The sequence below is a fragment of the Danio rerio genome, chromosome 9 (genome assembly GCF_052040795.2).
Source record: "Danio rerio strain M-AB ecotype USA chromosome 9, GRCz13ab, whole genome shotgun sequence".
NCBI classification, from domain to species: Eukaryota; Metazoa; Chordata; class Actinopteri; order Cypriniformes; family Danionidae; genus Danio; species Danio rerio.
The window spans coordinates 48,683,370-48,755,458 of NC_141029.1; the positions used below are offsets into that span (position 1 = coordinate 48,683,370).

General features: G+C 37.7%; 1 protein-coding gene and 1 long non-coding RNA gene across 2 annotated transcripts; one reads left to right on the forward strand and one right to left on the reverse strand.

The window, feature by feature from the left end:
- Positions 1-2,230: 2,230 nt before the first annotated feature.
- Positions 2,231-56,786, forward strand: igfbp2b (insulin-like growth factor binding protein 2b). Its single transcript, NM_001126464.1, has 4 exons — positions 2,231-2,576; positions 41,464-41,615; positions 50,896-51,036; positions 56,218-56,786. The coding sequence occupies exons 1-4, from the start codon at positions 2,231-2,233 to the stop codon at positions 56,374-56,376; spliced, it is 798 nt and encodes a 265-aa protein (NP_001119936.1). The 3' UTR covers positions 56,377-56,786.
- A 7,954-nt stretch (positions 56,787-64,740) lies between these two features.
- LOC147835407 (uncharacterized) lies at positions 64,741-67,204 on the reverse strand. Its single transcript, XR_015499902.1, has 2 exons — positions 66,029-67,204; positions 64,741-65,923 (listed from the first exon to the last, which is right to left on the reverse strand). It is a non-coding gene; the product is annotated as an uncharacterized LOC147835407 (long non-coding RNA).
- Between the last annotated feature and the right edge of the window lie 4,885 nt (positions 67,205-72,089).

Below are 72,089 nucleotides of genomic sequence, written 5' to 3' on the forward strand. Positions count from 1 at the left end.
TACAGCTATGACCCAGTATGGAAAACATCCATACACCCTCATTCACACTCATACACTACAGCCAATTTAGTGCATCCAATTCACCTTTAGCGCATGTCTTTGGACTTGTAGGGGAAACCGAATCAGCGACCAAAACTCAACCAGCAATCTTTTTGCTGTGAGGTGACGATGCTAATCACTGTACCACTGTGTCACCCACAATTCATTAATATACTTTAAAAAACTTTATGAATTAAAAAAAAATAAAATAAAAAATAAATATATATATATATATATATATATATATATATATATATATATATATATATATATATATATATATATATTATTTCTGCTGGTGTTAATAGGTCACAGTGAGGACTTTCTCATGTCACGCTAAGTGTGTTCCAATGTGTAGTGAACACAGCTCTGTCCTTACCACTGTCTGAATTTGTACACACACACACACACACACACACACACACGCGCACACACGCGCACACACACACACACACACACACACACACACACACACACACACACACACACACACACACACACACACACACACACACACAGTTGAAGTCAGAATAATTAGCCCCTCTTTAAATTTTCTTTTCTTTTTTAAATATTTTTTTTCCAAACAATGTTTAACAGAGCAGGGAAATTTTCACAGAATGTCTGATAATATTTTTTTTCTTCTGGAGAAAGTCTTTCTTTTTTATTTTGGCTAGAATAAAAGCAATTTTATAAAAAAAAAAACAACAACAACATTTTAAGTTATTATCAAAATTATTAGCTCCTTTAAACTATTTTTGATAGTCTACAGAACAAACCATCATTATACAATAACTTGCCTAATTACCCTAACCTGCCTAGTTAATTAATTAACCTAATTAAGCCTTTAAATGTCACTTTAAGCTGTATTGAAGTGTCTTGATAAATATCTGGTCAACTATTATTTGCTGTCATCATGGCAAAGATAAAATAAATCAGTTATTAGAAATCAGTTATTAAAACTATTATGCTTAGAAAATGTGTTGAAAAAAAGCTTCTCTCCGTTAAACAGAAACTGGTTAAAAAAATAAATGTATATATATATATATATATATATATATATATATATATATATATATATATATATATATATATATATATATAAAAATCCAGAGTCCCAAAAATATAGTGATGCAGAAATTTGATCAAAATTCAGAAGAACACTTGTGGGTTCTCTAAATATTTTCCTCTGTGGGTTTACATTGGGGAGGTTTTATTCTTAAACAGTAGAAAAGTACATGACTGTGTTTGTTTTATATTGTAAAGGAAAATCTTAAAGCATTGTCAATGTTTACCATGCGCTATTTTACTCAAACAATCCCATTGTAAAAGCCCACAGGAAAACCTCAAGGGAACCCACTACGAATTATCCTTTGTGCATTGCATTTGTCTCAACTGCACATATGCTACGTGTACGTGCAAGTTACAAAGCTGTTTTAAATATAGATAGTTTTCTTATAAAAAAGCATTGCTTCGCTACAAAAGATCTTTAGTCGCTTATTGGAGCCATGGGGTACTTTTTTTATTTTTATGGATGGGTGTGATTTTATTGGAATTGTTTTGAGCGATTTAAGAGAAACACTTGCCCTTTGCTTGAGCTTAAAAGACTTGATATAACTTTGGATTCAACTGAAAGAAGTAAGTCATTCCTTGAGGGTGCAAAAACCATGCGCTAATTTTGATTTATTAAATTTTGACGCCTGAAGCAACATTCTGTTAAAATTATTATTTTAAAATCATACTTTGCTTATTAATAAACATATTTGAAGTTAGCCCCAAGCAGAAAAGCCAAGTTGCCTGAGTGAAGTAGGCTACTGACCACTCCCAATCAAACAGATTAATAATTCACACTCTTTGTTCTGTTCAATAATTATTGTTATGCTTTATTGTAGTTTGGAACCATTGTTAATATGGTAATTTAACTTAAGGAAAAATAACAGTAGTGACAACCTTATAAAGATATTTCCAAAACAACAACAGACTCGACTCGAGTCAATGGTCAGACCGACTCCATCATCTGTTTTTGACTTTGACTACTAGCTTTTGATGTGATGTCATTTCGGAGTAACATGACAGCAAATAGGACCCAGCAGAGCTCTCCGGCGAACCTCACCTGTCCCCAAACGCACTTTTACTTTTCCACCTGAAGTCGCCTGCAGAATCCCGACATCTGTCAGCCTGAAGAGATAACGGCATGTCTCTTGCATTGCTCTGCAGTTTGTTACTGGTGCACGGCTCGCTCGGGGAGATCGTGTTCCGCTGTCCGAGCTGCACCGCGGAGCGCCAGGCAGCGTGTCCCAAGCTCACCACCTCTTGCGAGATTGTCAGAGAACCGGGTTGCGGTTGCTGTCCGGTTTGCGCCCGGCAGAAGGGCGAGCTGTGCGGGGTCTATACGCCGAGATGCGGCAGCGGTTTGAGGTGTTACCCGAGCGCGAATTCAGAGTTACCGCTGGAGCAGCTGATACAAGGACTCGGACGATGCGAGAACAAAGTGGACCTAGAGCCCACCATGACCAACCAGGAGTCAGCAGCACACAGTGGTGAGTCTCAAGACTTGTTTGTGAGCATGAATTGATGCACTGCCGCTGCAAAAATGCACGCATAACACACGGATGATGTTGCACTTTGATGTGTCCTCTCCTCTTCATGTGTCAGGACTTGGAAAATCAACACCGAGTCAGATATCAGTGCAGGGTCTTTGTTCTGGCACCCTTTTCTCCACCATCTTGTTTGATTGTTTATACAGCCCCTTTGTTAGATCAACTTCTGCCTAAACTGCTGCTGGTGTATCTGCTCATCACACTTACTTGATTTTGCTTGTGTATAGTTCCCAAGCATGCCAGGCAATGTTGAAATATCACTTATTTTCATAAGAATTAGTGCAATATTAATAAGACAAGGGGATTTGTGGAGGTAATTTAAGTTATTTTTATTTGAATTATTTAAATATTTAATCCTCAAACTTTCCGTTAGTGCTTAAAAAATAATAATACTTTAAATATAATATTTAAAGTCATAAATAACTTTGAAATAATTGAATTAATAAGTGATTATATTTACTTTAAATATTTTGGGGGATTATTAAGTGGTAAGTATCTTTAGATTTCTACTTGATTGCAAAAGAAATATAGCACAAAGGAAATTCAAAATCAAAGTCACATTTTACATTTCGAATGGCCTAAGTATGGGAAAAGGAGAGAGCTTGTCTCGAAATAAATATCCATGCTTTTATGAGTATCGTCTTAAGGTTTAGATATTGGAAATCAATGAGACTGTCCACATTTCTGAAAGCACAGCACCTGCGTGAGCAGAAGGATGAACAGTTTTGAAATGTATTTGTCCATGGGACCATTGATCTCCTCAGTAAGCAAACAAAGTTATCATCTTTTAAACTGTTGACACTGCGACGTTTGGCATTCTTGTTTCATTTGCATCAGCCTCTTGGAGGAAAAAAAATACAGTATGGTGAAAAAAACTGAGAAATCACAAAGTATTATTATTATTTTTTTTTTATTTCTCTGGGACAACTAGTCCTTTATAAATTGGTCTATGGGAACATATTTCTATTTCATTGTATCATGCACAATGCTGGCTTTTGCCATGATAAGATCATTCATCAGATAGTGTGTGGGTGTCAACAGAGGCAATCTCTTTTTTTTTTCTACAGTCTAGGATGAGCAGTTCCAACTCTTTTGCCATGCAACTAAAATATGTGACCTAGATTTCTAATAAAATAAAGAATTTTCAAATTACCGATGACTAAACCGTGCCAAATGCCTCTGCTTCGCAACAAATTTGCAGCCGTTATCCTGTTGTGCTATTGAGTTTTCCAAGAAATCAAGGGTGAAAGGCTAATGTTGCCTGGCATAAATTGGACTTCTGCACACTGGACTTTGAGGCCTGTCCAAGCACCCTTTTGATTTTGCCCCGCTACACACTGTCTAAGCAGCGTCTGAATAGTGTATTTTTGGATACCCATAAACAATACGCAACAGGGTTCCCCAGCACAACCAATTAATCCGCTCATTTCCAACCCAGGTTTCTATTATAAAAAGTACTGCCAGCACTAAAATTAAAATTCACCTTTATTCACCCTCATGCTTTTCTAACCATGCATTATTTTCTTCACTTTGTGAAAAATAAAAGCTTTTGTTTCACACACACACACACACACACACACACACACACACACACACACACACACACACACACACATACACACACACACATGTAAATCATACTCCCTGTGTGGCTCTTGAGAAACAAAGGGTGAAATGAAGGGTTATTTTTGCAACAAAAGAAGAAAAACAAAATATAATACTAGTCCATAGGACTTGGATAAGCCGATATAAGCCATTTCATTAATGTTATATATCACAGTATAAAAGATATTTATGTAAGTTCAGTCAATTAATAGTGTGTGTTTATATATATATATATATATATATATATATATATATATATATATATATATATATAGATATTACTTTTCAAAGCATATCTTCAGTTATGTACTCAGTTGTTGTATAAGATTAAACCCTTTTTTCTGCAAAAACAACTGGCTGGATGTACTTTATCCTATTTATTACACGGCTACTTGCCACAAGATGTGGAAACTAGTCACAGAACATTGTTATGAGCTGTTATAGTTTACATAACATCTAATATTTACATACTAGCTATGTAATTGCGTAACAATTTAATAGGCAACGCTGGCAGAAACGAAATCGTCTGAACAGAGCAAAGACAAACCTATGTATTCAGTCACAACATGGTACCAACCGTGGAGGGCTGTTGATAATGGGGCATTCACAGTCACCATGATCACAACCCTAAAAGAACAAACTCCTGATTGGTTAATGCAGCGCGAATGAGCTGGGCAGGGTATAAGCCAATTTAAGCCATTTAATTGATGTCCAGGATATATATAGTATAATATTATTTCTTTAAGTTCAGTCAATTAATAGTGTGTATATACATATATTGACCTCAAGTAAATGATTATTTCTTTTATACTTTTTAAAGCGTATCTTTAGATATGAACTCATTTGTTGTGTAAGATTAAAGCATTTTCTCTGCGAAAACAACTACCTGGATGTACTTTATCCTGTTTATTACACGGAGACTTGCCACGAGATGTACAAATTAGGCACAAAACATTATGAGCTGTAATAGTTTGCATACCATCTAATATTTATGTTATTCACAGACTATGCTAGCGTAGGCGTCATTGTGTCACGCGCGTCCTTTCGGTAGTAAACAAAACAGCTCACAGTCAGCTCACGTGTGATTGATGTATTCGGCCTCGAATACATCAATATTAAGACAGAAATTACATTTTTTGAGATTTATACCTTTTAAATACTTATGTGATACTTTTAACACCATTTGGAGGTGTCCATGTTGCTGTGAAGACCGCCTTTTCGCTTCTCTCCTGACTGTAAAAATATAATTGGCTGAATTAGCTGAATTAAGATTGTGTGTAGGGGTAGAATCGAGATCGCAATCTATTTTCGATTTATCGTGCAGCCCTATTGGAGTGTTTAATCACTTGCTGTCTCCTCCCTTGCCATAGTAAGTTACCGCCATATGTGATAAATGAACTCAGTACAAAATAAACGGTTATGATAATTACTGAACCGATACCAAATTGTTCACGTCTGCATCACGGTTTATTGAAGAAACTATTTTTACACCCCTAGTTTAAAGTGCAATTTAAAGGCTTAGGTAGGTTAAGTAGGTATGTTAGGCAATTCTACATTAGCTCATTTTGATAACGTAGCCCTATATACATTTCTGGAGATTGCGAATTATGTAATCAGAGGTACATATGGCTGCATTTAGTCTTTAAACTGAAGGCTATGACACGGTTCCTTTTCGCGATTACCAGCAGACCACTTACCTTTGTATGGCCGGCTTTTCTGCTGTTACTAGTTTGTCCAGTGGCTCGCCGCGAACAGTATGTCGACAGACTTGTGACATGGAGCGGATTTGATTGTGACAGCGGGGTTGAAGTCCGATAAAGAACAGTTCCAAAAAGCAGGTAAGACAAAAAAAATAAATAAATAAACAAGTAAATAACAGGGTGAGAATGTGGTGAGATCTAAAAAAATAAAATAAAAATCAAGCTGCCGCAAGGGTTTTTCTTTTTCTGGATTACTTTTGAAAACACTGTCAGTTGGTTTAAGGAAAGGGCGTTGGGCGCTGGTCAATCAGTGCTTTTGAAAACACTCGGTTGGGTTTAGGGAAGGAGGAGGGTGAGTCAGTCGATTGGTCAGTTAGTCAGTCAACAGCGGCCTCTGGTGGATTTATGTGAAAACAGCAAGCGCAAATGGCACTCGCAAAACAAATTTGAGATCTCAAAAAGCATACACAGCGGCCTCTGGTGGATTCGCAAAAACAAAAACTGCTAAATGACGTAGCTCCTGGGACGTATTTGGCACTCTCCAAAAATGTATATAGGAGTATGTATTCAGAATGAGCCTGGGCTGCAGAAATAAAGGGCGAATACTATTGAACTTAAAATGACTATTAATATTATTATTTATTATTCCAGTCAAGACATTTTTCCAGAAGAAAAAAAAAATATGGCATGTATTTGCTTCATTAAACATAAAATATTTAAAAAAAGATAATATTTTTATTCATTTTCCCCTCAACTGGATGTGCAACACGCATTTCAAAATACTATAAAAATAACCGCTTAGAAAAGACAAAGATGAGGATCAGAGGTCTGGAATGTAACACCTTGTAGTGAGCTTCATAACTGCAACATTCATTCATTCACTAATTAATCAGCCTTAATAGGTGCCAGCATAGGTCAGCATTAATTGCCGTTTTTGTTAAGTAGAAATGAGAGTAATGGGCCAGAACTGACACTGGCCCATTTCCAGAATCCAGACATGGCTTTTAGAAATTACACTTACTAACTGCTTTTGAAATGTTATCAGAGAAAACAGTAATACATTAGTTAGATGTATGTTATTGGCCACACACCTCAGCTCAGTGACCCGTCGATTAGAGTTGTAATTAATTGTTCAATCATCATTCACTCCCTCATATTCAAACTTCTGTTTTCCTTCTGGTAAGAAAACAATAATGAGACGTAATGCAGAACAAGCTCCTGTTTTTTTCATATAATGACAGTGGATAGTGATTTATATTGATAACATTTATTCATTTTCCTTTAGCTTAGTCGCTTATTTATCAGGAATTGCCACGATGGAAAGAACCACCAACTATTCCAGCATGTGTTTTATGCAGCGGATGCCCTTCCAGCCGTAACCCAGTACTGGAAAACACCCATACACTCTCACATTCACACACACACTCATACAATATGGCCAATTTGCTGGACATCAAGACTCTTTGGATTCATCTTCAATGCCACCACCTTCATCTTTCCCCAGACATGCTCAATAGCATAGAATAGTCATTCCGAGTCATTTTGACTATTAGTAAATACGTTCACATCCATAACTATATCTTGTTAGTCTCGCTGCTGTTTTTGACTGCTTGGTGCCATATTGTGACCTAATAATATGTGATGATGTTATCCTTCATCAGCCCATTTGGCCGTTTTTGTTTTTGTCAGCTTTACATGTAATTAAAGAATTATGAAACCTACAACTCGGAACAATGTTGTGTCTAATTTTGATGTTTTGTGGCAAGTAGCTCTCAACCTTATAGTGCGTTCACACCAGATGTGGATAAAGCATCAAGCGCAAATGATTTACATGTTAAGTCAATGCAAAAATGCAAATAGACATCCTGCAGTGCTATTCACCCGAGTTGAAAAATCTGAAATCCAGGTGGTTGTTTTCACAGAAAAAAGGCTTTAATCTTATACAACAAATTAGAGCTGCAGTATTCTGGCTTAAATTAGAATCGCAAATTTTTTATTATTTTTTATTTTTTTTCTTAAAATAAAGATCACGATTCTCTCACGGTTCTGTAGATGTAAAATATAGCTTAATTTAAGATTATTGTTTTTTTCTCAAACATATGGTAAAACAACAATATTAATATTATGTGTAGGTCTACTGGTTTCTATAAATAATTATATTCTACTTATAATAATTCTGATGTTGAATTATGTTATGTTGAATTATGTAATATAGGCCTATGCTTGCAGTCCGTCATTGAGAACATTATTAGACCATTTAATCCACTGGTAAAATCAGCATTATATAGGCTAGATGAGTTATACTGAAACTGTAAACATTTATTTTTTATGCACATGTGGGTTCGATATGAAAGAAAAAGCATATCAAATGCTTGTCGCAGTTATGTGTATATATACTGTACATACATACACGCACATATACATTATATATATATATTTATATATATACACATACACATATAAACACACACACACATATATATATATATATATATATATATATATATATGTGTGTGTGTGTGTGTGTGTATGTATGTATGTATATATATGTGTGCATGTGTATATATGTGTATGTGTACATATACACACACACATACATATATATACACACACACACATATATATATATATATGTATGTATATATATGTGTATATATATATATATATATATATATATGTGTATATATATGTATATATATATATATATATATATATATATATATATATATATATATATATATATATATATATATATACATATATATACATATATATTAGGGATGTGAAAAAAAAAATATTTTTTCTATTACACTTCTAATTTACGTTATAGTGAAAGTATTGTTTAATTATACCCATTATATAAATTATAGATATGCAATATTGGCTGTTGTTTTTGAACATGTGATAAGAAATGTAATTGAAAAGAAAATAACATAGAAGCCATTATCTCATCCATGGTTAAACCAACAACTAATAAAATACCATTGTGAATATTATGAACCCCACCACCACCGTTCTTGTTGAAGGACACTGAATAGACAGAATAAAAACAAAAAATACTTCAAAAAACTGTTCTTCTTCTGAAAGAACTTTTTTTTCCAATGCACAGAATTCCAAAAACTAAAATTAACTAAATAAATCTAAATAAAACTCTGCCTGGGAGATCTGGCAGAACAAAAGTATTCTATATAATACTAAAAGATACAGCCCTGCTATTGTCATCTGCCTGCCACAAAACAGACACAAAGTTTTTTTTTTTTTCTTTTTTATGTTTGAAACTGACTTGCTGTGGCAGAATGTGGCTGTGTTGATGGTTTGGTGCTTGTGGAGGATTTAGCAGAACATAGCTGGGCTGATTGAGGGGATTGATGCTTGTGGGGGTTTCACAGACAGTATCAGGAGAGGATGCTTTTAGTGCATGTGATAATACATTACATAGAAGGTTGCGCAGTGGCACAGTGAGTAGCACTGTCGCCTCACAGCAAGAAGGTTGCTGGTTCGAGCCTCGACTGGGTTCTCCCCATGTTGGCGTGGGTTTCCTCCGGGTGCTCCGGTTTCCCCCACAGTCCAAACACATGCAATACAGGTGAATTGGGTAAGCTAAATTGTCCCTATTGTATGTGTGTGAAAGAGAGTGTATGGATGTTTCCCAGTGCTGGGTAGCAGCTGGAAGGGCAGCCACTGTGTAAAACATATGCTGGATAAATTGGTGGTTCATTCCACCATGGCAACCCCAGATTGAAAAAGGGACTAAGCCGAAAAGAAAATGAATGATTATGCATAGAAGATGTTGACAGATGTTTAATATCTCTGCCTCTGCTGATTTCACTTTTGCACATATTATACAGTATCAGTTTGTTTTATCTGCAGCACCACTGACTGTAAAATGCTTCCACACAGAACCTCAAGTTATATATTTTTTTACTGGTGGAGGACCAAGAAATGGCTCAGCAGCACTCTCACTCTTTTTCATGGTGCCCAAATGTATTTGAGGAGTTTCAAGTTAATAAAAAGTGACGGGAAGCTATGCTAAGGTTAACTAGCCTATAGCATATATCTTGCTGTCTGCAAAAGACAGTAATGTAGACGTACCATATAACTCCCATAAGTGCATACTATTCGACACAACTGCAAAAGCATCGTTTTAACCTTTATAAACGAACGTTAACGTTACTCTGTCAACAGTCTATTGTCTAAATTACCGCGCTAACAGAGCTAACGTTGCGTAAACAGAGAGCACCCGGTTGCAAACTTTAAAAATGCAGCGTAATGGAAAATCCCGAACAAACTCCGCTCCAAGTTTATAAACTGCATCTGGAACCCAATTAAGGTACAAAAATCTATTTAACAAAAATAGTGATGCAGTGTTGTATTTTTTTCGCTCAGCCGAGCCTTCTCTGTCTGCTGTTGTGGAGAAGCTTGCGCCAGAGACCTTTTACCTCCGCCCCGCCCTCCGACTGAGCGTCCGTCTCTCTCTCTCTCTCTCTCTCTCTCTCTCTCTCTCTCTCTCTCTCTCTCTCGCTCGCTCGCTCTCTCTCTCACTCATGCACTGTGGTCTCAGGAGGAAACGCTGCTTTTTGATATAGTGTTTTTCTTGCTCCCGAATACAAATAATTTTTCAAGTATTTGTTCGAAATAAGTATTCGTAAAAACACGCCATTCGTGCCTTTCCGAATACCGTATTCGGGTTCGGCTCCACCCTTAATATATATATATATATATATATATATATATATATATATATATATATATATATATATATACGTATATATATATATATATATATATGTATATGTATATATATATATATATATATATATATATATATATATATATATATATATATATATATATATGCACCGTGAACTCGAATTGATCCGATAATTGTAACCGAACCATGAGACCAGTGTAGGTCCACACCCCTATTTTAAACTAAATGCTAGTATCTTGTAAAATGATATTATGTAGTTATCATGGCAAAGACAAAAAAAATTAGCTATTAGAAATTTGTTATTAAACATATTGTAAAAAAATAAACATTTCTTATCTAAACAGCGCAATATATTTTTTTAAATAATAAAAATTTCACAGCAGTACTAGTCATTTTGACTTTAACTGTGTTTACATATACATATATATATTTTACATTCAGGAAATCCAAGAATTAATGTATGTAATAGATGTGATCGCATACATGGCAGATTTCTATATGGGTGTTGTTACTGCATGAGCTTCCACTTAATGGTATACCTGTAACAAAACATTGTGATTGGTCACCCAAACATTGCATCTCAAATAAGATGCAATGCTCATTCTGAGGCTGAGGATTACAATTCCTCAAATCCTGAAGCATTTCGTGTCACAGAATTATCTTGAAACTTTCCGATTTGTGCACGGCCTTAACTGTGAGCAAATTGCACCACCTGTAGTTTGCGTTGTACATATGTCAAGCAGATGCCTTAGACATGATCCAGCATGCTGTCGGACCTGATGAGAGTAACATCTTTAGTAATGATGACTCTTAACTTCTGTAGCGCTTCGGTGCTTGCTTGCTTGCATATTCCCTTGACTTTAGTTTTAGATCAGCTACAAGAAATCTTGAATTTGCTTTGTCCACATTCAGGGTTTTAAATGGAACCATTCTGCAATGTGTGCGTGTGGATAGCCATCATTGCTCAAAAGTGTTCCTGGGATAGTTAGGACCTCTGTCATCATTGTGACCTTTTACATGCCACTTAAAGGATTAGTTCTTGCAAAAAAATGGAAATTTTATCATCATTATTTCCTCTTCCTTGTATTCCATCTCTGAAAGAGCTGCTCTTTTTCCACATGACGGCATCATAAAAGTATACAACATAGAACTTCTGCAAAAGTCATTTAATCAAAGGTTAGTTTGTTAAGAACAAGCTGCAGTATAAGCTATAATTCACTAAACTGAGGCATTTTTATGGTGTAATCGTGAGTCAGAACAGATCTGATGGCCACAAGCATTGGTTCACAGAGGAAGATTATGAAAGTTGTGCAAATTTTATCTGTAAACTTTTGCTAGATCAGTTAAATTTTGGACTTCTCTTCCCACAAAGATGACTTCAGAATATAATTAGCATGTTTGTAGGATACGTTTTGGCAAAAGTCTGCAAACATAAAAAGCATAAAGTGCAATGTCAATATTAAGCTTAACATCATCTTTTTAGGGACCGAGCACCGAACGGTGCAAGGCCCTATTGGAATTGCTCCGTTTCTTATTAGGGACCGAGCACCGAAACGGTGCGTAGGCCCTATTGGAATTGCTCCGTTTTTTATTATTATTATTATTATTATTATTATTCCGCCCCCTACCGGGGCACTTTTGAGGGTCTAAACATGCCCGAAAACTCATGAAAATTTGCACACACACCAAACCCGGTGTAAATAGCAGGTTGATATGGGTCTCGGAAGTGGGCGTGGCAAAATGACTCGACAGCGCCACCTAGAAAAATTAAACGGACGAGCCCCCGATCCACGAATCACACACATGCACGAAAATTGGCACACACCTCAAACATGCCAAAACATACGAAAAAGTCTCTTGGAGCCATATCTCAAACCCAACAGGAAGTCGGATATTTTTAACTTCCTGCGGCGAAAAAGTGGCGTTTTTGCCATTTCCAAGCGTTGTATTTTAACGAACTCCTCCTAGGGATTTTATCCGATCGACACCAAAATTGGGTTTTATCATCTAAAGGCCTTGGCGATGTTAAATTGCGAAGCTTTAGAGTTTTCGTCGATGGGCGTGTCCGTGGCGGCCTCGCAAACTTTGACGATTCGCCACAAAACAGGAAGTCGTTATAACTCAGGCATGCATTATTCGATCTGCCTCAAAATTCACACGCTTGATAACAGTCCTGACCTGAACCCGTTTACATGCCGATATCCAGATACAGATATAGCGCCACCTGCTGGCCACAGGAAATGACATGTTTTACAGTGTAACAAACTCCTCCCACAAATTTTTTCGTATCAGCACCAAATTTGGGTAGTGTTATCTGAAAGCTCTAGCGATGTTATATTGTGAAGATCTAGAGTTTTCGCAGAGGGGCGTGTCCGTGGCGCCATGACAAACCTCAACGCTTCGCCATGGAAAAGGAAGTCCTGATAACTCAACCACACAATGTCCGATCTGCCTGAAACTTCACATGGTTGATAAAAGTCCTCTCCTGAACACATCCACATGACAATATTGAAGTGGGCGTGGCAAATTGACTCAAAAGCGCCACCTACGAAAATTAATCGGACGAGCCCCCGAGCTACGAATCACGCACATGCACGAAAATTGGCACACACCTCAAACATGCCAAAACATACGAAAAAGTCTCTTGGAGCCATATCTCAAACCTAACAGGAAGTCAGATATTATTAACTTCCTGCGGCGAAAAAGTGGCATTTTTGCCATTTCCAGGCGTTGTATTTTAACGAACTCCTCCTAGGGATTTTATCCGATCGACACCAAAATTGGGTTTTATCATCTAAAGGCCTTGGCGATGTTAAATTGCGAAGCTTTAGAGTTTTTGTCGATGGGCGTGTCCGTGGCGGCCTCGCAAACTTTGATGATTCGCCACAAAACAGGAAGTTGTTATAACTCAGGCATGCATTATCAGATCTGCCTCAAAATTCACACATTTAATAACAGTCCTGACCTGAACAGGTTTACGTGCCGATATCTAGTTACAGTTATAGCGCCACCTGCTGGCCACAGGAAATGACATGTTTGACACTATAACAAACTCCTACCACAAACTTTCCTGTATCAGCACCAAAATAGAGTGGTGTCATCTAAAAGCTCTAGCGATGATATATTGTGAAGATCTAGAGTTTTTGCAGAAGGGCGTGTCTGTGGTGGCATGACAAACCTCAACGCTTCGCCATGGAACAGGAAGTCCTTATAACTCAACCACACAATGTCTGATCTGCCTGAAACTTCACATGATTGATAAAAGTCCTCTCTTGAACACATCTACATAACAATATTGAGTCAGTAATAGCGCCATCTGCTGGCAGAAGGTAGTTTGGCTTGTAACTCGGCCACACAATGTCCGATCTGTCTAAAATGTCACATGGTTGATGAAAGTCCTCTCCTGAGCACATCTACATAATAATATTGAGTTTTTAATAGCGCCACCTGCTGGCAGAATGTAAATTGTCTTATAACACAATCTCCACACAATTTCTGATCTGCCTGAAACTTCACATGTTTGATAAAAGTCCACTCCTGAACACATCCCCATAACAATATTGAGTCAGTCATAACGCCACCTGCTGGCAAAAGGTAGTTTGGCTTATAACTCAGCCACAAAATGTCCCATGTGCCTGAAACTTCACATGGTTGATTAAATTCCTCTCCTGAAGACATCTACATGCCAATCTTGAGTCACAGGTATAGCGCCACCTGCTGACAGGAGGAAGTTTGGCATAAATCTGTATTTTTCTTAGGTTTTTTTTATATATATTAGCTTATATTATTATTGTTCGCTGTTCTCTGTCATCGTAAGGTCACCGGGCGGCGGTGAGCCTGGGTGCGAGGTCCCTATCATCGCTGCTTGCAGCTTTAATTATTCTTCTTCTTCTTCTTCTTCCGCGGAATGAATCGCGGTTTTGAGGGGCTAAACATGCCCGAAAACTCACGAAACTTCGCACACGCCTCAGAAGTGGTGAAAATTTACGTTTATTATGGGTCTCGGAAAGGGGTGTGGCAAAATGACTCGACAGCGCCACCTAGAAAATTTAAACTGACGAGCCCCCGATCCACGAATCACGCAAATGCACGAAAATTGGCACACACCTCAAACACGCCAAAACATACGAAAAAGTCTCTTGGAGCCATATCTCAAACCCAACAGGAAGTCGGATATTTTTAACTTCCTGCGGCGAAAAAGTGTCATTTTTGCCATTTCTAGCCGTTGTATTTTAACGAACTCCTCCTAGAGATTTTATCCGATTGACACCAAAATTGGGTTTTGTCATCTAAAGGCCTTGGCGATGTTAAATTGCGAAGCTTTAGAGTTTTCGTCGATGGGCGTGTCCGTGGCGGCCTCGCAAACTTTGACGATTCGCCACAAAACAGGAAGTCGTTATAACTCAGGCATGCATTATCCGATCTGCCTCAAAATTCACACGTTTGATAAGAGTCCTGACCTGAACAAGTTTACATGCCGATATCCAGATACAGTTATAGTGCCACCTGCTGGCCACAGGAAATGACATGTTTTACATCGTAACAAACTCCTCCCACAAATTTTTTCGTATCAGCACCAAATTTGGGTTGTGTTATCTGAAAGCTCTAGCGATGATATATTGTGAAGATCTAGAGTTTTCGGAGAGGGGCGTGTCCGTGGCGGCATGACAAACCTCAACGCTTCGCCATGGAACAGGAAGTCCTTATATCTCAAGCACACAATGTCCGATCTGCCTGAAACTTCACATGGTTGATAAAAGTCCTCTCCTGAACACATCCTCATAACAATAATGAAATGGGTGTGGCAAAATGACTCGACAGCGCCACCTATAAAAATTAAACGGACGAGCCCCTGATCTACGAATCACGCACATGCATGAAAATTGGCACACACCTTAAACACGCCAAAACATACGAAAAAGTCTCTTGGAGCCATATCTCAAACCAAACAGGAAGTCGGATATTTTTAACTTCCTGCGGCAAATAAGTGGCATTTTTGCCATTTCCAGGCTTTGTATCTTAACGAACTCCTCCTAGGGATTTTATCCTATCGACACCAAAATTGGGTTTTGTCATCTAAAGGCCTTGGCGATGTTAAATTGCGAAGCTTTAGAGTTTTCGTTGATGGGCGTGTCCGTGGCGGCCTCGCAAACTTTGACGATTTGCCACAAAACCGGAAGTCATTATAACTCGGGCATGCATTATCAGATCTGCCTCAAAATTCACACGCTTGATAAGAGTCCTGACCTGAACACGTTTACATGCCAATATCCAGATACAGTTACAGCGCCACCTGCTGGCCACAGGAAATGACATGATTTACAAAGTAATAAACTCATCCCACAAATTTTTTCATATCAGCGCCAAATTTGGGTGGTTGTGTATCTGAAAGCTCAAGCGATGATATATTGTGAAGATCTAGAGTTTTCGCAGAGGGGCGTGTCTGTGGTGGCATGACAAACCTCAACGCTTCGCCATGAAAAAGGAAGTCCTTATAACTCAACCACACAATGTCTGATATGCCTGAAACTTCACAGGATTGATAAAAGTCCTCTCCTGAAGACATCTACATGCCAATATTGAGTCACAGTCATAGCGCCACCTGCTGGCAGAAGGTAGTTTGGCTCATAACTCAGCCACACAATGTCCGATCTGCCTGAAAGTTCACATGGTTGATAAAAGTCTTCTCCTGAACATATCTACATAACAATATTGAGTCAGTTATAGCGCCACCTGCTGGCAGAAGGTAGTTTGTATTATAACTCAGACACACAATGTCAGAACTGCTTGAAACTTCACATGGTTGATAAAATTATTCTCCTAAAGACATCTACATGACAATACTGAGTCACAGTCATAGCGCCACCTGCTGATAGGAGGAAGTTTGGCATAAATCTGTGGATTTTTAAAAGTTTTTTATATATATCGGCTTAAATTGTTATTGTTCACTGTTCTCTGTCATCCTGAGGCCACCGGGCGGCGGTGAGCCCGGGTGCGAGGTCCCTATCATCGCTGCTTGCAGCTTTAATGTTATTTTTGTATTTATCTTTGTTTAGAAGACTTGGCTACCTAATTGCAGTACTGGGCAAGCTACTTGTAAAATGTTGGGAGCTAAGCTATTAGCTAGTCTACTTAAAATAGCTACACTAAAAGGTACTCTTTTGGAAATGTAGCAAGCTAAGCTAAAAGCTACATAGCAAAAGTAGCTTAGCTAGATTCATTCATTAGTTTTCTTTTCAGCTTAGTCCTTTTATTAATCTGGGGTCTCGCAGCGGAATGAACCGCCAACTTATCAAGCATATGTTTACACAGCGGATGCCCTTCCAGCTGCAACCCATCTCTGGGAAACATCCATACACACTCATTTACACTCATACACTACGGACAATTTAGCTTACCCAATTCACCTGTACCGCATGTCTTTGGACTGTGGGGTAAACCGGAGCACCCAGAGGAAACCCACACGAACACAGGGAGAACATGCAAACTCCACACAGAAACGCCAACTGAACCAGCCGAGGTTTGAACCAGCAACCTTCTTGCTGTGAGGTGACAGCACTAGCTACTCATATTAAACTTTATTTTACATCTAAAGAATTGTGAGAAAATCGTGATCTTGATTTTAAGCAAAAAAATTGTGATTCACATTTTAGCCAGAATCGTGCAGCCCTATTCCCTATAGTTTTTGTAATATTGTTCGTTGTTGTGTGGGAAGAAGAAGACGTCGGCGATATCAGGTAAGTAATATTGACCTTATTCTAAAATGCGGAAGTGCGCCTGTTTTCGCGATTGTCTTAGAACTTCCGTTTCAGTCGCCTATGGGAGAAATGACTAGGAATAATAAACGGCAAAAAATGGTCAAACTACTTGCTCTACAAACAAATGTTTGCATGACTATACAGACCAAGTAGAATAATATAACAAGGAAATATCAGTTTAAAACATCAAACAGCGAAATGAGCAGTTTTTAATGTCTAAAAATGAATGGAAGTGAATGAGACCGGAAGTCTCGTGCCAAAAAGATTCAAATGTCAGCGCCCGCTTGTCTGCGGAGAATAAGGTCAATACTTTTATTTTTTAAATGCACAACACGTGTAGCAGTTGAGGTGTGTGTGTGTGTGTGTGCACTCTCTCCTCTCTCCCGGCTGCTGCTCCTCTTCTCCTTAAGAAGGGTGTCTCTCCGGCTCAATCACTAGAATAAACAGGTGTTATTTATTATTTCTGATTGGCCTGCCGATTAGCCGCTGGGCTCTAAGCATGCTCCCCCCCTTTTTGGGTTTTCAATCATGCTTACCTCTCCACATTATTGTTCAAAACCACTATAGTATTTTAAATACTGTATTCACATTAAACATTGTTTTTTTTTCATGTAAGTGCACTTGGGCACATTTTGCAGAACAAACAGTGCATACATTCTACATCCTTTTAACTGTAATGAGAGCACTGCATCAGAATTAACTTTCAGACATGTACTTCGAGAAATTGTCCTGCTTCAGAAATAATTCCTTTACCGTCATCTTTTCATCAAGCAAGTTTCTCATGTCAGCCAGTGGATTGATTAGCAACGTCACTGACTGGAGTGAGAGGTGGCAGTAATTTACCAAAAGTTTGTTTTTGACCACCATATAACAGGAAGAAGAAGAATTCGGCATTCTCGCTATCATATGGATTTACTTTCATTGGCCAGACTTTGGCTTCTCGGCTCCATGAATGGTGTTGGCAAAACTTAATGAGCCCCGATCTGTAAATGTAGCTTGTGTGGACGCTACTGCGCTACTTGCTTAAAATAATAGCTGCGCTACTGAAAATCTATCTGATTTAGAAAGTAGAGACGCTACTGCCACGCTACTGAGAAATGTAGTTAAGCTAGTAACTACTTGCAGCAGTGTTACTGCCCAACATTGTCTAATGGTGAATTAGGGAATGCACTTTCACTAAAAACTAGGGTAGGGTAAGTAATCCAGAAAATGGTCATGCAGAGTACGCATGAAAATAGAAGTTTCTAATAAAATTGTTAGGGGTTTTACACCAAGCACAATGACTATATAAATATAACAATAAACTATATTCGTGTCCACACCAGCAAACGGTAACGCTGTTTAGTTTTAGTTTACGCTTGCATTGCCTTCTTGTAACCAGCAGGTGTCCTTAGAGTGGTATATTTGAACATCTGACTAGTGAATCCAGCTCATGTAATCTATCTAGTCAAGAAATTTTGCAATCACAGTCGGTGTAGCAATAAAACAAAAAAAAACAACAAAAAAAAAAAACAACAACACAATTTATTTTTCCCCAGCATTTTCAAAGGAGGCAACACAATGATACCGAAAATATCCTGTACACCTGAGGCACTTTTATTTTTAAACATTTATTTGTTTACTAGGCTGGCTTATATAGATTCTAGGGCTGCACAATAAATCATTTCAGCATTGATATGATATCACAATGTGCACATCAGCAAAACACACATTGGAAGATATGCAATGGTGAATCTGAATTATAGTGGACCAGGAGCCACAGAATTGTATTTAATCAATGTATTTAAATGGGATTTATACAATATATTAAAAAAAACTTACTTAGATTTTTTTGTCCAATACCTACATTTTAAAGTCAAAACCAGATTGTTTTACAACCAATTGATTGATTGTTGTTGTTGTTGTTAATCTTTCAAAAGGGGGCTTTACATCAAACAGCTTCTTCACAATGTTCTTTTCATTTCAATGGATTCTGACTGGCTGTCAATGTTTTTTATCGTATATTAGCTGGACAAATACATTCTAAAAGTCATCTCAATGATATCATTTCTCTAGATCTTTATCGTTATAGCTTTGGTCTGAATATCATTACAAACCATACATGAATGGAAAGCTTATTTATTCAGCTTTCAGATAATGTATGGATCTCAGTTTTCGAAGATGAATGGTTTTGTGTGTCCAGGGTCACACATGCTCAATGTCTTACTCTTAATATGTCGGCAAATGTTACACACTAGACTTACATTTATGAATCAACAACAATTGTGGTTTCAGCTACAAATCTCCAGCTACAAGTCCAATGTTCATTATCATCAAATAAAAACACTATTGAGCTATCCCTTTCAGCCTATGGTGACGCAAGGTAAAAGCAGGAAACATTAATAAATAAAAAAAAAAAATGTTTATATACATTAAAGGTGCCATATACTGGATTGGTTTAATAAGTTACATTGTTTTCTGATGTCAACAAAGTAGGTTAATTGCTTCGATAAGTTTGGGTCATCAAATGCAGGCTGAAGCGCGCATATTAATGATCTCAAAGCTTTTTTTATGATCTCAGAGCTGCAAATGAGTTGGTGTGCTCTTGATCACAGGCTGCTCTTAAGGTCTGGTTGAATGACCTAAAGTAGGCATACATGCAAATGAGGAGGGTATGGCCCATGAGTCTAGTCACAGTTTGTTTTGTCTTCTGATTGGCCAATTGTCCACTGGGGTTTTACATTTCTGGATTTTACATGCAAACGAGGAAACCATGTTGTATGAGGCTCACAATATGCCCATTTCCATATACTGATCTTTTATTATTATTATTTTTCGAAGATTTACTGAAGAATGTTGGAAGCCTGTAACCATTGACTTCTATAAAATGAAAACAAATACTATAGAAGTTACAGGTTTCCAACATATGTCAATAGATCTACTTTTGTGTTCAACAAAACAAAAAAAAAAACTCCAACTATTATGGAACAAGTAAAGGGTGAGTAAATGATGTCAGAACTCTAAATCAATTTCAAGCACAGTCATTGCTCATGAGATAAAACCAGATATCAAGATGCACTTTTGCACCTCGATTCTCACCAGAAAATCCAGGCTCCTCGCCACAATCCTAAAAATACACCTCATGTTTATTCAAGCCAGTGGTTTATATTTAACGTTTGTTTTTTTAATCTTCACCTCTTTCTCATTGTATCGTGTGTACCTTGATTGCGCTCGCATCCCTTCAGGGTCTGATGTGCTGAGACACGCTCTCTTCAACACCTTTCCAGCACCGGCAGTGGGGATGCTTTGTGTGGCGGTTGCTTGTCCAGACCTGTGACACCAGAAAAAGGCTCCTTCTAGGCGCCGTGACTTACTTCTGCTCCGGGGCATTTGGAGTCTCATGGGTGTCAAACAAGCAGTTGAAAAAGCCAAATAAAGGGCCTTTTTCCCCCCGCAGGCCATCCTAGACAACCCCCCACAGTCAGCAAAATACACAGTCTGACATATCCAGCCATCTTTCACTCTGCTGTAAAGCTGGCTGCCTGCCTGTCCGACTGATACACAGTTGAAAATGTCAATATTGATGGCAACACATATACTCACTATGAAATTACCTCAAACAATACAAGCCTAGCAAAAGTGGTGATGTTAATATCTCTCGGCAAACAGCTGCATTCCTGTCAGTAGGTTGATTTTGTTGTAGTACCTGACAAGAATTATGATTTCAAGCTGCTGTATTAGCTTTCATGCTGATTTCAGCTTAGTTGTGTGTAGCAGTAGGGCAGCAAGTAGGGCTGTCCAATATGACTATCCATCCATCCATCCATCCATCCATCCATCCATCCATCCATCCATCCATCCATCCATCCATCCATCCATCCATCCATCCATCCATCCATCCATCCATCCATCCATCCATCCATCCATCCATCCATCCATCCATCCATCCATCCATCCATCCATCCATCCATCCATCCATCCATCCATCCATCCATCCATCCATCCATCCATCCATCCATCCATCCATCCATCCATCCATCCATCCATCCATCCATCCATCCATCCATCCATCCATATATATATATATATATATATATATATATATATATATATATATATATATATATATATATATATATATATATATAGGGTTGTAACAGTTCACAAAAATCACGGTTCGGTTCGATACGACTCAGTAGTGTCACGGTTTGGTATGTTTTTGATACAGCGAAAAAAGAAAAAAGCCAGAGGATTTCTCTAATTTAAAATTTTTAATGTATTAAAACTAACATCATACAAGTATGATCTTGTTTTTTATATTACTTTGAACAGAGATAGAGCTATACTTACTTTGCTTAGCAGTAAATAAAACAAATCCTTCTTTATACTCAACCAAAAAGGTGATCATAAAAAATAAATATAACATTGTATTAGTTAAACAAATAAAAAGAAAATAATAATTTAATTTTTATATGGAGCTCAGTTTCAATCAATTTTTAAGTATTTTTTTTATTTTCAGAAAGATGAGTCTCCACCTTTTCTTCAGACAGCACAGATCTGCTTGATTTGACTGTCACCTGCTATTTTAGAGGATCTAAAAGCAGGAATTATCTGACTAAAAATGGGCTAATGAGGGAATAATGTAACAGAGCTTTATTACATTTAACATTTTCTTAAAACCCGAAATGTCCACTACCGGTTAAGGTCTCTCATATCCACAGCTATAAATGTACAGATCGCCTCTGGGATTTGTTTTGCCAATGTTCGAATCTGTTGGAATTGCCTGTCTGAATGCTATTCCAGTTCCAGTTCATGTTTCCGTGATGTATTCTGACATATCTGAAGAGCGGTGGAGGCGTGTGCGTCTGATGTACCTGAGTGGTGGGGGTGAGTTGCGCGCGACATACCTAAAGAGCGGTGGAGAGGAGTGTGCGACGTATTTAAAGACCGGAGGAGATGCGCGATTTACTGAAGATTAATATTCATATGCGGGTATCCAGGAGTCTCTATGCATTTACATTTGACATGGGATGTCTGTGGTTACATTAACGTTACTAGCCATTTTGTGAGCTAGTGTGGCGCGTGCATGACTGGAGTAGTGTTTGGAGGTGGCCGTGTGTGGTGATATGTGAACAGGTTATTGAGATTGGCTGTTCTTTGTCGGGGTCCAGGGTTGCTGGGGCAACAGGGGTGGAGCCAGCACGAGCAGCCTGACGCAGAAGGCAGCAAGATTGCTAATGAATGCCATAGATATATACACTAGATATCGCATAGGGACCCTGAGCATGCGTCAATAGCGCCGCCACATTGGTACAGTGCTCCCAGGACAAGTGTCATTCAACTGCACTAGTCAAGACAGCGTTATTACGCGAAGATGCGGGACTTTAGCGCTGTCTACGGGTGTAGTAACGAGCAAATAAAGAAAACAAACCACAAAGGCAGAGCATTACATAGGTTAGATTTAGTTTTTTTTACTTTTTTTATGTTCTAAACTTTTGTGCCCTATTATTGATGATCATACGGTCACTTACTGCATTCACCATAAGGCAAAGTAGCTCCAACTCGCACTAAATACTCGGCTTATGCTAGTTTTGTTGAATAAAATCAGCAAACAATGCAAAAGAAATATGACAGTGGGATGCTGCGCTGGCAGAAACTTGTATTATTGTTGGCTAGTAAACGAGTCGTTCATAACGGAGATTCATTCACAAGCGTATCGCTCCTTCCGTCAGTATGAGAAGTAAAAGCAGGAGAGGAGGTGTGTTTCAGGACACAGATTAGATCAAATTTAACAGGGAGGGTGGATAGTACATTTCTGTATACACAAACACAAGCTTTTTGTCAGGAATGCCAGTGCGATCACTGATCCATCAATGTAGAAAAGTAATGTAAAAATATAATTTTCGTAATTAAAAAAAAAAAAAAGTGCATACTAACATCCAGGAAAACTCCCGATCATAGATATATGTGTATATGTGTATATCTCTGGCTCTGGATGGCCACAGTCCTCCACTGCAGCTTGGTCCCGCTTTCATTTCAAAGGAGCGCTACCCTGTACTAAAATGGTGGCTCTATTGGCGCATTCCTTCCAATAGACAACAACAGGGTAGGCGACATCTAATGTATATATCTATGAATGAATGCAAGCTTTAATAAAGTGATATTCTGAGTTCTAAAGCAATGTTCTACTGTTTAACTTGACAGCGGGGAAGGCAGCATGTTGTCTGTCACGCCATTTGGGATGCCATGTTGAGCGTTGTTGCACTGAAAACATTTTATTTTGTACTTATTCTCTTTTATCTTTTTAGATGGTTGTCTAACTCGTTCGGTTTGTAATTCATACCGAACCGAAAGTCTCGTACTGAACTGGTTCAATACGAATACGCCTAGCGTTACACCCTTAATATATATACACACTATGCAATCCAGTTGTTATATTTATAAATGGAAATAAATAGCACAGCAGCTGCAATACAGAGGTGAAGATTCAGCTTTTAACTTTTATAGTTTTTCAACTTTAAACTAACTGCTTGAATTGTGTATGATGTAGATGTCCAAGTTTTAGGATGATAGCTTGTTTAGGTGTAACATTTAAGATGTATATCAGCATTCCACCTTATCAGAAAGAAATAATAAGCAATTTTGAAGATGAAGTATAAAGATATCTTGATGTGCAGTGTAATACATTCTTTTATATAAACTAATGACAGCTGCTCTTAGCAAAGCACCTTTCTGAGACCCTGTGCCAAGTGTGTTATCGCTGAGTTTTATAACTTTGTTGCTCAACCACTTGTCAAAGGCTGAAGCTCAGGAGGCTGCAGTTGCTATGGCGCCAAGTGCAGATCAACACTACTCCACAAAATGAATCCAAGGCATTTCCTGAGGAAAACTCTGACTTCAAGCTGTTTCCTCATAGGCTTAAATCTGAACACTGAAAATAGGTTACTTTTTGTCAAAATCTAGCTAATTATCAGATCGAGGAGTAAGCATTTTCTATTTTTCCCACGTCCCGGAAGCCTAAACACAGAAATAGGACAAGCCCTATGAAAATGTTTGGATGGCATGTGGTGGCTCAGTGGTTAGCACTGTCGCCTCGCAGCAAGAAGGTCACTGGTTTGAGCCCCGGCTTGGATCAGCTGGCATTTCTGTGTGGAGTTTGCATGTTCTGCCCGTGCTGGTGTGGGTTTCCTCCAGGTGCTCCGGTTTCCACCACAGTCCAAAGACATGCGCTATAGGTGAATTAACTAAATTGGCCTTAGTGTATGAGTGTGAATGTGAGAGTATATGGGTGTTTCCCAGTGCTAGGTTGTGGCTGGAAGGGCATCCGCTGCTTAAAAACATATGCTGGATAAGTTGGCGGTTCATTCCGCTGTGTCGAGCCCTGATAAAATAAAGGGAATAAACTGAAGAAAAATGAAGGAATGAATGGACTGCATTAGGGCTGCATGATAACAGAAAGAAAAAAAATATGATCACGATTATTTTGCTCAAAACCTTAAAGGTTCAGGACACCCTGGAGAACTTTTTTTTATATTAACAGATTTGTGTTTGTTGAGCATCAGTTAAGACAATGTTTGCACCTGTCAGCCTTAATTGTGGGGAAAACTGGATAATTTTGAGCTTTTGTCAGCAAATTTCAGCTTCCGGGTTTAAAATGATTTTTGGGGCGGGATCAAAATCGGCGACGTAGCGCAGAACTGCAAGTGCAATGATGACGCGTCGGTTTCTCATTATTATTCATAGCGGAGTTTCTTTTCCTATGAGAAGAGCCGGCTGCTTAATTATTCATGAGACCTGCCAGAGTCAAGCCCGAGCTGTGAGACACGTCACGGACCCACGGCACGGGCACACAGTATTTAGCCGTTCATGAAGGCTTATATGCGTTTGTTTCCATGATCCACGGGGTTTGTTACATGTTTTCCCCAGCGATCTTGTCAGGGCCGATCATACAGCAAAGCTGTGTGTGTGCTGCTGGCATTTTTGTCGGGAGAGCTGCACAAGAATTAGAGAATGGCGGACGCTGTCTTTTATCAGGAGTTCGTTCACATTCGGACACATCACTGTGCTGCTGTGTTTGCCTAAATCCTCCAAGTCCTCATTTATAGAGTTTACATGAACACACTTATCTATCTTTTTAATGATATAAATTGTGGTTATGTGTATATGAAATTACGAATAATGAATGTAGCAGGGCATTCAATCACTGTTCATTTCTTTGCATTTTAACTTTGTAAAACTATAAACTCATGCGTCTCCTCACGGTTTGTCTGATTTTGTGAGCTACCTTCGTACGCTCACGTTTTCCCCTGCTTTCCACACCCACTCCTGCCCTATGCTCGCGGAGCTCCACGCCCATTAATCATGCATCTTTTGAAAAAGTTCTGAAGCAGACTTTAACCGAAAGTGGGGGGTTTCATGGCCCTTTAAGCTTGATTAATAATGACGATTATTCCTTTGTGTGGTTGTGTGTGTGTGTATTAGAGGTGCGAACCTATACTGGTCTTACGGTTTGGTTCGGTTACGATTATCATGCCATCGATTCGGTTCAATTCAATATCTCGGTGCGTCACGGTGCTTTGACGATGCTTTTCATACACAGTGTTGTATTTTGGGGGTTGGCTATAACAAGCTGTCTGTAAAAACACACAGCACCACACTGTCTCTCATTCACAAACATATACAAACATAGACAGCACCAAACAAACGCGTGCACACACACACACACACACGCCATGCGCGCATGCTCGCTTACGAGCGATACTGTGAGACCGCCCACTCTTGTTAAAATTACACTAGAGTTACCGACCACTCCCGTGCTTTATTCAGAAGTGCTTTATTCATGAAATCTGGTCGGGTCCCGCGACAATGCACAGGTGCAGCCGGGGGAATGCATAGAGCAGAGAGGAAAGGAAAGGGGAGGAAAAATCACACCAGCAGGTGAAATGGGCCACAGTGAGGAGAGAGAGAAATGGAGTTCACTTTCATTCCCTCAATCACAGAGAAATAGGGGCTTCTGCTGTAATTGTCAGTGAAAGACTGTACAGAAATCACACACACGCAGTGAAATTGTGCACTGTTGGTGCCAGGAGTATTGTAAATACCAGCGCTCACCTCCCTGGCGACAGAGCACATATTAGGTAAATGACTACAATACTTACTAACCGGTTATGATTATAACTAAACCGATACTGAATTGTTCGCGTCTGCATCACAGTGCACCAAAGAAACATTTAATTTTGACACCCCTAGTGTGTATGTATGTGTATGTATTTCTTAGCCAGAAAACGATGAACTAATTTATTTAGTAATAACATTTATGTACAATTAATTATTTATATATTTTACTTTATTTTAGCAAATATATTATAAGTGAAATCATCAGTCTTAGACAAAAACTAAATTTAATTTCAATTTAATTTAATTTAATTTTAGTAAAATAATATGATACATTAAGATCTTATTAAGCTAAATGATCAGTCTTAGCCAGATAACTTTATTTTATTTTATTAAATTTTATTTTAGCAAAGTTAATATGATACATTGAGATCTTATTAAGCTAAATGATCAATCTTAGCCAGAAACCTTTATTCATTTGTTTATTTATTTATTTTATTTTGTTATTCGTTTTGAATTATTTTTACAAAATTAACAAAATTAATATGATACATTGAGATTTTATGAAGCAAAATGACCAGTCTTAACCAGAAACCAATGAACTAATTTATTTAGTAATTAAATTTATGCACATTTAATTATTCATATATTTTGATTTTATTTTAGCAAACATTATGATAAGTGAAATGATCAGTCTTAGACAAAAACTAAAATTTAATTCAAATTTAATTTAATTTAATTTTATTAAATTAATATGATTTGAGATTTTATTAGACTAAATGATCAATATTAGCCAGAAACGTTTATTTATTTATTTGGTTATTTATTTAATTCATTTAGTTCTGCATTTTAATTTTATCCTATTTTATTTTACACCAATTCTTTCATGCATAATCTGGCCAAATAGTATATACTCAATAAATGTTGTCAAAATATCATATTTTGTGTTCTGCAGAAAGAGAAATGGATACAGGTTTTGAACAAAGTCAATGAAGATTTTTTTTGGTTGAACTGTTCCTTTAAGTTTCATTCGTACTGACAGTGATTACATTTCCATATGCATGAATTTTGGTGACAGAGAGTTTTGTTTTTCTTCGTATCATTGTCAAACAGTCCTCTGAATGAGTAACTCAGTGCTGATTAAAATAAAACCTTGTAATTTGAGCATCTTGTGTTAAACATACTCAAGCATAAATAGAAGTGAATATTTACACAGCACTTTACAATGTGTTTATTTACATGGAGCAATTTTTCAGTCGCTGTATTATCAATTTCATGCAAATCTTCATTTCAAAAGCATCTCTTTGAATTCTGCATGACTCAGTGCTTCATTTTCCAACATCTCATACTGCATTTTTTATTGAAGTTCTGTGTTTAGTACATAGAAACGCTCACACGTCTCGAGGATTGAATCTCATTTTATCTGCAGAGAACATTTGCTTTTGTACACAGTGGCTGCTGAATCATCCAGGCTCCCTCAGTAGGCCTCTGATTTATGAGCGTACAACATTGCTGTTTAGTCTTTGCATATGCAATTACAGAAAAGATAAAAGATGGAGAGGGAGAGCAAAAGAGAAAGAGGAAAGTACTGGCACGGCCCACTGTATATTGAGAAGAGACTCATGGTGGGTTATTTAGGTTGTATGTAATCTTAAACGCTTTTTCATTAAATGGGGGGAAAAAAACGGAAGTGCTCCCAAAAGATGAGGACAAACTGCTTCTCTGAATTATTATTATTTGAAGTGGAATTTAAGAGAGAGAGTTTGAAATATTAAGACACTGAACAGATGTTTTAATGATATACACTGCTAAAGAAATAATAACAATGATAAAAATAAAGATGTTCTTTCTTAGAGAAGAAAATATGTTGCTTGTTTTAGGTTTTATTTGACTTAAATAGGTTTTATCTTATGTCTAGTCCAAATATCTAAAAATGTCTTAAATCAAGTAATAGTAAAGCGAATTTCAAGTTTGTTTTGCTTATCCCACTGCCAGATTATTGTGTGTGGTTTGTGGTATTTGGTCTGTAGAATAATTTAGCTATTATTATTATTATTATTATTAGTAGTAGTAGTAGAAGTAGAAGTACTAATTGTAGAAGTAGTAGTAAAAGTAGAAAAATAAATAATAACAATAATAATAATTATTTTTTGCAAAAATTATTGTTGTTGTTGTTGTTGTTGTTATTATTATTATTATTATTATTATTATTATTATTATTATTATTATTAGTAGTAGTAGTAGTAGTAGCAGTAGAAATAGTAGTAGAAAAATAAATAATAACAATATTATTATTATTATTATTATTATTATTATTATTATTATTATTAATTGATAATAATAATAATAATAATAATAATAATAATAATTATTATTATTATTATTATTATTATTATTATTATTAGTAGTAGTAGTAGTAGCAGTAGTGGTAGTAGTTGTAATAAAATAATGAAATATTGTAAAATAAGATTATTTAAATAATGATAATAATAATCGAGTATTAATTTTTTATTATTATTATTATTATTATGAATATTGCTATTATTATTTATTATTATTTCAATTATTTTGTTTACTACTATAAGTACTACCACCACTACTACTACTACTACTACTACTAATGATAATAATAATAATACTGATAATAACAATAATAATAATAATAATAATAATATAATAATAATAATTTATCATTCATCACACTCAAAAGCTAATTAAAATGTTTCGCTCTAATGTTTAATCTTTGCTATTTATTTATTTACCACTGTTTGTCAGTAACTTACTGTAAATCAATTACAGCAAACATACTGTATTCATGTTTCCAGCACCATTTATCTCTCTGTATATGTATTTACAGAATTGTAAGTATATCTTTACTCTATACAGTCATTTTCACAATACAGTAACATACAGCATAACTGTCCTACTGTAAAATACAGTTTATATTACAGTTAAAAACTGTGTAAATGATCAAGTTGTTAACAGTGTACATTTTAGAAATTATAGTGGTAGAGTTTTAACAAAGAGTTATTCGCACTTCTATTCAAAACTGTCGTCTCACAGCAAGAAGGTCGCTGGTTCGAGTTGGCATTTCTATGTGGAGTTTGCATGTACTCCCTGTGTTTGCGTTGGTTTCCCCCACTGTCCAAAGACATGCGGTATGAGTGTGTGTGTGTGTATGTGTGTATGTGTAAATTACTGTAGCAGTGCATCTGCTAAGCAAAACAAATGCCACAATAGTTGGCGGTACATTCCTCTGTGGTGACCCCTGATGAATAAAGGGACTGAGCCGAAGGAAAATTAATGAATGATGTAAAAGTAATCCCTTTTGCAGCCAGTGTTCATTTTAAGGGCCAACTTTTGCATATCTTTACTTCCAACTGGTTTCGAAACTCCTCTGCATGGAGTTGTAGGGATGGGCCCGGCCAAATTGAGCCATATTAAATTTGAGTACCAAAAACGTCTTCGACATGCCCAAAGGGAAGCCATTCTACACTCACCAAAACCAACAATAAGCTCTTGCAAAACCCTTGCACACCTGGTCCTGTTTTGCCGGACATTGGCATAGTTTTCCTCTGAGTCGTGTCGTTCCACAAAAGAAAGGAAATTAAATTACATTCTACACTGTTTTTTCGTGCCGCTGTGGTGCAGCGGGTCCTTGAAGTTACTACCTCCACAAAAGGCCACATGCTTATGTAAGAAAGCAAGAAAGAGCGCCAGATACGAGCCGGCTTCATGGGCATCACAGCTGCTTATGTTTTTCTTGCATTACATTTTTACACAGAGCCAGCATGCTCATTTGTTGCCTGTTTGGACAAAAAAACAATGACATGGCTGCCCGACTCCCTCTTCATAGCCGTGTGTGTTCAAAGAATTGAAGTTTCTGTAAATGTTTAACCAGATGGGTAAACTGTGGACAGGATTCAGTCGATGTCAGTGTCTTCCCAGCATAAAGTGGGCCTCAGTTTGTCCGCAAATTGACCAGAGCCTACTGGTTACAAGATACAAGTGTGCGTGTTTGTATATATCAGTAGATTGTGTAGTGTAAACCAATACGAGCAGTTATAATCCTGCCGTCAGACCTCCGCGTTTTGATAAATCCTAGAGAGAGCGTATGCCGTTTCAGCTCATTACTGAAGTAAGCATTGATTCAACCTAATCAGGGCTGATGGAGAAGATTTAAAGTGCTTGATTATGGGTGGTTCCATGCAAGCGGAGCATTGAATGCTTTCTTTGTTTCTTTCTGTTTTCCTTTAATATTTTTTGAAAAAGCTATAATTTGAAGCTAATTATTGAATATAACTAGGGTGGCATGGTGGTTAGCACTGTCGCCTCACAGCAAGAAGGTTGGTGGTTCGAGTCCCGGCTGAGTCCGTTTGCATTTTTGTGTGTGTGGAGTTTGCATGTTTTCCCCGTGTTGGTGTTGGTTTCCTCTGGGTGCTCCGGTTTCCCCCATAGTCCAAAGACATGCGCTATAGGTGAATTGAATAAACTAAATTGGCCGTAGTATTTGAGTGTGTAAATGTGAGAGTTAATGGGTGTAGGGCTGCAACTAACGATTATTTTAACAATTGATCATTAATCTGTCGATTTTTTTTTTCTTTGATTAATTGAAAAAAAACAAACAAACAAGAAAAGCATTCATTTCCAACCCTTTATTCAAAAAAATCTCATCCCTAGGCTGTTATAATCATAATATAATAATAATAAAAAAAATAAACAAAGTAGTTTTGTTGTGTTTTCAATTCATTCATTAATCTGGTGTTGGCACAGCGGAATGAACCACCAATTTATCCAGCACATTTTTTACGCAGTGGATGCCCTTTCAGCCGCAACCCATCTCTGGGAAACATCCACACACACTCATTCTCACTCATTCACTACAGACAGTTTAGCCCACCAAATTCACCTGTACCGCATGTCTTTAAACTGTGGGGGAAACCACGCGAACGCAGGGAGAACATGCAAACTCCACACGTTTTCAATCCAAATATCTAAAAAAATCGTAAATCAAGATACATATTAGACACATGAAATAGCGTAAGAAATTATGTCTTGTTTTCTGAAAAAAAAAAAAGATTATTTGCTTAAAATATGCTGAATAATTTGCCAATGAGGTAAGAAAAATAATCTTAATGAGTTATAATCTTAAACTGAAGTTTTAACCATCACAATTTTCTTATGCCATTTTTCTTGTCTAGTCTTAATTTAAGTTTTTTTTTTTTAGATATTTGGACTGGAAATGAGACAAAATTACTAAGTAAGAAAAGATTTTATAAAGTAAGAAAAGCCGAATCTTTTATAAAAAATGAGAACTTTCAGATTTTGAGGTGCACTTTCAGATTTAAACCTCAACTGTATGTTTTCATTTACCTAAAGCTGTGTTACACACTGCATGGGGTCATTTCCAAAAACCCATAATAGGGGCTCTTTAAACATTCATTCATTCATTTTCTTGTCGGCTTAGTCCCTTTATTAATCCGGGGTCGCCACAGTGGAATGAACCGCCAACTTATCCAGCACGTTTTTATGCAGCAGATGCCATTCCAGCCGCAACCCACTTCTGGGAAACAGACACACACACACTCATACACTACGGTCAATTTAGCCTTCCCAATTCAGCTGTACCGCATGTCTTTGGACTGTGGGGGAAACCAGAGCACCCGGAGGAAACCCACGCGAACACAGGGAGAACATGCAAACTCCACACAGAAACACCAACCGAGCCGAGGTTCGAACCAGCGACCTTCTTGCTGTGAGGCGATAGCACTACCTACTACGACACTGCCTCGCATGCTCTTTAAACAATTTGACACAAAGAATCTGTATTTTCTTGTTGTATTTTAATAAAGAGAATATGATATATAATGTCATTATACCCTCACTAAAACAACAAATGTAACTGGGGGACTAAGACTTTTGCTCATTACTGTACAAGCATAGATAAACACAAAAGAGCCAAGATAAGATTGAAATAAATTGTGCTTTATGGTTTTCTGGGGAGTCTAACTGTATTCATAACACACAATGTATTGCTGAAAAGCAGAACATCGCAACTTTTTCTAATATTGTGCAGCCGTTCTTCAGATGTATGTCTATATGTTGCCTACAAAAAGTATCCTGCATAAGACGACTCAATAGGTTTTGGAACATAATCAGTATGTAACTTCACAAGTGGCACTTGACTTTTCAACAGCAAGTCATGCTTCCTTGAGAGAGAAAGCGTCCCAGGCCCTGAAAAGAGTTCCTGTCCACTCCCCAACCGCACAGCCCACACACTAAGCCCTTGGAAAGCGAGAGGAACCATGAGTGGGAAGTGTTGCTGGTGTCGGCCCAGGGATGAGAGTGTGGAACAGGGATGCTTCGAAGGATACGTAATGGCAGGTGTCTGCTGAAGCACGCCCGCCAATAATGTCTTCAATGAGGCAAACTCTGGCAAAGTCCGTTTCAGACACTATTTTTAGGCCTGTTCCTCACAATTGGGCTTGAAACCTTAGACCGCAGTATCTGGTGCTGGACAATGCTCAGATTGATCACCATGCTTTAGATCTCCAGGCGCTCGTATTCACCCAATGCTGACATCATTCGAACAGCTCTGGGCTTGAGGCCTGAGGGTTCTGCTTTGTAATGTCAATGGGCCAGACGTAGAGCAGATCCGAGTGCAGTTGAGAGTTTCAATAGTCCAGCTAGAGTCCAAGTGACGTTATCGAGGGGGACATGTAACCCTCGCAAAGTCCAGAAGTACATATCTGCTGGTACAGTACTTTCCAATACAAATAAATAATGGTTTGCTTTGCAGTCTTGTGTGCTTTGCACGTCTCCCATAGTCAAAATGGGCTTAAACTCATATGCAGGGTGCCTATGGGTGCTGGAAGTCCTGGAAATTCCTTGGATTTAAAAAAAAAAAAAAAAAAGTGGTTTGATTTTGGATAAAATGCTTGAAATATATGCATGCGTGTGTGTGTGTGTGTGTGTGTGTGTGTGTGTGTGTGTGTGTGTGTGTGTGTGTGTGTGAGAGAGAGAGAGTTATAGTTGATCAGCACAATGGTTGGGAATATATAAGATTTGTGGAGTCATTGCAAAGTATAACCATAACAGAGTGAAACTTTGTTACTTGTATGTGTTTTAAAGGTTTTTGTGAGTTTAAAGGGAACCTATAATAAAAATAATCTTTTGTAAGCTGTTTGGACAGAACTGTGTGTAGGTATAGTGTGTCCACTGTCATATTGGGGTTATATAAAGACTCTTTTCTTAATTTCCTGATGTTAAAATAGGATCCAAATTCCTCCTATCTTAAACCCCATGTGCAACGTGACGTAGCAGTGTGGTTTCCCCGCCCACCGAATTGATTGACAGCTGCTCATTAAAGGGGTGGTCCAGAATGTTATTTTTAAGGCTTGGTTGTGTTAATAAGATGCAAAGCAATGTGTGCTCATGTTTAACTTGAAGGAAATCGTGTTATTTTTTCATAAATCTCACTTTGATTATACACAGCTACTCAGCTAACATGAAAACGACTGTCATATTTCCTAGTTCCTCTAAAAGGCCCACCCTCAAGTGACTCTGATTGGTCATCATCATAATATGCTGTGATACGCCGATCGGCTTCACGTCACGCCCTGACAAGCACGCGCGTTTTGTGTAAACAGTCAGTCAGTCAGTCAACACGTGTCTGTAACGAGTGAAAATGGGATGCGGCTCCTTTAACTGTTTCTGTGCCTTTTAGTGTGTTTATGCGTGTATACGATGAAGTATTTGTAACACGAGAAGCGCATGTGCGCGGGAGAGATTTTTATTGTTCTTTTTCTCTCATGCTCGGATTAAGTTATTTTCTGTGGTGACAGAATAAAGCACAAGATGTGAGATGAGACCTTTGTGAGCCTGGATTGATTTGTTTTTGATGTTACACTCCAGTTGGGAAATCATTGCTGTATTTTTTTTAAATCAACGCGTTACAGGACGTCTTTCATGCATATGCGGAATATGCCTGTGTAAGTAACATGAATCGTTCACATATCTTTTGCGACTTTATTGTCCGAGTTGTAAAACGCATAGCATAGCTGCCTATAGAGAGAAATTCTGCCGTCTCACACAGAGAGACGCAGGTGCTGGCCAAGAGTGCGTGTATGTGTATGTGTGTGTGTGCGTTTACAGCCGTTTGATAAATATAGATTTGTAACGTTAGCTAAGTCGTTAGCGGTTACCATAATTTCCCGTTGTTTACATCTTTGCTACAACACACCGTTAAAGTTAGACACTGTACATGTCATGATCAATTTTAACAAATAAAAACACTTACAGGTCATGACTCAGAGTTCACAGCGTCTCCTTGCTCCATCTTTGAGGAGATTTTAACTGAATCCAGCACTGAACTGGGAGAGATTCTGGAAGCTGTGTTTTGTCAAATCATGCTTGCTATGTATTTTATAGTTCTCTGGAACATAATTAATATTGAACTGTAAGCACTTCTGTGTTTGGGTCGTGTCATTTGGAAGCCCAACAACAGAAACAGAACAGCTCTGTGGAAACAGCAGGATGGCATTTCTCTCTCTGCAGTAACGTTACAGCGCCTCTGGCCACGGCCTTTACCTGCGCAGTGTGGGATGCGCAATAACGAACTTTTGTGATCTCACAGGGGGCGGAAGTATTTTTTGTAGTCCCCAAAATTCGTTAATTGTAGGCGTTGCTAAGCTAACTCTGTACAAATCAAGGTCTCCCTTTGCATTAAACTTTGAATATTTTACATTCAGAGATGCTGTTTATGTTCACACAGCTACATTACACATCAACTGAAGTTTAAAATATAATATCGTAGTGGACCACCCCTTTAACATGTCTTTATAGTAACACATAAACATATCCACAAGACAGGACATGCACAAACCAACTGGGATTAAAAGATCTGTTCAGCTCTCTGTGATCATCAGTCATCATCAAATGTGAACAAGAATGAGTTTTACAAGACTAAAACGTATTTAAAACTGTGATGTTTGTAATGAATTACAGCGATTTTACCATCCTTGCTTTATCACGACAGCCGCATGTCAGTACAATTATAAAAGAAGACGCTTCAATCCCATTTTGTAGATGCTAAATCAGGTTTATGTTGTACATTTACATAACGGATATCTACACAGCAGTGTATATTAACCTGTATCCTGTCACATTTGCCGTGCAATAACAGTACAAAGTTAAACACGTGCGTTGTATGTGTGTAACTGTGTGAACTTTGTAACGACATTGTGTATGACTCATTGATGCAGAAAGGCTTGAATTAACTCCACAACAAATACATCAAATAATCATTGGGAAAGTTCTTACTGTAGAATTTCTCACAAACGTTACATGAGATCTGCTTCCTTCATGTCTGTCACTGTGCTGTTTATCTGACGCACTCAGCCGGAGATTAAGGCACACTCTGACACTTGGGAACTGTGGTCGGGGAGAACCAACATCAAAAGCACAGGCAACAAAAACAACAACCTTTTGTTAAGAGCAGAAAATCCCAATATTCTGAAAGGTATAAGTAACCTGATGAGTAATTTGAGCTGAAGCTTTACAGGCACATTCTGGAGACACAAAAAGCTTGTCTAAAAACTTGAAAAAAGGGGTAAAATATGTGCCTTTTTAAAGCATTTGAGAACAAAAAAGTACATTTGTACAATACAATGTAAACTATACAGTAATGTACCCAAATACTGTTTGAGTCTTCTGAAAAGTTTATTTAACTTTTTTCATTGCTCTATTGCAATTATTCTGCTTGCAATTTGTTTATTTTTTATACATTATTTATCGGCTTCTGTAGACTTTCATTTAAAACCTTTAGTTAGATCTTTACCTTTTTTTGTGAGAGACACTATAGATTTTATTGAATGTGTCAAAAATGTCAAACTACCTGGGGTTCCTGTTCTTCTAGCCACTATGGATGTAGAATCCCTTTGTAACAATGTTCCATTTTAGAATGGTTTAGAGGCCATGGAATTCTTTCTTAATCAGAGAGACAGTTTAGTTCCAAGTACTACCTGTCTGAGTGATTTAACCAAATTAGTACTCCATTACAATTACGTTTTGTTCGGATCTGATTACCATCTCCAGATATCAGGTGTGAGTATGTGTTCTAAGATGGCCTAGAGTTTTGCATCTCTATTTTGTGGTATGTTTGAAAAACAGTTTATTCTAAATTCTGCTTTGAATTTGTATTTCAAACTTATTGTTCTATGTAAACGATACATTGATAATGTGTTTTTAATATGGAGTGGTACTGAATCGGAGCTATTAGAATTCTATTCTTATGTCAATAATAGTTCTAGTGCTTTAAAGTTCACCATGGAATTCCACAAACACAAAATGAATTTTTTTTAGATGTACTTGTAAGTTTGACTGCATCTGGTATACAAACAACACTATACCAAAAACCCACTGATCGTAAAATAATTTTACATGGACATTCGTACAATCCAGTACCATTAAAACGTTCGTTACCTATAACCATGGTGTTTTAAAACTATTTTAGCTTCACGCAGAGCTGATGCAGATGTTGTTGTTACAAATGGGTTATATGCACGAAAGTGTTGTTCAGCCACTGAAATCTCATGGGGAAAGATTGATGTGACAATTTTCAGTTTTATAAAGGCCTTTTTTACAGCATCGATGATGTAGATTTATATTTAGTTTAACAACAAAACATCAGTTATTCTGCCTAGCCTGCTGTACTGAGCTGAAATTGCTTTTATGTTCACATCGGGTCATTTCTGAACAATGACAGCATGTGACGCGTTCCCTATATTGTTAACCTTGCTACTCTGAATATTCGCTGTGAAATAGCATGTAAGTGTAGCTGCACGCTGCTGACCAACAACTACATACACTTCTAACTGGCGAATGATTTGAACTAGTGGGTTGCGTTCGTGATTTCACGAGGCGTGACTTTGAAACACAGTCCCTCCCCTGCCGTCCTAAACTAATATGCTAACCAATTAGCATTTTGGCTCATCACTTACAACTGCACCTTTAAGTAAGTGTAGGTAGCTTAGGTTGGTGGATATTTATTAACGTTCTGTACAATAAAATAAACCTCAACAAACAGTAAATGGGGCAGCATGCTGGCTAGTCATTAGCACTATCGCCTCACAGCAAGAAGGTTGCAGGTTTAAGTCTCGGCTGGGCTGGTTAGCACTTCTGTAAGGAATTTGCATGTTCTCCCCGTGTTAGCGTGGGTTTCCTCTCGGGGCTCTGGTTTCCCCCACATTTGAAAGACGTGCTATAGGGGAATTGGAGATACTAAATTGGCTGTAGTGTATGAATGTGTGTGTGAATGAGTGTGTATGGGTGGTTCCCAGTACTCTGTGTATATATACATTTAAATGGAGACGCCTTAATAAACTTATTGGAAATTTCACAAGAAAAACAATGTTGTGCTTGGTTTTAATCGCAAGTTTATTCTTTCATGAGTTATATACTAGCCCCCTCACATATACTAATGTGCTACAAACAGAACGTTAAAATCTACACCAATTCCCATTTTATTAAGGTGTATCCATATGAATGGCCCACCCTGTATATCAACTCAAACTAAATTGCTTGGGGCTAAAAAGTTTTTAGAAATGACCCACATACGCTGAAAGTTACTTTTGCCTGAACTATCAAATAAAAGTGTCTTTTTTCATTAGTCGTTCACTTGTGAGTTGCCAGGCACGTTTTGACTTAAAAGGGCGCATATCTCTTCACAGGCCTCTGCAGCTATCTGAATCAAGAGCTGTCATTATTCCAAGCCTTTAACTTTCTCTCTCCGCTGTGCTTTGATGCGCTGCCAGAACACTGATCCTGACTTTGTTTTCATTGACAAAATAAGATCCTTTGCGGTCTTTGACCTGAGAGCCATAATCCACATTTCTATAAATAATATGTCAATTTGTTACGAAACGACTATCCTAACAGGACTGTGCAGCATTCATTAATTAACAATGGCTTTTAAAAAGCAATTACATTTTGGATCAAAATTAAACTTGCATGCAGGTATGAAAATTCTAAGTAGAAATTTGTGTATGCATATCAGAATTTCAAAAAATCTTTTTAAGGCAATAAATTGACTCTTTCCAAATAAAAATGTCTACTATATTTTAAAGCATCACTACAATAACTCCGGTCAAAAAACTATTTCTTTCTTTCTTTCTTTCTTTCTTTCTTTCTTTCTTTCTTTTTTTTCTTATTTAATAATATTACTTAAAACATTCCAATACAGGCCTAGAAAGCCATTACAATCAAAAGAGTAAGGTTGAAATCAACAAATAAGCACATCTAAACGTGCAAACTGTACATGAATTTGATCACTCTTAATAAATTATATTAAAACGAATTATGACTCTTACAATGTATTGTTATTACGTACCGAAATGCCATTGTGCTAGATAGAAGTGGCACATTTAGGACTTAAAATAATCATCCATTGTCATGATCACCAGCAATCTAGTAGCTGCGGATCGCTTAAGGACTACAAACCCGCCATTTATGGACTACAATATCCAGTCATGCAACACACACATTTTTTCCACAATAAAAGCAGTTTTTGTAATAATAATGAAGTTTTAAGTCCTGATTTTATAGTACAGTGACCTCTTAAATGCCAAAATATCATGTGAAAATGTACTTGTCAATGTCTGACCACTTTAAGTGATACAGTGGATGTAAATATATGAGTAGTACATAATTTATTTTTATATGAATAGTTATTGGGCGGGACGATGGCTCAGTGGTTAGTACCGTCACTACACAGTAAGAAGGTCACTGGTTTGAGTCCAGGCTGGGCCAGTTGGCATTTTCTTTCCATGTTTGAGTGGGTTTCTGGGTGCTACGATTTCCCCCACAGTCCAAAGAAATGCGGTACAGTTGAATAAACTAAATTATCTGCAGTGTATGAGTATGTGTGGGTGTTTTCCAGTACTGGGTTGTGGCTGGAAGGGCATCTGCTGTGGAAAAATATGTTGGTATAGTTGGTGGTTTAATCTGCTTTAGCGACCCATGATGAATGAATGAATGGTTATTTATTTATTTATTTAGTTTTTAATGGGTGATTGCCAAATAATACAGAATTTTCCAAGAATGTTTTAAAGAGAGCCAAGTGATATGAAGCTGGCTTGCAATATGGAAACCTTCAGATGATTAATTAAGATGTGGGTTCTTGCCAGGGCTGCCAGGTTTTCACTATAAAAGTAGCCCAGTGGCCATTCAAACAATAAAAACTCAACTAAAGTCCAACCAAACAATTTTGTTTTTGCCTCAGTTTCCTATTTTTACTGTTCAGAGATGCTCTTCTGTATACCTCAGTTGTAACGAGTGGTTATTTGAGTTACTGTTGCCTTTCTGTCAGCTTGAACCAGTCTGGCCATTCTCCTCTGACATCTGGCATCAAAAAGGCATTTGCGCCCACAGAACTGCCACTCACTGGATATTTTCTCTTTTTCAGACCATTCTGTCTAAACCCGAGAGATGGTTGTGCATGAAAATCCTAGTAGATCAGCAGTTTCTGAAATACTCAGACCAGCCTGTCTGGTACCAACAACCATGCCATGTTCAAAGTCACTTAAATCACCTTTCTTCCCCATTCTGATGCTCAGTTTGAACTGCAGCAGATCATCTTGACCATGGCTGTTTCTCAATTCCAAGAACGCAGAGAACAGTCTTGTGTTCTTGTGGAGACCGGTCTTGCCAGGTGTTCTCGTAAGAACGAACTCGGGAGATCACAGAAACAAAGTACGCGTCCTGTGAGTAATGAGAGGCTGCGTTCTTCTTGATGGTCACGTGACCTTCACGTATTTTTAATGGTAAATATTTTAAACGTTACAGCATTCATACAATGATTTATTGTTTTTGCCCTTTTAAATATATATACTACGCATAAATACTTCACAAATACACGTTGCACAATATAAATGAAACAGATTTTAATACGAATTTCAGCAAACAAACACCCTTAACGTGTTTATTGCTTTATTAAGATGTCCATGGTAATGTTTATATTCGCCATCTCATTTAGGGAAACTCCTAAGATAAATAAGTCCTATCTCTGATCCTTAATAATTAAATCTAAATAAAATGCTGTTCTTCCCACCTCCAGTCGCAATGACTTCTGGGACATCTAGAGCGAGATCGGTGCACATGTCTGCATGGATGCATCCTCTTTATATCAAGAACAAATCCGTGAAGTTTCATGCATCCTACGTACTTGTGGTCTTGAGTATTGGAACTGAACTTTGGCAGCTGATGATGTGAGAACACAAGGATGCAAGACCACTGAATAACGCATTTTGAGAAACAGCCCCAGTCTTGAGTTGCTGCCATGTGATTGGCTAATTATATATTTGCATTAATGAGCAGTTGGACAGTTGTGCCCAATAAAGTGGCCTGTGAGTGTATATATAGATATATATGCAAAATAATATGAAGCACAGATTAAAATAGAACATTTTGATGTTTTATTGTGGAGTCTAACAGCATTGAGGTACAGAAATTCAAATTAGTTATTATGTAAAATACCACACTAGTCTTCATTGCATAAATAATTCAACACAATTTTTGTTAAAGTGGAAAACTTTATAATTTCTTGGGTCCAAATGATTCAAGTTCACTTGAAATCGCTTGACATCTTGCAATGTGACTCTTGCATTTTCGCACATTGCATGAACGAAGCTGAAACCATATATTGTACAGCCCCACCAATTACATACCTATGAATAAATATTTTATAATCACTGACTTCAATATTCTATTTCTTTATTTTTTGGGATGGAGATGGAGAGCATATGGTGGGATTAAAAGGCAATACAAAGATTTGTTTTACATCGTTCAGTTTTAAGTTAATAAATTAGGTTATTAAAGATTTTTTTTTTATAATTTCAAAAACAAATCAGTGATTACATTTTGAATTAGAAAGAAATCCTGAAACCTGCTCTTCCCTCCATCAGGAGAAGTAAATGGCACGCGGTCTCCTCCTATGAAGAAGCCCGGCAAAGACTACCAGTACATCAAGGAAATAGCCGTAAACAAGCATCACAACAACAAGAGGACCAGGATGTACAACACTCAGGATGATCCCAAAACACCTCATCCCAAACAGGTGAGTGTGCATCTATAACAAAAACCCAACAGCAATCTTGAGCACGCTGAAGAAAACCACACTGTAAAAAAAAAAAAAAAAAAAAAATTGCTGCCTTGAAATTTTAAGTTGAGTCATCTAAACTTAGATCAATCAAACTGACTAAAAATATATGAACTTTGTATAACTTAATAAATTTAGTTGAAACATGATTAACCTATTCAAGTTAAAGCAACATAAAAAAAATTGTTGTCTTTACTCTTCGTCATTAATAAAAAGGCCCTGCAGATGAAAAGCCTACAGAAATAAGGCCTCATATTCACCTTGAGTTTCATTGTGTTCAGTACGGCAGTGCCCTCTTCTGGTTATCAGACTAACACACCACACACACAACAGAACAGTCTCGCACAACACACACATATTCACACAGATTCCCTCTTTTCTCAATCATCTAAACATTAATTTTCCTAACACGGTTTTCTGGGGTTCAGATTTACGGTATGTCCTTTGTACAACCCTCTATATTTGCTGTCGCTATAATTCTGTGGTCTGAGGTTGTTTGTCAGTGTATAATTTATTGCTTCAGTATGTTATTTTCTTGATTGGACTGCTGTAAGCTGTGTTTTTTTTTTGTATTTCGACTCTTGCTTGTGCCATTTTCGCTGTGTTTTCAGTTGAAAACACATGATAATTTCCTTAGTTACCTAATTAACCAGCAATTTCTGATGTCCGAAACACCGCCCAGTGATAGCACGCAGACTTGATTCAATTGCCAAGGCAGAACAAACAGCTGCCGTCTATGCTGAAATGAGGAATGAGATGGTGCTTGTCGGATTTGGCCATCGCACAAATCCACATAGAGTTAATTAACTTTTCTTGGACTTGTACCATGCTTTACCTGGACTCTTCAGTCCTTAGCCAAGTGACCACTGCAACAGGACCTCACCCCAATCAGCATCTTTATCAGACATCATCTACTATTCTGAGCCAATAGACAAATTGTGCTGCTAATTTACTTTAGTTGGCAAATCATTTTTCTTTCTTTTATTTTTTTAAAGTTGAACTTGAAGTAAAAGGAGGATCTGTTTTTTTTTTCTGAGATATAGAACTTGTTTAGCCTTTAGTCATTTAGTCCAGTGGTTCTCAATGTAGGGGTTGTTAGACAATGACAAGGGGTCGCTTAGTGATTTTCAAAACTCAAATAAATTTTATTAAACTATTAGAATTACCATATTTTATTCATAACCCACTGTAGATATTGTTACGTTAAAAAAGAAGCAACAACATACAAACCTTTAGTTTTTTATATTAAAATTAAATTAAACTAGTAATTGACTATTAAAAAAAAAAAAAACATACGGTTTTTAGTCTGTTCCAGTTTTGTTTTTAATATGCTCATGTTTATATACTGTATGCCTATAGTTATGTGTGCAACGTTTGTATATTTACTGTATAACCACCTTGAAAAATGGGGGGGTCGCAAGTTACTGACATTATTATTTTGGGGGTCGATGGCTGAAAAGTTTGGAAACCCCTGATTTAGTCGACAGGGCATTACCTAATTACCTAAGTATTGACAGATTTGCATACATTTCTAGGCAGAAGTCTGTACTTGACAGAAAGTCAGATTCTAAATAATTCTTACATCTTGTTGTCACATTAAAGGTTTTAAAGGGTCACGAAACACCAAAACACATGTTTTGAGCTGTTGACAGTCATATATGTGTCCCACACTGTTAAAAAGACCATTAGGACACGTTTATTTCACTAAAAAGTGAAAATTTGTTGTTTTTGCGTTATTTCGAGCAAATTCGTTCTTCTGGTCTGAAATGAATTTTTAAAGCTGTGTCACGGCCATGAGATCTTAGCATGTATACCAGCGTGTGGACTGGCTGTCTGTACCTGGGAGTGTGCTGCATTCGTTAATGAGAAAGACTTGGCTCAAACCAAGCAGTGCGCTCTATTGTGAATGCGGTGCAACTTCATTAATATGCATGATAGCTTCGAAGACTGTTTGTACCTGATACAGTGTTCAGACGGCAGAGAGAGACACCACATTGTGTTGCCAAAACAAGTGGAAGAAGAAAAATTGTTTGGAGAAACGAGTCGTCAGTGTTGCCTTTATTATTTGCTGCATCGAAGGTTTTGTTTTCATTTTCCCACTATGAGAGCGCAGCTGGACTCGTGTGTGGATTACAGTGCACAGAAATACGTGCCTATGGAACATTGTTTACCCGAGAGCTTTTCTCATCTGGAAATGGTGAAATCCGGATTTGCCACTCGTCTCCTTTTAAAAAAGACGCATCTCTAGTTGGTGTTAGTTGTCCTGTCTCTAAAGATTTGGTAAGTAAGCGATCAGTGGTCTTTGTTTGTTTATACAGATGGCAAAGTTAGTTGGTATGGTCAGCAGTGCTCTTTCACTGTTTAAAGACACACCTTAGTCAAATGATTTCTAAGTTACTAAAGTTTACAGTACGTTAATATCACTACAATATTACAGACTAATAGATCCGCTGTAAATGCTGCTCTCCGAGTGTAAACAAAACAAATTATTACCCTCATCCCATTTTGTGACAGGAATAACACACAGCTTTCTGACGCTACCTGCCGATTGCATCTAAGTTTCTGAGAAATTAGTTTTTTTTTTCTCTCATTCGTCGTGCGGTATCAAACATTGCATTAAAAATACACGCTTACAGCAATTCCTCGAATCAAATATCTCTTTTGTCACGAGGGGCATGAATGAAATTACTAAATGAAAGAGCCAAACTGCAGTTAAAGTCCACCATTTAATAATTCGTCAAATAATTTGATTACTGAAATCCATGTAAACACAGTCACTGTCTTTCTGCCCGGCATCTTTGTGTTTGTTTTGCCTCTGTGAAAATCAGCGTGTGCTCAAATCGTAACTTCTATTTTTATGCACATTTTTTTTTGCACTTTCCCTCCTTCGACACTCAACCCTAAACAGAGCTGGGCATGCCCACTTTCCTGACTTTTTCCAAACTAGAGGTGTGAAAACACCCTGCTGAAACAGGGGGATTTTGTGGCTCTTTAAGGCTGATTTATACTTCTGTGTCAAGCGCACGCGTATGTTATGGCGCTGACTCATAGCCCTGCACCGTGGCCATCGGCGTCGCTGACGCGCACCTCGCAAAAAATGTAACTACACGTCGCAACGACGCGTAGCACAAGCTCTGTGATTGGTCGGCTTGGTAGCACTGACGAGTCTGAGCGGCACTGAGAGCCACCTGAGCGTCGGGAGCCCAATGGAGCGATTGTTTACAAGTTTAGAGTCCCGTGAAGGAGGTCATGATGGAAAGTTTTGTTTTGTGTTTACCTCATAGTTAAAGTTGTTGCACGTCCGCCGGTTCCTGCCTCAAAATGCGCGAGTTTGAGCCACTTGTACATCCCGGAAGCGTTCAGAAACCACAAAACAGCTGAGAAGAAACTCGACACAGAGACACATTAACACCTCACTGCCAACTAGTGTTTTGGAAGTGTTAATGCAGACCAACAGAGACAGCGCGCAGAAGTATAAATGCACAGCTACGCACGTTGCATGCGCAGTTGGTTACGCCGGTCACTTAACACAGAAGTATAAACCAGGCTTTAAGGCACGGGTGTCAAACTCAATACCTGGAGGGCCGAAGCCCTGCACAGTTTATTTCCAACCCTGCTCCAACACACCTACCTGTAGGTTTAAAACAAGCCTGAAGGACTCAATTAGTTTGATCAGGTGTGTTTATTTAGGGTTGGAACTAAACTGTGCAGAGCTGCGGTCCTTTTGGAACTGAGTTTGACACCTGTGCTTTAAGGTATCCATATAAATGGCCCACCCTGTAGTTTGATTAAAGTGTTTACATGTTTACACTCTGAGAGCAGCATTCACATCAGATCTTTCAGTCTATAATATTGTAATGATATCAACGTACTGTAAACTTAGTAACTAAATCATTTAGACTAAGGTGTTTTTAAACACTGAAAGAGTACTGCTGACGATACAAACTAACTTTACCATTTGAATAAACAAAAAAAAAAAAAACAACAACTGATCAATCACTTACCAAATCTGTAGAAACAAGACAATCAACACCAACTTAAACCGTGTCTTTTTTAAAAGGAGACGAGCGGCAAATCCGTATTTCACCATTTCCAGATGCAAAAAGCTCTCGGGTTAAAAATGTTCTGTACAAACGCATTTCTGTTGCATACTGTATTCCACATGTGGGTCCAGCTGCGCTCTCATAGCAGGAAATGAAAACAAAACCTTTGTTGCAGCACATTTATAAACACAAGACTGACGACCCATGTCTCCAAGCAATTCTTGTTCTTACACTTGTTTTGGCAACACAATGTGACATCTCTCTGCCGACTGAACACTTTAACAGGTAAAAACAGTCTTTGAAGCTATCATGCATAATAATGAAGTTGCACCTCATTCACAATAGAGCACGCTAATTTGAACCAAGTCTTTCTCATGAATTAAGGCAGCACACTCAGAAACAGCACAATGTACTGGCCAGTACAGACATCCACTCTCCACGCTGGAATACACACAAGGATCTAATCGAGCTAGCCCTGTACGTTTGGGTACCCTATGGTTATTAATTTTGGGGCCCTAGCTTGCTCTAAATTGTGAAGTATTGCCATTGCAAACCGCCCCACAAGGATTATATTGCTTATTAAATGCAATCAATGAAATCAAAAAGTAAAGATTGATTTCGTCTACTTAATAACTGTCCAGATTAGTTGGATGATTTAAAAAAGCACTTTTTTTGTCAACGAGCAGCTTTGAAAATTAAAAATGAAGCAATCTTTAATAAAGGAACCAGTTATTCTTACTTTAAATCCTTCTGGAGTTTTTAAAACATATACAATTAATTTGGCAAACAGATTAAAGACTCTATAAAGATTATAGATTGAGTTTCTTTATAAATTCCAAAAGCCAAAACCTTGCATAAACTGACAGTGAACAATAATTAGCCAAAAGTGAAAATGCATTACTTAATAATAAAATATACATTCTGAACTCATTAAAAACTCAAAACAACAGCAACAACAACTAACCAATAAACATTATTGCAAAGATTGATCCATAAAAAAAAGCAAATAAATATAAAAATATATATTGATATAAAAAGGGACACAACAAATATTGGGTTAATGTTAATACCCAAACACAAACTTTATTATTCCCTTCAGTCTCCTTCCCTGTTGCGTACATTTGAGATGCAGGGTCAGGAGCTTATATTGAACTTTGATTATTCGATTAGGACATAACTTTTATAAACATGTCTCAGGAAAAAAAAATATTACCAGTGTGCAAAATATGTCAATAATAGACACTTCAGTACTATTGCATTTCAGTGAAATAAGTTTTAGACTAAAAAACGGGTCCTATAAGTAGACGACGTTTATTAATCTGTAATTGCCTGTTTTCTATAAATGTGCTATTAGATTGTCTTTAACATCATCATTAGCATTTAAAAGTGATGCTAAAAATGATTTTGTGCTCGTCTCTTCTCGTCAATCATTTCTTGACCCTTTAAATATATGTATTTTAATTGAAGCCTTTTGATGCAAAATCACTCCACTTGTCTAAAAGACGTCAAGTTGTTAAAGCTAGAATATGACCAGTGCCTGAAAAAAAACAATGGTTTTTCATGTTGTCTTAAGGACATCTTAAACACATTGATCTAGAAAACAATCCTAAGTTCTCCCATAATTTCCTCTTCGATGAGCATATTCTATAGCCGCTAGTGAGCAGTAAATCGTTTGGGGGGGAAAAGACAATATATGTGACCATCAACAAACAGACAACAATAGCTGCCCTATGAAGCACACTGGGTCTGGTTTGGCCGACCTGAAAGCAACTAACTACAAAAAAAAGAAAAAAGCGGCTAAATGATATGTTGATAAAGCGAATGGATGTTGGAAAGTCCTAAAAAAAGGTAGATGCAATAAAAAGAAGAAGCCAAAGCAATAAAAATTCAAACCAGTGATAATAGCAGGGTAATAAAAAGCCAAACCGAATAAACAACTTTTCTGTGGGGTTTGTAAATCAGTAGCGTAACCATCACACATCCCATGAAAAGCAGACATTCAAGGAGAATGTCAGGGTGACGGCATGTCCGATGACAGCGGGGGGACTGTTCACTGCTTTGTGATGGATCACTTTTCATCCGCACGATACGGATAAGATCCCTGGCAGGCCCTCTTCCCCAGTGCCCTCTAATCCCGGGCCAAGCAGGGAGCAGCCATCATGAGAGATATAGGGAAAAAGAGAAGGATCGGGAGACAGGAATGGTCTTTGATGCCGATGCCTGTCCTTGCAGAGAGGTGGGGAGGCAGAAGCAAGCCAGCAAATTAGCTCCAGTACGAGATTAATATCAGCTCCAGAATGTTTCATGAAGCCGCCGGGCTGCTGTTAGACTCTTACTTTTGTGAGTGTTTCTTCAAGGTTTTTGATTAGAAATAACTTTTTGTTAGAGGTCACATTGACTCCTTCTGTTACTGTCTTCACTTATTGTTATGATGGATATTTAAAGAGTGAAATAATCATGAACAATTTTAATATTAATCATTTAAAATATATCATTTTTTAAATTAAATTAATATACACTTACCGGCCACTTTATTAGGTACACCTAGTACCGGATTGGACCCACTTTTGTCTTCAGAACTGCCTTAATTCTTCGTGGCATAGGTTCAACAAGGTACTAGAAATATTACTCAGAGATTTTGGTCCATATTGACTGGACAGCATCACACAGTTGCTGCAGATTTGTCGGCTGCTCATGCATGATGCGAATCTCCCATTCCACCACATCCCAAAGTTGCTCTATTGATTTGAGATCTGGTGACTGTGGAGGCCATTTAAGTACAGTGAACTCATTGTCATGTTCAAGAAACCAGTCTGAGATTATTGACGCTTTATGATGTGGCACGTTATCCTGCTGGAAGAAGCTGTGGTGTTGGCACAATGCTCAGTTGGTACTAATGGGCCTACAGTGTGCCAAGAAAATATCCCCCACACCATTACACCACCACCAGCAGCCTGAACAGTTGATACAAGGCAGGATGGATCCATGTTTTCATGTTGTTGATGCCAAATTCTAATGCAACCATCCGAATGTTGCAGCAGAGCATTTTTCCAATCATCTATTGTCCAATTTTGGTGAGCCTGTGTGAATTGTAGCCTCAGTTTCCTGCTCTAAGCTGACAGGAGGGGCACCCAGTGTTGTCTTCTGCTGCTTTCTGGCACATTCAAATCAAGACTGAAAACACATCTGTTTAGCTGTGCCTTTACTGAATGAGCACTGTGCTGCGTCCGACAGATTGCACTATCATGTTTTTCTCTTCTTCTTCATTCTTTTATATCACATTTTACCTGTTTTTATGTTTTGTTTTGTTTTTACGCATTTTTATTATTTGTTTTTATTTTACTTGTTTCTTTAATTCTTGTTTATGTAAAGCACTTTGAATTGCCATTGTGTATGAAATGTGCTATATAAATAAACTTGCCTTGCCTTGCCTTGCTTTACCCCATCTGCCTCAAGGTTGGACATGTGCATTCAGAGATGCTCTTCTGCATATCTCGGTTGTAAAGAGTGGTTATTTAGTCACTGTTGCCTTTCTATCAGCTTGAATCAGTCTGACCATTCTCTGTAAACCCTAGAGATGGTTGTGCGTGAAAATCCCAGATGATCAGCAGATTCTAAAATACTCAGACCAGCCTGTCTGGAACCAACAACCATGCCCAGGCCCGGATTGGCTAATCGGGAGGACCGGGAGAATTCCCGGTGGGCCAGTCCGTTTTTTTGGCCGCGAGGGCCGGTGTCCCTAGCTCTAGAATCTGTTGCTCTCAGCAGTCACACTTTTTAAATTAATCGATTTATTTACTTGACCACAGTCTTCTTATTCATTATTTTACCGCAGCTCTGCTCTTTTTATATATTACCAGCCTACAGGTTAATAATGCTATAAGTCACTTTTCACTGTACAACCGTTGTGGTCCAGTGGTTAGCACGTTAGATTACAACGTCATCGACCCGGGTTTGATCCTCGTCTGAGTATGTTATTATTTTCATTTTTATTGTTGAGACGTATAATACTGTTTGGGTTGTTGAACATTTGAAGTTCTAAAGCAGCTGTTTTCTCAAAAAAAGACGTGATAGTGTGATTAGAAACTGAATTGGAAATTACCTTATTTTAATATAGTCAGTCGTGAACTGAGGTGGGCCGGTCTGAGGCTTGAAACTCCAGGGCTGAAAAGGAGTCCCACTCTGGCCCTGACCATGCCACATTCAAAGTCACTTAAATACCCTTTCTTCTCCTTTCTGATGCTTGGTTTGAACTGCAGCAGATCGTCTTGGCGATGTCTACATGCCTAAATGCATTGAGTTGCTGCCATGTTATTGACTGATTAGAAATTTGCGTTAATGGGCAGTTGGACAGGTTTACCTTTTATTCTCAAGATCTGGGGTAAACTATCTGCTTCTGACCAGTAGTAATATTTAACAGAGAATAAAGCACATAATCAGCACCTGAGGTGATTATTGTCATAGTAGTTTATGCTGTTGTTCTGCCATGACATAGCAGTAACAGAAATCTTCTCTAAAATAGAAATTGTGCATGTCGCTGTAGTGGATGGTTACGGCAAAAACTCCTTTTAACATGGAAAAACAAACTTATTTTAAAATAAAACAAACCTTTTAACATGCAAAAAAAAAAAAAACTTTATTGAGCGTTGCAACATTGTGTCGCTTGAAGTTAAAACACTGTGTAAGATGTTATGTCACAAACATGTCAGATGCTATATGCTATAAATATGCACTTAGATATACTGTATGTTAGGGCTGGACAATATTGGGAAAAACTGACATTGCAATTTATTTTTATACAATATATATTGTGATTTTCATAATCAAATGTAAATAAACACTTTATAGTCTTATCTTTTATGCCTAAATATTTAAAATTGACTTAAATTGTAAAAATGCTTTGGTAACTTTATTGTTAAAAGTTGCACACTCATCAAATCATGAGTGTTTTCAAATGTGGCTACTGGTCATTTATAATACTGGTTCGACATTGCATATCCTGCGATGTGACTATTGCGTATATTGGGATATCGATACTGAAACGATATATTGTGCAGCCCTGTTGTATGTCTACATCTAGACCTTGTTGATCAACAAGTTAGACTCAATATAAACAATGTATGCATGCAAATATTAAACGAAGTATAATAAATCTTACATTACATATATTTATATGTGTGTTTTTGTATTTACAGAGCCAGTGTCAACAGGAGCTGGATAAAGTGTTAGAGAACATCTCCCGAATGGCGTTCCATGACAACAAGGGACCTCTGGAGAATCTTTACGACCTGAAGTTCCCCAACTGTGACAAGACAGGACAGTACAACCTTAAACAGGTGAAATGACCAAAACTTACCTCAGCTTTTTAAAGAGATCTTCATCTTTGCAGTTACAATCTGCGATAGCTGGCTTATGCCCATTTTAACCAGCCATCTTGGTTTTCCAATTAATATAAATCACACGAGTCACTGTGTAAATGAAATTTAAATAGCGTATGAATACTTTGGAAGCCTGTCCTGGCCATTGTGAATTTGAGGAGTTTTGGCTGGAAGGTAAGCACAAGAAGTCATTTGAATGATGGCGGGTGTTAATTTCACTGTAGGGCAATAGGAAAATGAGACATTGCTCAACCTTTCATTCTGCAGCGGCCCGCTGTTTTATTATCCAATTCCACATGGAAGGTTCAATAATGACACAAAGATGGAGCCAAAGAGAAAGTGTGTATAAAACATTCCCATATTCTCTACAGAAGGCTGTTTTATCAGATCCAAGGCAACCGTGTCTGAGTTGAGAGTTACAAGCTAATGAACATTTCGCTGACTGACCAAACTGTCTGTGGGGGGGCTTGCTTTTGTTTTTAGAGACATTCTCAGAGGAAAGAGAATGACAGATGAGATCTCTCTACTGTTTTCTGGTTTTTAACCTTAATGACTTTTATATCTCTTTTTGATGAGATGAAATGGGAAGCGAACGGCTTGTAGTTTTTGTTTTAGAGGATGTGCTCATTAAGTCTTCAAGTCGAAGTCATAAATCTAAATTGAAGTCTAAATCCAATGGTTGGCTGTTGGACAGTGTTAGGCCGTCAGTGAGCTTCTGTCAGGCTAATTTGTTTGGTAGTCTCACATAAGTTTGCCCGATTTAGCATGGCGTTAGACATTGTTAAAGACAAATATAATCAAAGAGGCGGCAAAGCTCCAAAAAATACCAGTTTATTAAGTTAAAAAAGGTAACAAAAGCCCTCGTTGGTTAAAGAGAGCTATCTGATTGGCTTTCAGCTCAAGTGTGTCTCATGCCTCCTTTTGAGTGAAGGTCCTGGTTGTTACATCGCCCCCCTAGGGGCTGGCTGCAGTATGTCATAAAGCCCACCTCCAGCCTGGTTTATACATCTGCATCAAGTGATCGGCGTGACCCAGCATGCAATGTGCATAGCTGTACATAATAATAATAATAATAATAATAATAATAATAATAATAATAATTCCTTACATTTTATATAGCGCTTTTCTGGGCACTCAAAGCGCTTTTTACACAATGGGGGAATCTCCTCATCCACCACCAGTGTGCACCATCCAATGGCAGCCATTTTGCGCCAGACCGCATACCACACACCAGCTGATTGGTGGAGAGGAGACAGTGATGAAGCCAATTGGAATATGGGGATGGTTAGGAGGCCATGATGGACAGAGACCAGTGGGCAGATTTGGCCAGGATGCCGGGGTTAAACCCCTACTCTTTTTCGAAGGACATCCTGAGATTTTTAAGGACCACAGAGAGTCGGGACCTCGATTTAATGTCTCATCCGAAAGACGGCGCTCACTGAGCAGTATAGCGTCCCCGTCACTATAATGGGGCATTAGGACCCACACAGACCGCAGGTTGGGCGCCCCCTTCTGGCCTCACTAACACCACTTCCGGCAGCAACCTAGCTTTCCCATGTGGTCTCCCATCTAGGTACTGACCGGGCGCAGCCCTGCTTAGCTTCATGTGAGAGTTGCGACCATGTGAGAGTTGCAGAGAGCTAGCTGCCTTCATTCATACTTCTGCGTGCTGTTTCTGTTGCTCTGCAATAACACTTCAGAAACGCTAGTTGGCAGTAGGTGTTTTATGTTCCTGTGTCGAGTTTCTTCCCTGGGGTTTTTTTTTTTTAACGCTTCCTTAATGTACAAGTGGTTCAAACTCACTCAAATCTGCAGACGTGCAACAACTTTAATTACAAGGTAAACACAAAACAAACTTTTTATCTGGAGCTAATTAACGGGACTCGACACTTGTAAACAGTCGCTCCAACGGACTTGCGTGACTCTCAGTCCTGCCCACACTTATCAGCGCGACCAAGCCGACCAATCACAGAGCTTGCACTATGTGTTGTTGCGACGTGAAGTTACATTTTTTGAGAGGTGCACGTCAGCGACGGCCACGCCGAGGGCTATGCGTCCACATGTAGGCTCTGCCGTAGCATACACGTGCGCTTGATCCAGAAGTATAAATCAGCCTTCAGTGTTGATGAACGTGCCCAACTAAAACAATGTATTACACTTGCAAAAAATTTCCCGAAAGATGGTTTTGGTAAAATAAGGCACTGGTTATCATGCTGATAATAGGTGCAGATCTTCATTTTTGTAAAGAGTTTGTTTTAAATCCGGTAATTTAATGCTGGGCGCGTGATCGCGATTGACAGTTGTGATAGACAGTTTCTCTAAACAGACCGTCGGAGCTTCAGGAGGAGATTGAAGTGTTATTATTTGATTTCTGTGTTATTTTATCATGATAGAATGAGTTCAGCACTAAACTATACTTTTTGGCCTACAGGATCTGATAGATCACTGTGTATTCGGTGAGGCCGGGGCTTTATCGGGTTTTATTATTAGTTTGCTGATACACGCCTCACCATGAAGAGGGACAATACAGCTGATTGCTATCTAGCAGTAATTCTTTGAATGGGTCTGAAATAATAACGGAAGACAAAACTAATGTTAGCCTAGCTCCACGTCGATCTACTGAATTTGCTGTTATAAAATTTGAAGGTTCTAGAAACAGAATTTTATATAACAAATAGTCATAAGAGAAGTATTTTTTCTTAGTCCAACTCAGGCTAGGGTGCATGAAAGTTTATTTCTGCAGTCCAACAAATATGGTTTTTATTAAATAATTAAAAACAGCTTACATAACAGTTTTTAAATCATATATTATTGCATGTTTTTAAATGTAAGTGCTTATATTTATATTAGCGAGCCTTTGTATAGTGCAGATACGGACAAGTTTGGGGGCGTGGTTAATTTGACGTACAAGCGTTTGGTTAGAAGCCTGATTCCGTGGCTCTGTCTTTTGCTCTATCAGGTAGTCCCTTCTGCGCATGCGCAGGCTCCAATTTCAGCAGTCTTTTGCGACAGTTTGTGCCCGTCATGAGATATTTTGCCTTCAAAGCGTTCAATGGCAAAAAGTGCCATTGCATTGTCCATATTTTTTACAGTCATTGGTTCAGCTACGAATCCGAGAGTAGGAACAAAACTGAAATTATGAAAATAAGTCAAGAGGGAACATAAAAAATATCCGGCTGTCATTTTGTCGCATTTCCTAATTATTTCCAAACTATATGAATTATCTGATTACCAGACACATTTGCATTAGCAAATTGTAAGTGTGAATTACTGTAAAAAAGGTGCAAAAGTGTTTCTTTATTTATGGTTTGTCAGTGTGCCCAGCACACCAACCTGATTTCAACAAGTAGGATTAACATCTATGTTGATCCTGGAACAACATTCCAATTAGCCAATTAGAATTACGTTTATGTTAAGTTTAGGCATACGGTTAGGTTAATGTACTTCTACATGATTGTTATCCAACTATTATTCCCGTCCGATTTAAAGGCTTGGACATTGCGAGTGTTGACACATAAATATCTAGGGGTCGTTATTGACAATATGTTGACATTTCCACCTAACACTCAGGCTGTCTATAAAAACATCCAACAAAGACTGAGAAAAACTGTCATTTCAGGTTTGTGCCTCTATGATGACACTATTTTATAAACTAATTAATTGCATCTGTTTAATCTTTCTGCATTGTAGCTTGGTACGGTTATCTGAGTGTGTTAAATAAGAACAGGTTGAGTAGCCTGGTGAAGGTGGCAGGCAAGATCATCGGCTTTGACCAAACTGGTACAATGGTAATATACCATTCTGGTGTTTTATAGAGAGCTCAGGGTATCCTATGCACCCGGGATCACCTGTTGTACTCTGTGTTTCAGCCGTTGCCATCAGGACGTCGTTTTAGAATTCCTATTTGCAAGACAATTAGAGTTAGAAGCTCTTTTATAATGGTGGCCATTAGGGCATTAAATAAGTCTGGGGGGAGGGAGATGCACCTACAAAATGATATATTGTATGTTGTTTGGTAATATTTTGTTTATGTGTACATGGAACTTCACCTGTGCTACGGCACCCTGCTGCAATTTTACTTTTCCTAAACGAAATAAAGTAATAATAATAATAAATAAATAAATAATAATAATAAAGAGTCTGAGTCTGATTTGGCAAAATCATGACGTGCGTGTGCAGCACTAGTTCGGGTTTCACTTGGTGAAATGACAATTCAGAATGCATGCGGTTATGGAAAGCTACGTCCATTCACACAGGCGTAGATCATAAAGTACATTTTAATTTTATTCTGTCTGCTGTCATCCATTTGGTGTGTTCATGTGCAGATTTTTTTCCAAATGTGGTCGACGAAAGGCAACAAATATAGTTTTATTTTTTTATTTACTTATTATTATTCTTATTATTTTATTATTATTATTATTATTATTATTATTATTATTATTATTATTATTATTATTATTATTATTTTTGTCACCGCTAGTTCTTTGACATTGGCTTGATGTGGATCAAATCACAGGACCAAATCGTCTTTCATTTTTCCCAGCAATTCTTATTGTAGCAATACTTTATCTATATTTTTTCTATATCAACACATAATCTCTGTGATTCAATATATTATTCAATATATAGAAATGCACTTTAATCATCTGACGGCCTAAATAAATGTTTAGGACAAACAGCTTTGAGATGAGCGCTGATAACTGAGAACTTAACATTGCTAACAAGCTTAAATCAGGACAACGTGTCCCGGAAAAGTGAACGGGCATGTTGTTTTGACATAAAAACCCCATTCCCAGGACTCAAAACAGTGTACCTCACCACACTTAATTGTTTCGTAATCATCCTGTTCCTTTTGCAATTACTGTAACTGTCAGTTTTTGTTCTTTGCCATTGGAGGACAAAATCGAGAATCTGTTTTTTGCCTATTTTGGGTCTCAGCGTCAGCTATGTCCTGTTCAATTATGACCTCATTTTGGGAGTGCTCAGTAGGGGTCAACGAGACGTGCTGGGCCAAATGAGGCGGGAGGGCTGTTTTGGGGCAGCGCCTCCACCCCGTACTTGCCCAGAGACTTTCATTAAGCCCCCCAACACCCACCAATTCCCCACCCCTTTCATCATCTTCCCTCTCTTGTGTTCCAGTGCCACATGTCCACCCACGGACAGAGGGGCGAGTGTTGGTGCGTCAACCCTTACACTGGTGTCCAGATACCCTCGTCCGATAAAGTGAGGGGGGACCCCAACTGCAGCCAATACTACGGCGGTCCCGAACTGGAACCACCCACCGCCCAGCAGAAATAGATGCACTCTTGCCCATAAGGGAGACGACCTGGGTGTTAAAGCGAGTGCAAGAGTGATGTGCATGTGTGTTATTCTGTACTTGTATGTGTGTGTGTGTAAATTTTCGAAACAGTGTGATCCTGTATTGTCAGTAGGAGTGTGGAAAGTCACATGCCAGCAAAGACAAGTCAAGGACAGGTATTGTTAAACCTCCCACTTCTCAAATCCAGATATCTGGGCTCCAAATTTAACCCTGAGTGATTGTTATTTCGGCCTATTTATAGGCTTTGTCCGGTGCCTTTTAATCTTGTGACTAAATCTGGTTGCAGGGTGTCGCTTATACAGCATTTGCAGCTGTTCATTGTAAAGATGCGTCCGTTTAATTCTGCCCTTTGTTTTTGGAGACCCAATAAAAAGGGTGGCATGTTTATTCCACAGTTGATCACCAGAAACAAACCAAGGCGAATGCACAAGAGCAGCAACTTGATATTGATTTAAAAGATTTGAAACCAAAAATTGTCACTTATTGATGGTAGGGTTGTCACAAAGTCGGAATTCGATACCAATCAGTACTGAAATTTTAAAAACATCCATTTTCCGTGAACATTTTAGCACCGTGGAACCCATTCTCACAGAAATGACTGTTATTGGCCGTGAAGTCTTACCGAGCTCATCGCTGTTTGCTGAGAGTAACCACAAATACAAGGACACTTGAGCATTTCGAAGTCACTTCGATCAGATAGTTTGTCTATAAGCTGACATACGAGCGATCCGCTAACGAATCGTGGCTCTAAAACAATCCAGTGTCCCTATATCTCTGGTTACACTCTGTAAACATCAGTGAGTTTGGTGAACCACTGACCTTCATGCCCAATCAGTCATTTCTATTGAGCAAGTGAACACAATGGCAAATCATCGCTGTTTATGAACGTGCTCCACAGCGCTCAAATGTTTGCCAGAATAGGACGTTTTTAAAATTTCAGAAACAATTAATATCGAATTCCAGTATCTTGACAACCCTAGTTGATGGTTGAAGTGGAGCGGTTGTGATTTGTTGTTTGATATGTAAGGATTTGTGCAGGAGAAGCTGAAAATGTGGTTTTGGGTCACATTTACTACTTGAGTACCTGACAGAAAAAACAACCTTGAGAACTTGATCGCTATTTGTATATATGCAACCAAATGATGTTCTTTTTCTGCATGCCCATGCTTTAAAACATCTTTAAATGTGACTCAAAGCCATTGCTTTTGTTTTCATTCCATTCCCTTTAGATGTAAAAACAAGCACTCAAGTTTAGGGATGCAATGACTATAAATTTTGGTTGTATGATTATAGTCTGAGAAATAATCACGGTTTTACAGTTATCTCTATTTTTTGCATTAATTGATTTCTAAACCATACTAGTTTAAAATTGTTTTAAATTTAGTTTTTTGTAGTTCGGGTCCAACTAAATATTTGTTGCCGTTCTAATAGTTTAAGTTTATTTAATTGAATATCTAAAATCAGCGGATATTATCAATGCATTTATTGGGTAAAATTGATCATTCAATGTGTCTTTGGTCATTATCAATGCACCGGCAAAAATAGACCCAGCAGCGAAACTAACGTGCCTCTGCCGCTCTCATCAGTGCCATTATTTGTAACTTTAAGTGGGTTTGCAAATCTGTGTACTTTCCATTGCTTCTTCCTCAAACTTTAGCCGTTTGCAATTCCCGCGATCACAAAAGCCCCCTGGCATCTTAACTAGGTGCGCCTGAAAATCATGAGCGTGTTGCGTTGCGTGCCCGTCCCTCCATTGGAAATAATGAACTTGCACAAGCTTGCCTTAGTTAATAGCCTCAGTCATAGTTATTCCAGTGTGCGTGGTTATTAGTCTTGGTGTACAAACTAGCGCACAGTTGGCAATATTTTGTTTAGTTGCTGCAGGTTTGTTCCATGCAGAAACGCAGTTTTGAGAAGCTTTTGCGATTAATTAACCGTGAAGAATTAAATCGCGGTTGATAGTGAAACCGATTAATCGTTGCATCCCTATACTCAAGTTGCTATGCAGTGTTACCTCAAATAGGCACTGTGGGCCGCCAAATACAAACAACAGCAAATGTACAAGAATAACAACTTGATTTAAACACCAATCCCTAATTATAATACCAAAAATTGTGACTTGGATAATGGAGAAAGCTGATTTTTTTCTGGAAACTAAGCTTTTAGGCCATTTTGACTACTTTAGTACCTGATTGGTATCTGAACCAAGCAATGTTTGTAGATAAGTATCAAACTGGCGTCTTCTCCACATGAGTTTCATGCTTTAAGACCATGCATTCAATACATTTTTATTATTTTTTTAATGTGCCTCTAAACCACTTATGTTTTTATTGTGTTGCCTTGAGCAGAAAGTCACCATGTATTCAAGTCACTGCATGGTTTTGCCGCAAATTGTTACCCTTTCTAACCAATTGGAGTATAAATGGCCTTAAATGTCAGAAACAACCACTAAATTTGAATTGAAAGCCCGTTTGGGAATATTACTAAACTTCAGCCAGCGTCATATGTTTTGAAGTTCATGCATATAAGTGAATTGTCACAATCAATAATGGTTTTGCAACTACTCAATATCTTGCCATCACTGCCCTGCTGGCTCATACACAGCACTTGAAGGGGTTCAGTGTGAAACCGTGTCAATTTAATTTTCTCTTTTATTTGTGGGGAAACACATAAAAATGGTGTTTATAGCACCATTGGTTGCTAGAAACAAACATGAACACATTGGAGATGTGGAATGATATAAAACTGAATACCAAATTATGAAACTGAAAAATTGTGACTCATTAAGATTGACATTTGTTTTTGTTTTCTTTTTGAGGAAAAAAAGATTGAAATGAAATCTTTTGGGCATATTGACTACTTGAGAAAATTAACCTTGAGTTCTTAAGAGCAGTTTGTATATATGGACCAAACGTGCATCTTTACCACATAAGTGTTGCATTTTTAATAGCACGCATTTACAAAAGCACTGCTTGTATTTCAATTGCGTTTCCTTGGGCAGCATGTCAACGTGTACTCAATTCACTGTGTGATATTGCAGCAAATTAACACCCCTCTAACCAATCAGAGTACAAAAGGCCTAAAATTTCTTAGAAACAACCACTAAATTTGAAAAATTAGGCTAATTTTGGCAAGTTTTACTGAACATCAATCAGTATCATAAGTTTTAAGATCCACTCAGTTATATTTTTAGAATTGATAATGGATTTTGTAAGTACTCAACATCTGGCATCCCTCCTCCTGATTGTAGCTAATATCCAGGGCCCAGTTTTTCAGAAAAAAATATCTGGATCAGATTGGTCAAGATTTGGAAATCCTATGTTTTGCTATCCAGGACTAACTGATCTATCTTACATTTATGACTGTTTTTTTTTAATGAACCATTGGGCTGGATCACTGCCATCCAAATTGTCACCTTGGAATTAAAAGGTTTTATCTGTCATTTTTGTCAAAATTGAGTTATCCACATATTCTTATTAAATGACAACTTCAAGAGTTTACACTTAGCTCATGATTTATACATAGATTGTTTGGCGTGCTGTCCCAGGAGAGAGCCCTGAGCTCAAGGGATCCTCGGGCCTAGGGCTCCCCCCTTTGGCAGGGCGAGGGAAAATTGAGCTCAGGTCGATCTCAAGCTCCCCCCGCTGCTGAGGCTAAGGTGAACTTCCTGAGAGTAAGACATTAGAAAAAAAGATTTAGGATAATTTTGTCTATAATTGCAACTAACCATTTAGGTTCAAAAACTTATCGTAATGAGTACTGTGAACTTAATCCATTTGAGTAAATGAAGCAATTTGAGCACAGTAAAAGCTGATAAATGAAGACAACTCAAATCAACTGAGTACTGTAAAACCCAATAAGTTAAGGCAACTCAAACCATTTGAGGAAACCGATTGATACAAACCATTTGAGTAAAAAATGAACCTATTCGAGTACTGTGAACTTACTCCATTTAAGTTGAAGTAATGAGGTATTTCAGCCTGATCTCACAAGGAAACGCAAGTATTTTACGCTTTGTCAGTTTAGTGGCTATTTCATATGAATGTACGATTTTAACCTCCCCCCCCCCCCTTTTTTCTAACCCCAACCGTCATTGGGTAATGAGCAAATCATACTAAATTGTACGAATTAGCCAGTAAATCAAAAAGTTATGGATTGCGCTAGGTATTTAATTTACTTCAAAACTCTTTTTAAATGAGTGGAATTAACTTTCAGTACATTTTGAGTTAGCTACACTCATTTTATTTGATAAAGTTGTACTGTTGGGTTTTATAGTGTAGTTGGAAATCAAACTTTTGGCTCATTTTGACAACTTGACAGATCAATCAAACTTGAGTACAAATCACAAAGTAAATAGCACTTTTTCCGCATGAGTATTGCATAATTAAGACCATACAAAGCTTAAGATTTCACAGAAACAATGTTTAAAGGTGGCCCAATTTTCAGTCAGGGTCACGCTTTGAAGTTTACGCAATCATGTTTTTCCGTATCATACTTCCAAAAACTCCAGTTCTGGGCATCCCTGCTCCTTGCGGCTGCTAGAACTCTCTCTTCTTGTTCTGCCTCGCGACCATGTGGTAAAGTGCAGGTGGTGTATGAGTGTGTTTGTAGAGTGGGGATCAGCATTTACTAATGATGTGCTGACAGAGGGCTAGATTAGGACACAGGCCTGACATTGACAAATGCGATATAAAGTGGGTTAAGTGCCTATAAATAAACGCAGGTTTGCCTGCAGTGCCAGTGGGCTGTGCCTCACCTTGCTTCACTGGTCAGAGGTTGGCACGGGTGAAATGTCCAATGTAATGCTTGAATGCAGTAAGATGAATCGTTCTGTAAAGGAATGTGAAGCGGTGCATGGGTTTAGTCTGCTTTGTTTAACCCGTTTTTAATCCGTTTTTCACCAGCTATGTGTGCATATAGTCTTTGGGTAACACAATGCAAAAAGTTAATGTCAAGTCAATGTACTGTATATGTCATGTCATGCTCACAATTGTAACCCGTAGGGGAAATCATGTATTCAAATGCAAATAATAAAGCAAGCTACAGTCTGAATTTGGAAATCAAAATCTATTTCAAACCTGGATATTAATTGTTTTAGGACTCCTTTTAGGATTTCAAACCGACCAAAAGTCATATCCTGAACTATTCCCAACAAGCAACTGTGTGTTTATTAGATGTGTAATAGACATCTAAACAAAGACGGCTAGGCTAAAACAAGGCTAAATTTGGGATTTCAGTGATAATCTATCTGATGTCTAAGAATAGCCCAACAACATGGATTAGACAGACTAAACTTTTGTAGGCTTTCATTCCTTATTATTTGATGACTATTCATACTATTTGATAACTATTTGATGACCATTTTAACCCAATTTTATCCTCGTTACACTGGCTGCATGTAAAGTTTCGAATTTAATTTTAAAATGGTACCTCTTACCTATAAAGCTTTAAATAATCTAGCTCCTGTTTATCTAACCAACCTTCTACCTCGCTACAATTCAACTCGCTCTTTAAGATCTCAAAACTCAAGGCTTCTGGTAGTACCTAGAATAGCAAAGTCAAGTAAAGGAGGTCGAGCCTTCTCATTTATGGCTCCTAAACTCTGGAATAGCCTTCCTGATAATGTCAGAGCCTCAGACACACTCTCAGAATTCAAAACTAGATTAAAGACCTATCTTTTTAGTAAAGCATATACTGATCAGTGTATCATAGTGCATCACTTAGCGGTATGATACATAAATGTGCTCCATGCAGGTTTCTGCATCTCGTTTATATACACTATGAACAGCAGCTACGCTAATTATTTCCTTTATCTCCATTTCCACCTGGGGATACTCATCCCGAGGCCCACAGACAATGCAGCGCCACTGACTCGATCCAAGACCAGCGACGAGATGATACCAAGGTTTCCATATCCTGGACTGATTCCTGTGATGACCCAGGGACAGACGAGTCTTCGCTGAGGTCCAGCTTCCAGCCAGGAGAAATGATTGTGTCTAACTGAGCCTGGTTTCTCTCTAGGTTTTTTATTCTTGAATCTAAAAATCTTGAATCTCAAAAACTAGACTCTGACCTCTAAAAACTAGGCTCTGTTGGGCACAACCATTATTTTCTGGCCAAAAGTTCTGTGTGAAACTGCAATCCAGGCGCCAGAGGCTGGAGAAGCTTGAAGCTGCAGGTGTGGTCAGGCTGGACCACAGGATCAATTCGGGGACGTTTGTCACTGGTCTTTCAGGCATCAGTCTCATGCACTCCCTTCCTCCATGATCAGCATCAGCTCGGGATACGGCCTGGTCTAGAAATATGGATACCTTGGGATCATCCTTTCACAGGTCTTGGATGCTTTACTAAAAAAGATAGGTCTTTAATCTAGTTTTGAATTGGGAGAGTGTGTCTGAGCCTTGGACATTATCAGGCTATTCCATAGTTTAGGAGCCATAAATGAGAAGGCTCGACCTCCTTTACTTGACTTTGCTGTTCTAGGTATTACCAGAGGCTTTGAGTTTTGAGATCTTAAAGAGCAGGTTGGATTGTAGCGAGGTAGAAGGTTGGTTAGATAAACAGGAGCTAGATTATTTAAAGCTAGGTAAGAAGTAATATTTTAAAATTAATATGGAACTTAATAGGCAGCCAGTGTAAGGAGGACAAAATTAGATTGATATGATCATATTTTCTAGACCTGGAAGGAAATTTGGCATTTGCATTTTGAAATAACTAAAGTTTGTTAACAGGATGCTGGGCAACCAGTGAACAAAGCATTACAGTAATCCAGCCTAGAAGTCATGAAAGCACGAACTAGATTTGGACAATTCTTAGACGTTGATTAGATTTTCAAAAAGACAGCCATTTGTTTTTGCTTGTTGCTTTGTTTGTTTAGACATCTGTTAGATGTCTATTAGACTTCTTTTAAACTCACACACACACACAAATTCTTGCTGTTGTTCATCTAATTCATTTAAATTCAATTAATGTTTTTTCTATAGCACTTTTACAATGTAGATTGTGTCAAAGCAGCTTAACATATAGTAAACTGAAACTGTGTCAGTCCAGTTTCAGAGTCTAATCAATAAGTACATTTGTGATATCATTATATGGATGTTGTTACTATTGATTTCCCCATTTCAGTTCATTTCACGTAAATTATAATGCTTGTTTCATACATTTTAAAACAGAAATTACACTCTAAAAAATGTTGGGTTCTACACAATCGATTTATGTTGGGACAACAAGAAGGAATTAAGTTAACTTATTATTCACTCATTCATTTTCTTTTCAGCTTTGTCCCTTTATTAATCTGGGGTCACCACAGCAGAAAGAACCGCCAACTTATCCAGCATATGTTTTAGACAGCGCATGCCCTTCCAGCTGCAACCTATCACTGGGAAACATCCACACACACTCATTCACACACAAACACTACGGACAATTTAGCTCACCCAATTCACCTGTACCACATGTTTTTGGACTGTGGGGGAAACCAGAGTGCCCGGAGGAAACCCACACGAACACAGGGAGAACATGCAAACTCCACACAGAATGCCAACTGACCTAGCCGGGGGTCGAAACAGCGACCTTCTTGCGGCAATTGTGCTACCCATTACGCCACCATGCTGGCCATGCAGGCTGGACCAGTTGGCATTTGTTTGTGGAGTTTGCATGTTCTCCCCATGTTGGTTTGGGTTTCCTCTGGGTGCTCCGGTTTACTCAACAGTCAAAAGACATGCGCTATGTCAATTGGGTAAACTAAATTGGTCGTAGTGTATGCTTGTGTGTGTATGGGTGTTTTCCAGTACTGGGTTGTGGCTGGAAGGGTATCCACTGCGTAAAACATATGCTGGAATAGTTGGTAATTCATTTCGCTGTGGCGAGCCCTGATAAATCAAAGACTAAGCTGAAGGAAAATTGATAAATGAAACTTTCAAACTTTCAAAAGTCAGTTTAAATTTTTTTGTTATCAATTTTCAACACAGTTGTATTTAATTAAAATTTTAAATACACCGGAATTATTCCAGGATTTTCTAATGAATAAAAAAATCTAATTGCTATATTGCAAAATAATAATAATAAACATTTGTTAAGTCTAAATCAAACTAAATCAATGTGACCTAATGGGTCAGCTTGGTCCAGCATTAGATATCCATCAGGTGTTATTTGTAACATCCTATTCACACGGACAGCCGGAGATCAATGTACTGTTTGGACTGTACTGTACGTTCCTACTGTTACATGACCTGACATTATTGGTTGGCTTGTGTGAATGGCCAAAGATACTGAAAATAGATGAGAACAAATATCTAGGTGCTGCTCAAAAATGGAAACTCTTTATACTTTGGTTTCCCAGATTATTGCTGTATTTTTATTAGAATTATTAGCCCTCCTGATTTAGTCCCCCTGTATACCTCCCAACCCCCACCCCCGCATTTCTGTTGTAACACATTTCTAAACATAATAGTTTTAATAACTAATTTTTAATAGCTGAATTATTGTGTCTTTGCCATTATGACAGTAAATATTTTGCTAGATATTTTTAAGATACTAGAATTTAGCTTAAAATGACATTTAATTGCTTAATTAGGTTAACTAGGTGAGTTAGGGTAATTAGGCAAGCCATTGTATAATAGTGGTTCTGTAGACTATTGAAAAAAAAAGCTTAAGAGGACTAATAATACTGATTTTAAAATGGTTAAAATCTCTAATGAACAAAAAAAATGAACAATGAACAAAAAAATGAACAAAAAAAAAAGATTAAAAAAAATGAACAACAACAACAAAAAAAATGGCTTCAACTATCCTAAGCAGGTTGGCTGGTTTTAGCTGGTCGACCAGCCTGGTTTTAGAAGGGTTTTGGCCATTTTCATTTCTAGCCTGGTCTTATCTGGTCAGGCTGAAAAATGTGCAGGCAAAACAAGCTTGACCAGCCAGTGTTGCCAGATTGAGTGTTTTTTTTTTTTATTATTTGATTGTGCGGCTAAAAAACGTCATAGGTGGGTAGAGAAAAATTTGGGCAGTTTTGAAACGGTGCACCCCCCAGACACTTATCCCCAGACACCCCCAGGTTTTCACTTATTACCTGCTTTTGTTCTCTCGCTACAGGAACCAAATCAACCCTCCAGTCTTCACTGAAGCCCTCCCCCTCAAGGGATGCCATCCTTTTCTTCTCATCAACCCCCCTCCACCCCCCATCCCCTCACCCCCGCGGTCCTCGACTTTAAAACCACTTATGGTAGCCTTTAGATTTATGGGTGGTTTTTGTTGCATTTCGCGGGTTTCGGATAGTTTTTGGGGTGGTATCAGTCAGCTACATCTGGCAACACTGGTTTTGGCTGGGTTCGACCAGATAACCAGCCTAGGCTGGTTTAAACTGTTTTTTTTCAGCAGGGATTCTAGTCAAAATAAAACAAAACACATTCTCAAAAAAAAAAAAAAAAAAAAGATGGTAAATACTCAGATAAAAATTCCTTGCTCTGTTAAACATAATTTGGGAAATATATTTAAAAATATATTATAAAATCACATGAGGAATCCCTCTCTCTCACTCTCTCTCTCTCACTCTCTCTCTCTCTCTCACTCTCTCTCTCTCTCTCTCTCTCTCTCTCACTCTCTCTCTCTCACTCTCTCTCTCTCTCTCACTCTCTCTCTCTCTCTCTCTCTCTCTCTCTCTCTCTGTTGAATTGATCAGCTCAATCCAGAAATAGATGTCGATTAAGCTTTAGCATTGATCCTACTGTGTTAGACAGCATCAATCCCAGTGTTTGCTTTTGTAGCTTCGTCTTTATAACATATTAACACATTAACCTCCAGTAAATTCCACAGTATTAAGACATCTAGCTCGCTTTTACTACTAACTTACCTGTATTTACATTATCTAGTTAGCATCATGCTAACTATCACTACAGACTGGCTCGCCAAAGTGTGTGATTTTTGGTGCCTCACAAATAGATTTGCTGAGAGACATGGGCTATGAGTTTTCCGTTTCGGTTTGTTTCCAGAATAGATCGCCGAATGCACTGTGGTGGTACAGTAAATTTTACGGTAGCTCGAGTTTGGCCTAGTTTGAAAACAGTGCGAAACCAATCCCTGTGGTTTTCGGGCATATTGATTTGCCAGAGCGGTTCCAATGGGATGGAAGTGTTCATATGTGTGTGTGTGTGTGTGTACTTGTGTGAACGTTTCAATGCTGTGCCATGCCTGGAGCCAGTGTGACGGTGGGAAGGATTGCTTGCCATCTGGTGCAGTGTAAAACTGTCAGAGCTGGTCTCTGCATTCAGAGAGTCTCACGCAAATGACAGGGGGAATTTCTTCAGCAAATCCAAACACCATGTGCCATGCCAGCATCTCACATGCTTTTATTTTTTATGTTTTATTTTTTTCTTCTGTATTTTCATTGCATATCCTGTGTGTCACGAGATGCAGTGGTATTAAATAACATACATTACTCCAAGCATGGTGCATGAACTGTGTTTTTCTGTACAACTGCAATGGAAAAAGCCATAAATGCATGCAAAGAAAATAGACATTGGTTTTAAATTCTTGTAATAAAATCCAGCATGATTAAACATATTACCTTTCACACCCATTGTTTATGCGTTGGGTTTTCTTTTATTATGTATTTTATTTGATGATTTCATTGTTGGATTTTGAGTTGTCTTGTTGATGTCCATGCACATGAATCATCGTCGTCTTTTTTATTGTTCATACTGTCATGGAAATTGAGTTTTAAAAAAAGAAAACAATCATTTATTAGTTTTACTTTTGCATTTTTATATTGGAAGAGTAAACAAAAGTTATTGGAAATTGAGAAAATGTAAAAAATAAATAAAGAAAATTGAGATTTAATTGTTTCCCAGTACTGGGTTGCGGCTGGAAGGGCATCCGCTACTTAAAAATATGCCAGAATAGTTGATAGTTCATTCCACTGTGGCAACCCCTGGTAAATAAAGGACTTAGCTGAAGGAAAATGAATGAATAAGATTTTATTTCCGTTAACATTTATTGCATTACAAATTAGTACGTTTTTAGTTGGTAGTTATTAACATCTTTATGTAAATTCTTTCAACTGGATTTTTTATTGATTAATCACAAGCAAATTGAAAAGTCACAAGCAGATTAAATCTCATTGGTCTCCAACACCACTTTTTAACATAAAATTTAATAAAATGTTAAGGGAACTGTGAAAAAAGTCAAATAAGAATAAATAGATTTAATTTCAGTTCACATTTTTGTTTTATCACAAATTACTTTATTTTTGGTGTTCAATATTTTTTAACTGGATGTTTCTCTTTTTTCTCCATTAATCACAAGTAAATGGAAAAGTCACAAGCAAATGAAATCTCATTGGCAGGGATGTCAAACTAAATTCCTGGAGGGCAGCAGCCTAGCACAGTTTAGTTCCAACACTATTTAAACACACCTAATCAGACTAATTGAGTCCTTCAGGCTTGTTTGAAACCTACAGGTGTGTGTTGGAGCAGGGCTGGAACTAAACTGCAGGGTTGCGGTCCTCCAGGAATTGAGTTTGACATCCCTGGTCTACCGGTATTCATGTCCTGTTTTTGAATACCAACATTGCCTTTTAATTTACCAACAAATCTTAATGAAAATTGTGGAAAAAAAGTAAAAATCAAATAAAATAGACATCTATTCATGTACATTTTCAGATCAAATTGATTTGGTTGTAAATGTCTTTATCTTTAGTTGGTGTTAATCATTATTAATATAATTTTTTTCAATTGGATGTTAAATATGTATTTATTATATTAAATCAAGTGGAAAAGTCACAGGCAATTGGAATCTTATTGGTCTAAAGGTATATGAAAATCCTGTTTTAAAACTCCAACACAGCCTTATAAATCAGTCAACAACACTTATTGTGAAAAAAATTGTCTAAAACCATATGTACCTTTTATTCAATTAGCAAATATTTTACTGTAAATTTCTTTATTTTTAGTTGGTAATTACTATTATTATTATTATTATTAGTAGTAGTAGTAATATTATTACAATTCAAAATTATTCAGTCAGATTTCTTTTTTATTTTTATTTATTCATTCATCACAAGCAAGTGGAAAAGTCACAAGCAAATTAAATCTCATTGGTATGCAGGAATGTATATTCCTTTTTGAACTCCAACACCGCCTTTTAATATAGCAAGAGCCAACAAATCTGAATAGAAACTGTAAAAATAATAATAATAATAATAATAATAATAATAAATCAAATAAAAATACATCTTTTCACGTAGATTTTATTTCAGATCAAATTTATTTGATTGCAAAATTCTTTATTTTTATTATTAGTATTTTGTTATTCAAATTAATTTTTTAAATATATTTATTAATCTCAGTCAAGTTGAAAAGTCACAAGCAAATGAAATCTAATTGGTCTAAAGATGTGAAAATCCTGTTTTTGAACTCCAAACGTCCCTTTTAATATAGCAAGAGTCAACAACACTCAATGTGAGAAAAAAAAAACAAAAAAAAATAAAACAATGTCTGTACATTTAAATCAGTTAATAATTATGGTACCACTTTATTTTAAGTGCCCTTAACTAGTATATACTTATACGGAAATTAAGAATTTGTTACAATGTACTTATTGTGCAAATACATGCTTTACCATTGTACTTATTGATTAAATCCATGCATGTAATTGACCTTTCGATAAGCCACACCCAAAAACCACCACCCACCAATCATGGCTTCGCAACCGTAGGTACGCGCAGGGGCTCTGTCAAGCTTTCGAGCGAGGGAAACAGGCCAAAGCCTTGTGCATATGGATTTTGCAAATCTAATACCCAGTATCCTAAAAATTTAGATGGGATAGTGGAATTTTTTCCCTTTTTAAAACCAAAAACCCACGAGGAGAAATGCCAGTGTGGATCAAGCTCTGTGAGGGGCGCTAAAGGAGTGGAGTTAAGTTGGTTTTGTTTCGATATTCCTAGACAGCAATAACTCACACACCTCCTACCCTAAAAAGATCTAAACTGTGTTTCCTACAAAAACACAAAGCAGGTTATGTTTCCCAGCGGTCTTTTTCTTTTTTTTTGCTCGATAATCTGAGCACTGCTCCATTAGTATGACTATGAGTAGTCATACTAATAGCAGTTATATTTCCATCTGTTTCAAGCTACGAATATTTGAAATTACAAATCAACAGAACATAACAGAGATGTGATCACAAACTGAGCACTTGCGATTAATATACTTCACCCGCAGCTGTTTTTCAGTCATTTATAAGCCTCATGCCCATGTCAGAGCTACAGTTCACTAATGTTTTCATCGGTCTGATTTAGTCATTGGTCACGATGTTATAGAGGGTTAGTGTCTGCTTTTATATTTGTAGTCGGATTATTATTTGCTATCAGGGGAAATCTATTTGTTTGCTTCCGCTATTTATACTTTGATTCGCATTTTAATTAATATATTTATTTATTCCACTTAACTGCTAATTGAATAAAAACTGTATAAAGAGCACACTAACATACTGGCAGTAATAGCTACTCTACATTGTTATGGGTAAATGATGCTAATATTCGGCACAAATCCATCAATTTCCCCTTTCTTGCTGTTCTTTTTTATGAATTAAATATGTAGAAGCACTGTCCATGCGTATTCTTGTCAGTTAGTAACTATATTTCATTGCACAACATTAGTCTATCAGGCTTTTTGGCTAAAAAAAGAGAAATTATTATTTAATTTGTTATTATTAGATAACCTGCTCCTGCTGTGCATGAACTAAGCTGTTGAATTGTTTGCAGATGAGGATAACCTAGCTTCTATTTCGATTAAATTATGTTCTAATCGGTTGCGTGTTAAAATATCTAGTAAAATATTATGCACTGTCATCATTGCAAAAGATAAAAGAAATCAGTCAAATGAATTATTAAAACTGTTATGTTTAGAAATGTCAATGCAGAAACATTTAGGATAATTCTGACTTTAACTGTATATGCTGAAATATATTACAGGAGCAAACAGCGGCAGTGCGCCTCGCGCAGGGACCCGGCCCAGGATGAAATGCAAAACTCTAATCATTTTGTTCTCAGGCGAAAGAGTGGTGTGGAGAGCCACATGTTGTGATAAGATGGAGCCATCTATAGTTGTTTGGCTAATTGCGCGATAAAAGAGACGTGAGCGCTTTGAAGTCTAAAACGCAGTTGTCAGTTTCTTTGAAGGCTATAGTAATTGTCATGTTCACTGCCCCACAAATCAAATGGCCGACACGTGTTCCTCTCCGGGTCTGCATCGTTTCCCCATCCTTGATCTGGCTCTTACAAAAATGCGGACAAAGTCCTGATCCGTCACATCTGGAGAGCGTAAACCTCAGTTATCCCAGGAAGAACTTCACCTGTATGTCTGCATTAGTGATTACCTTCAGGCAACTAAAGTCTCGCCAGACTCTGTCCATGACTTAACTCACACCGTATTTTAGAATAAAATGCTCATTTCTATACTCACTACAGAAAGTCAGAGGAAACATTTTTTTCAAATTTTTGGTTATAGGAATTTAGGCAAGCACCGATATGCATATTTTATACTGAAAACAGTTTATATGCGTGACCCTTGACCACGAAAACCAGCCTTTTGTTCCAGGGTTATATATTCAGCAATAGCTAACAATAATTAATCATCAAATATCATGTTTATTATTATTTTATCAAATATTTCCTGAGCTCTAAATTGTTCTTTGCAAATAATTTGCTCAGTTAAACCCCTTAACCAAGTTTAGTGTGATCCTGGACCCCAATACAAGTGTCTTTTTTAAAGTTGCTGTATTTGACTCTTTTAAAGCATAAAAATACCATAATATGTTTGCAGACATTTGATTAACGTTCAATGAACATACTTGTTTATCTGAAAAACAAGGCTGAAGTCAGATATTTTGCTTTGAAAATGGTAGTTACGTGCCTGAACGCTGTCTTTGTTTTGGTCATTTAACGGGTACATTGCCAGTTTAGCCATTTTACATTTAGCACCCCAGGTTGCCTTGGTGGAAAACCATGGGCCCTATCATACGCCCGGCGCAATACGGCGCAAGGCGCGACGCACTAGTTTTTTGCTAGTTTCAGCTTAGTGCAAGAGTCATTTTGAGGCGTTGCGCCACACTGTTTAAATAGCAAATGCATTTGCGCTCATATGTGCGCCCATAGGCGTTCTGGTCTAAAAAGGAAGGTGTTCTGAGGCACATTGCTGGCGCATTGCTATTTTGAGAAACTAAAATAGATTTTTCAATAGACCAAAACAAACCTGGTCTAAAGTCCAGCGCAGAGTTACGCCTCGCTTACACACTGCTTAATACACACAAGATGTAGAGCAATACGCAAATATCTTTACGTATGAAAAAAATGTAAATATTAAGGATATATATATATATATATATATATATATATATATATATATATATATATATATATATATATATATAAAGGATTAAAATATTGCAAAACATTATTTTCTGGCCTACATAAATATGAAAAACCGCTGCTTTTATGTCTTCTTCATCTCGGGAGGTTTTTTTCAGTTCATTCATAACAATTTGCATTTGTATAATGTTATTATTATTATTAGCAGTATTATTTAATATATCCATATTTATATTTGTTTTATTAAAACAAGCTTAGATTTGCCCACCTGCAGGTTTTAGACCATATGGGGCACAGCATGTTTTAGAATATAACTCAAGTTTTTTAACG

Bases quoted from the DNA above. Each gene is read 5' to 3' on its own strand.
- igfbp2b (NM_001126464.1), top strand. From the start codon at position 2,231: ATGTCTCTTGCATTGCTCTGCAGTTTGTTACTGGTGCACGGCTCGCTC. The intron at 2,577-41,463 runs GTGAGTCTCAAG...TCCCTCCATCAG, and splicing joins GGAGTCAGCAGCACACAGTG to GAGAAGTAAATGGCACGCGG. The intron at 41,616-50,895 runs GTGAGTGTGCAT...TTGTATTTACAG, and splicing joins AAACACCTCATCCCAAACAG to AGCCAGTGTCAACAGGAGCT.